Consider the following 72,089-nt stretch of genomic DNA (forward strand, 5'->3'; position numbering starts at 1 on the left):
CCAAAAATCATACCATTTGGAGAATATTTGCTTGGCTTCTGCCTATACCCTTTCAGGCACACAAATGCATTATAATCCATTTTATTTCTTCGTTGTAAGTTTTTTGTTGTTGTTTTGGACTGTGTGTGCTGAAGAAATTCATTCATTCATTCATTCATATTTTGGAAAGAACAAGCGGCCAAGATAACTGAAACTTTGGGCAATGATTTTTTTTCTGGGGTTTTGGGGAGTGGGTCACCCTTTATCTCTCTCTCTCTCTCTCTCTCTCTCTCTCTCTCTCTCTCTCTCTCTCTCTATATATATATATATATATATATATATATATATATATATATATATATATATATATGTGTGTGTGTGTGTGTGTGTATACATACACACACAAATTCGTATTGATAGAGATATTCCACACACATACCGATATTCTCTCTCTCTCTCTCTCTCTCTCTCTCTCTCTCTCTCTCTCTCTCTCTCTCTCTCTCTCTCTCTCTTTCTCTCTGAAAGCTGCCAGCTGTAACTTTTGTGCGCGCGCAACTGCCGCTGAGTTCGCCTCACGCACAACCAGCTGCGTTCACTCGCGGCCACAGACAGCTCTGTGATGTCATAATCGCCACGGAGGAAAAAAGGCGCAGGATTCCGCCCACAAACTTTTCCCCCTTTGCAGGTGGCGAGCCTTGTCCCCTCATTGTCCACATGGCACGCGTGACCAAGGTGCTCGGATGGATGAAGCCTCGTCAGGACGCCAGCGCGTAGTGCACACGCACGGAGCTGCTCACGGACATAAAGTTGTGTGATTTTTTTTTTTTTTTTTTAAGTCGTGGAGGAGGGAAGCGTGCGATCCGCCGACGCCATGTGGTCGCTGTCCGCGGTGCTGAAGCCCCTGTTGGTCCTGCTGCTGCTCGGATCGTCTCCTTCAGTGGTGAGTTCCGGCCCCTCCACGATGAACGCAAAAACGCAGCACGGAGACACAAAGTTCAAGGAGGATTTCACTTAATATCAGTGCTGTAAAGTTCAGTTGTGTGACTTATATCGATTCTGTGGTTCGATCATTCCAATGATTCTGCGCACAGTAGCCCACATGTGCAACAATAAAACTAAATGTATGAAAAGGAAACATTAAATACCAGCACTGAATATAGACATACTTAAAACAGAATCATATAGAAATTAGTTTCAATCATTTCTGCGTTAACTGTCTGATTCTTTATGTAGCCGAAAGCAACACGTAAGCACTGTTCACTCATGTGGTACTGGTCATTTTAATGCTGTGCTTTATAGCAACACGTAACCACTGTTCACTCATGTGGTACTGATCATTTTAATGCTGTGTTTTATATATATATATATATATATATATATATATATATATATATATATATATATATATATATATATATATATATATATATATATATATATATTTAAAACATGTTGATGTTTATTATTATTTTTATTATTAGTATTATTTATTTTAGTGATTAGGACTGAATGTGTCCATTCCGTGCTTGTGTACACTGAGGCCACCCAGGATATTTTGAATAAAAATATTTGTTTTTGCTATAACACAAAAAGGAAAATTAAACACCATCATATACTGAATATATACACCGATTAGCAATTTATGTTGAAATTTTATTTGTTCCTATTGTTTTTTGCATAATTCTTTCTATTGTAAGTGTTGAAACATATGTCATATAAGGCACAAGAAACCTAATTTGCGGAGGTGGTGGCCTGGAAGGGCTCAGTTCAATTCCCCCATCAGACAACAAAATTGACTAAGGTACCTTTGAGCATGATTTCACATGTCCAGTATCCAGTCCAGTGCAGAGCATGGCAGCACCCTGACATCAGTGTGTGTGTGTGTGTTTGTGTGTGTGTGTGTGCGTGCGTGTGTGTGTGTGTGTGATCATTGTAAAGCGCTTTGAGCATCTGCATCAGATTGAAACATGCTGCAGAAATGGTTAATTTACACAAAAAGTTAAAATGAAATATCAGTAGGTAATATTGAACATATTTAAAACAACAGTTTCTGCAGAAATTGGTTAATTGTATTGCCATTTCTTTATATTTGGCTTATTTTTTAAATAATATGCACAATCTGAATTGCCAGTCACTAGAAGTCTTTTTGAAAACATGTTTTCTTGGATGATATATAAAAACGTAACATCTGAATCTAAGGTGGTGGTGGAAGAAGACACTCTCACACCGCTCATGTTTCCTCTCGACATCCACCACATATTGATATTGATCCTGGAGTCGTACCAGCCATATAACTCATATTTAAAGAGTAATTTAATGATTACAAATAAAACAAAAAGGCTCCTATAAAGTATCCAAATCCCCTGCCAAGTAGAAGCACCTGTGCAACACACCTTCACACTGCCAAATTCAGTGTAAATCTGGAATTAACAGACAATATCTGACGCAGCATGTATGCATTGTTTTATTTGTTCTGATGCTGTATGCATTATATTATTCTGGCAACGTGGGTGTCGGCAGTGAGAATACATTTAGAAGCATTATCACAAATTACAAGGAGCAGCTTGCAGATCTCCAAGCCATTTGGACAAGAACAATGGTCGATTAGGTTCATCCCACCCGTGCAGAATACAATCCCTGTGCCAGTGTCCTGATTGCAAAGCAGTGTCCTCACATTGTATTACCTTGTCATGATTGAAAGTGGCTTGCAGACTTAATGTTTGCCGTTTGTTCCTTTAAAAAAAAAGGGGGGGGGGGTGATTTTGCAGGTGTACAGGCAGAACATTGAACTGCCAGGAGCTACAAAGTCTAAATGGGCTTCCCAACACACAAAGGGGAACCAGCTGTCTGAATAATTACGTGAAAAACACAAAACTCTCAGCAGTGAGTTCCTCACAAAAGGAGACTGCGCTGGAGAGTGCATCTGGCTTGGCTGTGCTTCAGATTCATTTTAATATGAGGAAAAGAGAGTATGAGAGGAGAGGACAGGATGTGCATCACTCAAGAGACAGAGGAGAAAGAGCGCTTCAACACATTAGTGAAAGTGGCTTCTCTTTCGAAGCCTTCAAAGTGTGATAAGGAAAAGAGGAGTAGAGGGTGTTTTTGCCTCTTTCTTCCCATTCAGCGATGATGCCATGAGAGAGAAGCAGATTCCAGTGACACTCAGGCTGCAGCACAGGCAGTTAGTCTTTTCATTCCCTGGTTTACTACAGTCCAACCCCACAATGCACTGCATAAACTCTCCCAGTCTTTTAGTCGCTGTTTGTGCTGCTGCTTTTCCTCCTTTTCATTAAAAAAAGGTTAAATTAGTTTTATTTCATTGCATTTAAATCTGAGATCTCCGTAGCATCAGTGCATCCTCAGCTTTAAAGCCAGAGGTGGACCCAGATCAGACCTGCAGGGCTTTGACATCACCTCAAACAATTTTCTCCCAATCTGATAACAGAAAACTGGTGGGAAAAGAAAGGAAGCTGCAGGAGATCGATAGCACAGAAGGGGGATTTTGTTTTTGCATCAAAAACAACAAAAGTAACAAACTAAAGTAATGGCTGCAATCAGTGGTTTGAGCAGCAGCTTTTATTCTAAAAATCACATGGTGCACATGATGGCAATACTCTGTAACAAATGTCCATTTAATTTACAGTATGCTGATGGTAGGTGGAGTTGCCAGTGAGGGGCTGTTATTCCACAGTGTTATTGTACTGTTATTCTACAGTGTTACTGTACTGGTATTCCACAGTGTTACTGTCCTGTTATTCCACATTGTTACTGTGCTGTTATTCTACAGCAATGTTATTATACTGTTATTCTACAGTGTTACAGTATTGTTATTCTACAGTGTTACAGTATCATTATTCCACAGCATTACAGTGTGGTTATTTGTCAAAGTTACAGTATTGTTATTCCACAGTGTTACTGTAATGTTATTCCACAGTGTTGCAGTATTGTTAATTGACAGTGTTACTGTACTGTTATTCTACAGTGTTACAGGATTGATGTTCATCAGTGATACAGTACTGTTATTCAACAGTTTCACTGCACTGTTATTCAACAGTGGTAGAGTATTGATATTCATCAATGTTACAGTACTATTATTTGACAGTGTTACAGTATTGTTATTCAACCATTTTTGAGTGCTAGAGTACTGTTATTCCACAGTGTTACTGTACTGTTATTAGACTGTGTTTCAATACTGTTATTCAACAGTGTTACTGTACTGTTATTCTACAGTGTTACAGTATTGTTATTCTACAGTGTTACAGTATCGTTATTCCACAGCATTACAGTGTGGTTATTTGTCAGAGTTACACTATTGTTATTCCACAGTGTTACTGTAATGTTATTCCACAGTGTTGCAGTATTGTTAATTGACAGTGTTACTGTACTGTTATTCAACAGTGTTACAGGATTGATGTTCATCAGTGATACAGTACTGTTATTCAACAGTTTTACTGTACTGTTATTCAACAGTGGTAGAGTATTGATATTCATCAATGTTACAGTACTATTATTTGACAGTGTTACAGTATTGTTATTCAACCATTTTTGAGTGCTAGAGTACTGTTATTCCACAGTGTTACTGTACTGTTATTAGACTGTGTTTCAATACTGTTATTCAACAGTGTTACTGTACTGTTATTTGACAGTGTTACAGTATTGTTATTCTACAGCGTTACAGTATTGTCATTCCTCAGTCTTACAGTATCGTTATTCATCAGTGTTACAGTACTGCTATTCTACAGTGTTACAATATTGATATTCCACAGTGTTACTGTACTGCTATTCAACAGTGTTACTGTACCGTCGTTCGACAGTGGCACATTATTGTTATTCGTCAGTGTTAGAGTAATGTTATTCTACAGTGTTACTGTACTTTTATTCTACAGCGGTGGTCTCCAAACTATTCCAGAAAGGGCAGAGAGGGTGCAGGTTTCCTTTGCAGCCACTGACTCCAGCAGGTGATTTCACTGATGAACTCATCCCACCTGCTCCAAGTGATGTTAATCAGTGAAATCACCTGCTGAAGTCAGTGGCTGCAAAGAAAACCTGCACCCTCTCGGTCCTTTCTGGAATAGTTTGGAGACCACTGTTCTACAGTGTTAATGTACTGATATTATACGGTGTTACAGTACTGTTATTCATCAGTGTTACAGTATTGTTATTCTTCAGTGTTACAGTATTGTTAATCGACAGTGTTACTGTAGTGTTATTCTACAGTGTTACAGTATTGTTAGTCATCAGTGTTACAGTATTGTTATTCTACAGTGTTACAGTACTGTTATTCAACACCGTTAATGTACTGTTATTCTACAATGTTAGAGACTCGGCTCGACTCGACTCAATGTTGGAGACTCGGCTCCGCACCTTGGAAAATCCTACAGCTAGCCAGGCCCCTGCAGTCGGTGCAGACCAAGGTAGCTTAGCCGCCGTTAGTTCCCCTCCAGCGGATCCCAAGCAGCCGGGAAAGCAGGCCGACTGGGTGACTGTGAGGAGGAAGCGTAGTCCTAAACAGAAGCCCCGTGTACACCGCCAACCCGTTCACATTTCTAACCGTTTTTCCCCACTCTGCGACACACCCGCCGAGGAACAAACTCTGGTTATTGGCGACTCTGTTTTGAGAAATGTGAAGTTAGCGACACCAGCGACCATAGTCAATTGTCTTCCGGGGGCCAGAGCAGGCGACATTGAAGGAAATTTGAAACTGCTGGCTAAGGCTAAGCGTAAATTTGGTAAGATTGTAATTCACGTCGGCAGTAATGACACCCGGTTACGCCAATCGGAGGTCACTAAAATTAACATTGAATCGGTGTGTAACTTTGCAAAAACAATGTCGGACTCTGTAGTTTTCTCTGGGCCCCTCCCCAATCGGACCGGGAGTGACATGTTTAGCCGCATGTTCTCCTTGAATTGCTGGCTGTCTGAGTGGTGTCCAAAAAATGAGGTGGGCTTCATAGATAATTGGCAAAGCTTCTGGGGAAAACCTGGTCTTGTTAGGAGAGACGGCATCCATCCCACTTTGGATGGAGCAGCTCTCATTTCTAGAAATCTGGCCAATTTTATTAAATCCTCCAAAACGTGACTATCCAGGGTTGGGACCAGGAAGCAGAGTTGTAGTCTTACACACCTCTCTGCAGCTTCTCTCCCCCTGCCATCCCCTCATTACCCCATCCCCGTAGAGACGGTGCCTGCTCCCAGACCACCAATAACCAGCAAAAATCTATTTAAGCATAAAAATTCAAAAAGAAAAAAATAATATAGCACCTTCAACTGCACCACAGACTAAACAGTTAAATGTGGTCTATTAAACATTAGATCTCTCTCTTCTAAGTCCCTGTTAGTAAATGATATAATAATTGATCAACATATTGATTTATTCTGCCTTACAGAAACCTGGTTACAGCAGGATCAATATGTTAGTTTAAATGAGTCAACACCCCCGAGTCACACTAACTGCCAGAATGCTCGTAGCACGGGCCGAGGCGGAGGATTAGCAGCAATCTTCCACTCCAGCTTATTAATTAATCAAAAACCCAGACAGAACTTTAATTCATTTGAAAGCTTGACTCTTAGTCTTGTCCATCCAAACTGGAAGTCCCAAAAAACAGTTTTATTTGTTGTTATCTATCGTCCTCCTGGTCATTACTGTGAGTTTCTCTGTGAATTTTCGGACCTTTTGTCTGACTTAGTGCTTAGCTCAGATAAGATAATTATAGTGGGCGATTTTAACATCCACACAGATGCTGAGAATGACAGCCTCAACACTGCATTTAATCTATTGTTAGACTCAATTGGCTTTGCTCAAAATGTAAATGAGTCCACCCACCACTTTAATCATACCTTAGATCTGTTCTGACTTATGGTATGGAAATTGAAGACTTAACAGTATTCCCTGAAAACCCCCTTCTGTCTGATCATTTCTTAATAACATTTACATTTACTCTGATGGACTACCCAGTAGTGGGGAATAAGTATCATTACAGTAGAAGTCTTTCAGAAAGCGCTGTAACTAGGTTTAAGGATATGATTCCTTCTTTATGTTCTCCAATGCCATATACCATCACAGGGCAGAGTAGCTACCTAAACTCTGTGAGTGAGATAGATTATCTCGTCAATAGTTTTATATTCTCATTGAGGACAACTTTGGATGCTGTAGCTCCTCTGAAAAAGAGAGCCTTAAATCAGAAGTGCCTGACTCCATGGTATAACTCACAAACTCGCAACTTAAAGCAGATAACCCTGTAAGTTGGAGAGGAAATGGCATCTCACTAATTTAGAAGATCTTCACTTAGCCTGGAAAAAGAGTCTGTTGCTCTATAAAAAAGCCCTCCATAAAGCTAGGACATCTTACTTCATCACTAATTGAAGAAAATAAGAACAACCCCAGGTTTCTTTTCAGCACTGTAGCCAGGCTGACAAAGAGTCAGAGCTCTACTGAGCAGAGTATTCCTTTAACTTTAACTAGTAATGACTTCATGACTTTCTTTGCTAATAAAATTTTAACTATTAGATAAAATTTACTTATAGCCATCCCAAAGATATATCGTTCTCTTTGGCTGCTTTCAGTGACCCCGGGATTTGGTTAGACTCTTTCTCTCTGATTGTTCTGTCTGAGTTATTTTCATTAGTTACTTCCTCCAAACCATCAACATGTCTATTAGACCCCATTCCTACCAGGCTGCTCAAGGAAGCCCTACAATTAATTAATGCTTCGATCTTAAATATGATCAATCTATCTTTATTAGTTGGCTATGTACCACAGGCTTTTAAGGTGGCAGTAATTAAACCATTACTTAAAAAGCCATCACTTGACCCAGCTATCTTAGCTAATTATAGGCCAATCTCCAACCTTCCTTTTCTCTCAAAAATTCTTGAAAGGGTAGTTGTAAAACAGCTAACTCATCTCTGTGCTTGTTCTGTTAGACCTCAGTGCTGCTTTTGATACTGTTGACCATAAAATTTTATTACAGAGATTAGAGCATGCCATAGGTATTAAAGGCACTGCGCTGCGGTGGTTTGAATCATATTTATCTAATAGATTACAATTTGTTCATGTAAATGGGGAATCTTCTTCACAGAATAAGGTTAATTATGGAGTTCCACAAGGTTCTGTGCTAGGACCAATTTTATTCACTTTATACATGCTTCCCTTAGGCAGTATTATTAGACAGCATTGCTTAAATTTTCATTGTTACGCAGATGATACTCAGCTTTATCTATCCATGAAGCCAGAGGACACACACCAATTAGCTAAACTGCAGGATTGTCTTACAGACATAAAGACATGGATGACCTCTAATTTCCTGCTTTTAAACTCAGATAAAACTGAAGTTTTTGTACTTGGCCCCACAAATCTTAGAAACATGGTGTCTAACCAGATCCTTACTCTGGATGGCATTACCCTGACCTCTAGTAATACTGTGAGAAATCTTGGAGTCATTTTTGATCAGGATATGTCATTCAATGCACACATTAAACAAATATGTAGGACTGCTTTTTTGCATTTGCGCAATATCTCTAAAATGAGAAAGGTCTTGTCTCAGAGTGATGCTGAAAAACTAATTCATGCATGTATTTCCTCTAGGCTGGACTATTGTAATTCATTATTATCAGGTTGTCCTAAAAGTTCCCTGAAAAGCCTTCAGTTAATTCAAAATGCTGCAGCTAGAGTACTGACAGGGACTAGAAGGAGAGAGCATATTTCACCCATATTGGCTTCTCTTCATTGGCTTCCTGTTAATTCTAGAATAGAATTTAAAATTCTTCTTCTTACTTATAAGGTTTTGAATAATCAGGTCCCATCTTATCTTAGGGACCTCATAGTACCATATCACCCCAATAGAGCGCTTCGCTCTCAGACTGCAGGCTTACTTGTAGTTCCTAGGGTTTGTAAGAGTAGAATGGGAGGCAGAGCCTTCAGCTTTCAGGCTCCTCTCCTCTGGAACCAGCTCCCAATTCGGATCAGGGAGACAGACACCCTCTCTACTTTTAAGATTAGGCTTAAAACTTTCCTTTTTGCTAAAGCTTATAGTTAGGGCTGGATCAGGTGACCCTGAACCATCCCTTAGTTATGCTGCTATAGACTTAGACTGCTGGAGGGTTCCCATGATGCACTGAGTGTTTCTTTCTCTTTTTGTATGCACCACTCTGCATTTAATCATTAGTGATTGATCTCTGCTCCCCTCCACAGCATGTCTTTTTCCTGGTTCTCTCCCTCAGCCCCAACCAGTCCCAGCAGAAGACTGCCCCTCCCTGAGCCTGGTTCTGCTGGAGGTTTCTTCCTGTTAAAAGGGAGTTTTTCCTTCCCACTGTCACCAAGTGCTTGCTCACAGGGGTTCGTTTTGACCATTGGGGTTTTTCCGTAATTATTGTATGGCTTTGCCTTACAATATAAAGCGCCTTGGGGCAACTGTTTGTTGTGATTTGGCGCTATATAAAAAAATTGATTGATTGATTAAAGGACAGTGTTAATGTACTGTTGTTCTACAGTATTTCAGTAATGTTAATTGACAGTGTTACTGTACTCTTATATGGCAGTATTACTCTACTGTTATTCTACAGTGTCCCAGCACTGTTATTCGACAGTTTTCCTGTAATTTCAATTTCAATTTATTTTCATTTTTATAGCGCCAAATCACAACAAAGTTGTCTCAAGGTGCTTCACACAAGTACTGTACTGTTATTCAACTGTGCTACTGTACTGTCCGGGGTGTGGGGTAGATTGTTTTGTTTATTGTCTTGGGTCAGGGGATGTTTATGGGAGTAAGTCTGTGGGTGAGTGTGTATTGTGTCCATGGGTGTTTGCAGTACGTATGGCCCAGGAGATGAAGCTGTTTGTCTGGTGTGGGACTTTGCTGACCTATTGCGTTTCCCAGAGGGCGACAGGTCAAACATGGGGTGGACAGCGTCTGTGGGGTCTCCTGTGATGGCCTTGGTTCTCCTTAGGCAGCAAATCAAATCAAATCAAATCAATTTCATTTATAAAGCGCCAAATCACAACAAACAGTTGCCCCAAGGCGCTTTATATTGTAAGGCAAGGCCATACAATAATTACAGAAAAATCCCAACTGTCAAAACAACCCCTGTGAGCAAGCACTTGGCGACAGTGGGAAGGAAAACTCCCTTTTAACAGGAAGAAACCTCCAGCAGAACCAGGCTCAGGGAGGGGCAGTCTTCTGCTGGGACTGGTTGGGGCTGAGGGAGAGAACCAGGAAAAAGACATGCTGTGGAGTGGAGCAGAGATCAATCACTAATGATTAAATGCAGAGTGGTGCATACAGAGCAAAAAGAGAAAGAAACACTCAGTGCATCATGGGAACCCCCCAGCAGTTTAAGTCTATAGCAGCATAACTAAGGGATGGTTCAGGGTCACCTGATCCAGGCCTAACTATAAGCTTTAGCAAAAAGGAAAGTTTTAAGCCTAATCTTAAAAGTAGACAGGGTGTCTGTCTCCCTGATCCGAATTGGGAGCTGGTTCCAGAGGAGAGGAGCCTGAAAGCTGAAGGCTCTGCCTCCCATTCTACTCTTACAAACCCTAGGAACAACAAGTAAGCCTGCAGTCTGAGAGCGAAGAGCTCTATTGGGATGATATGGTACTATGAGGTCCCTAAGATAAGATGGGACCTGATTATTCAAAACCTTATAAGTAAGAAGAAGAATTTTAAATTCTATTCTAGAATTAACAGGAAGCCAATGAAGAGAGGCCAATATGGGTGAGATATGCTCTCTCCTTCTAGTCCCTGTCAGTACTCTAGCTGCAGCATTTTGAATTAACTGAAGGCTTTTCAGGGAACTTTTAGGACAACCTGATAATAATGAATTACAATAGTCCAGCCTTGAGGAAATAAATGCATGAATTAGTTTTTCAGTATCACTCTGAGACAAGACCTTTCTAATTTTAGAGATATTGCGCAAATGCAAAAAAGCAGTCCTACATATTTGTTTAATATGCGCATTGAATGACATATCCTGATCAAAAATGACTCCAAGATTTCTCACAGTATTACTAGAGGTCAGGGTAATGTCATCCAGAGTAAGGATCTGGTTAGACACCATGTTTCTAAGATTTGTGGGGCCAAGTACAATAACTTCAGTTTTATCTGAGTTTAAAAGCAGGAAATTAGAGGTCATCCATGTCTTTATGTCTGTAAGACAATCCTGCAGTTTAGCTAATTGGTGTGTGTCCTCTGGCTTCATGGATAGATAAAGCTGAGTATCATCTGCGTAACAATGAAAATTTAAGCAATGCTGTCTAATAATACTGCCTAAGGGAAGCATGTATAAAGTGAATAAAATTGGTCCTAGCACAGAACCTTGTGGAACTCCATAATTAACCTTAGTCTATGAAGAAGATTCCCCATTTACATGAACAAATTGTAATCTATTAGATAAATATGATTCAAACCACCGCAGCGCAGTGCCTTTAATACCTATGGTATGCTCTAATCTCTGTAATAAAATTTTATGGTCAACAGTATCAAAAGCAGCACTGAGGTCTAACAGAACAAGCACAGAGATGAGTCCACTGTCTGAGGCCATAAGAAGATCATTTGTAACCTTCACTAATGCTGTTTCTGTACTATGATGAATTCTAAACCCTGACTGGAACTCTTCAAATAGACCATTCCTCTGCAGATGATCAGTTAGCTGTTTTACAACTACCCTTTCAAGAATTTTTGAGAGAAAAGGAAGGTTGGAGATTGGCCTATAATTAGCTAAGATAGCTGGGTCAAGTGATGGCTTTTTACTTAATGGTTTAATTACTGCCACCTTAAAAGCCTGTGGTACATAGCCAACTAATAAAGACAGATTGATCATATTTAAGATCGAAGCATTAATTAATGGTAGGGCTTCCTTGAGCAGCCTGGTAGGAATGGGGTCTAATAGACATGTTGATGGTTTGGAGGAAGTAACTAATGAAAATAACTCAGACAGAACAATCGGAGAGAAAGAGTCTAACCAAATACCGGCATCACTGAAAGCAGCCAAAGAGAACGATATGTCTTTTGGATGGTTATGAGTAATTTTTTCTCTAATAGTTAAAATTTTATTAGCAAAGAAAGTCATGAAGTCATTACTAGCTAAAGTTAAAGGAATACTTGGCTCAATAGAGCTCTGACTCTTTGTCAGCCTGGCTACAGTGCTGAAAAGAAACCTGGGGTTGTTCTTATTTTCTTAAATTAGTGATGAGTAGTAAGATGTCCTAGCTTTACGGAGGGCTTTTTTTTATAGAGCAACAGACTCTTTTTCCAGGCTAAGTGAAGATCTTCTAAATTAGTGAGACGCCATTTCCTCTCCAACTTACGGGTTATCTGCTTTAAGCTGCGAGTTTGTGAGTTATACCACGGAGTCAGGCACTTCTGATTTAAGGCTCTGCCGGGAGGGAACTAACGGCGGCTAAGCTACCTTGGTCCGCACCGACTACAGGGGCCTGGCTAGCTGTAGGATTTTCCAAGGTGTGAAGCCGAGTCTCCAATTCGCCCAGCCTGGCCTCCAAAGCTACAAATAAGCTACACTTATTACAAGTACCATTACTGCTAAAGGAGGCTGAGGAATAACTAAACATTTCACACCCAGAGCAGAAAAGTGCGGGAGAGACAGGAGAAGCTGTCATGCTAAACCGGCTAAGAGCTAGTAGCTGCGCTAAGCTAGCGGATTCCTAAAAACACGCAAAGTGAATAATGTGTAAATAATTTAGAGGCGATTCAGCAGAAGGAGTGCTTTAGTTAAGGTACGTGAAGATTACACTGTGAAACAAATCGTTATCTAGTTAACTAGATCAATCTAACTGCGCAGATTAAACAGCTAACAGATACAGCAAAACACCACTGTGCTCCGGAACAGGAAGTGATACAATACCGCAGTGAGAGCCAACCACCAGTAGAGGTAGGTAGGATGTGGCGATGGTTTCAGGCTGGACAGAGGGCAGCCGATGATCTTTTGGGCAGTGTTTATGACCCTCTGCACCGCCTTCCTGTCTTTGGCTGTGTAGCCCGTGTACCACACACCCTGACAATATGTCAGTATGTTCTCCATTGAGGAGTGATAGAAGGCCAAAAGCAGCTTTGTGTCGAGGTTGTTCCTCCTGAGGACACACAGGAAGTGTAGCCACTGCTGAGCCTTCTTAACCAGAGCCTTGATGTTGGAGGTCCAGGAGTGGTCTGCGGAGATGTAGGTGTCCAGAAACCTGAAGGTGGTGACAGTTTTCACCCCTTCTCCAACTAACAAGCCCATGAGCTTGTGTTGAGTTTCTTCTTGTCCAGTATAGCTAAAAGTTCGCTGCTCTATAATACAAATGAAATCCAGAAACACACACACACACACACACACACACACACACACACACACACACACACACACACACACACACACACACACACACACACACACACACACAACTAACAAGTTAGCAACAGCAGGAGCAAACATGACGTGCTCTGCCCTGCTAACAAGCTAGCAACTAGAAGGAGACATAAGATGCTCCCCACCCAGCTAACAAGGTAGCAGCCAGTGTTGCCAACTTGGCGACTTTCTCGCTAAATCTGGTGACTTTCCAAACCCTCTTGATGACTTATTTTCTCAAAAGTGACTAACGACAAATCTAGCTACTGGCTACTACCTTGTGGTAGGAAACCTAAAACTGTAATTAAAGAATGGCTCGGACATGTTGTTGAGTGACAGTGCTAAAAATTTGTGATGGGAACCTTATAGATGTTCTCGAATGTTCCGAAACACTTTTCTGGAGTCCATATCAAAAGACGGCATCACTCAATATTTGACCAACTATTTCAAAATAAATATTGGTTTAATTTGTGCCTTCTGATGTTGGGTTATATTAAAACAAGTGTAAATTAGGTGTTTTTTTTATTTATTATTATTAATTTGTCGGCTACAGTTAGTGCATGGTCTGTCTGAGTGCTAACACAAATGTTCCTTGAACGTAGAGTTATTTCTAAATATCAGATATTTATTAGCTTTTCCTCAATATAAACATTTTTAGGAAAATTATGCATACCAAAAGTATACTCAAATTCTCAGCCTGCTTTGTTCTTTCCTGCATAGACGAGATGCACTCTTTCACATCCTCAAAAACAAAACAAAACAAAAAAAAAACTGCTTAAGCCGTTCAAGCTGGCAGGCGTGAGAGATCGCTACAAGACGGTACCTGTGCAATAAACACACACGTCCGTGTTTGTATCTGCCGGCGTCAGAAGCTGCAGAATAGCAAAGTTCACATTGCTATTCTCAGTGTTTTTCCAGCCAGATCAGTCCTGAAAATGTAAATTGAAATCCAAATAATAGGTGGTTGTCTGCCAGAATGGCTGCTTTGCCAACCACAGTCAAAGGTTGCGAGTTTTTGCTCAGAGGCATCTGTTAATTTCCCATACTGACTACAAACCAAAACAGAAAGTACTTATTTTTTCCCGTATTTGTTCAAATACTGACACTGTATCAACTTTTACAGCACTCCTGGAGACTTTGATCAATAGTTTGGAGCAAAACTCATTTTGACTGTGCGCGCTCTGACATCAGCTGAGCGTTGCATTAAAATATGCTCCACCGGTTTATGATGCATAACTTTATATATTTTGTTAAGCATTTTCCTCTGGTACTGCACTCTATATTGAATGCAATAAAGAGTGAAGAAAACAAATCAGGTTTATCTGCGTCTCCCAGCAGGACATAAAGTTAAGCCACAGTGAGGAGAAAGGAATTTCAACACACAGGTTATTCGTCAACGCCGGGAAGCAGTATTGCTGAAGAGGAAACTCGCAAGAGACCATACGTTGCGATGGCAGGGATATCTTACAGCAAAAGCACTTTGTTCCTCCAAAGCCCAGACTATTAAACAAGTCAGTGGAAACGGGTGGTGTCAGAGCTTTGGGCATGGATGAATGGATGACCCCACTGGGAAAGAAAGAAAGAAAAACAGATGCACGCTGCTATTTTGGCAGAGAGATATCACAAGAGAGTCTGTGCTTATGTCTCTGTGTGCAGACCATCAGGCCAAAGGAAGGGTGGCAGGTGTACAGCTCGGCTCAGGACGCAGACGGCCGCTGTATCTGCACGGTGGTGGCACCAGAACAGAACCTGTGCTCCAGAGACGCCAAAGGCAGACAGCTCCGCCAGCTGCTGGAGAAGGTGCGGTATACACCTTAGAAACACGCAGACGAGCTCAAACTCCTGAGCAAACATGCATACATGCAAATCACATTGGTTTTTGTGGTTATTCGTGGTACTTTGCTGCCTTAATCCTCAGAAAGATTTGCAGCGGCCAGGTGCATATCCTGATTTTACATTTCTGCACACATTAAGATGGATGGCATCAGCTGGATCCTCAGGAAGATAAGAACAGGTTCCTTCTCACCTTAATAGCACTGGAGTGACACTTAACTCCCCCATCACCCCCACTACCAGCACCTTAACAGGCTTCAGCATTTCATTATGGTCAGCAATATTGCAACCACTATTGTAACACCTGGGATGATAGGCATGAATGTACAGCTAACTACACCAAGATAGCAATACCTTTTAGCAATTTTACTAATGCCTCTTCCAGGAATATAAGATGTGAATATAAGCCAGATGAATATGTCACCCTGAGCACACCATCATCAAGAGGAGCCTCTTCAGCCACAGATTGCTCCTTCCCAAGTGCAGGACCAACAGACTGAAAAACTCCTTTGTCCCTCAGGCCATCAGACTGTACACTCACTCAGGGGGAGGAGGAGTAACAGGAAGACAGAGGACGGGAAGGAGAGGAACAGTAGTAGCCAGTAAGCCAGTATTGATCAGTATGTCTGGTATTTATATTTGTGTATTTGTAATTATATTTGCAAATAGTTTTTCACTTACATTTTTGATACTGTGTGTGCTTCTTACCTTGTGTGCTGCTATACAATGCTGCTGGAGCCTCAATTTCCCTGAGGGAGTCTTCCCAAGGGATTCATGAAGTTCTATCTAATCTAATTTTTCTTCAGATTTGTATTTCAGGAATCACGTTCCTAATGATTATTACATTGGTGGTTGAATTTCCCATGAAAATGTATGCAGTATGGTCATAATTGATACAACAGGGGTTAAGTTTCCTGTGCAATTTTGCTCACTGTTAGAATAATTGTTACAACAGTGTCCGCTATAAATTCACCCACTGTAATCATAATTCATACAATAATGCTCGCGCTTCCCATGGAAATTCGCCCACTATTGTAATAATTATTAAAGGTTGAGTTTTTTGTGCAGTTTTGCCCACTATTGTCAGAATTGCTACAAAATTGGTTGAGTTGTCCATACGAATTCTCCCACTATTGTAATAACTGTTGCAGTAGTTGTTTCCTCTACAATTTAATCAACTGTTGTCATAACAGATACATTAGGGGTTGATTTTTTTTGTGCAGTTTCAACCACTGTTGTCATAAGTGTTTCAATAGTGGTTGAGTTTCCCATGTAAATTCTCCCACTGTTGCACAAAAAAACTCAACAACTATTGTATCAATTATGACAATAGTGGTTGCATTTTTGTGTAATTTCATCCATTACTGTCATGACTGTTACAACAGGGGTTAAGTTCCCATAAAATGTCACCCACTATAGTAATCATTTCATTTTTCAATTGCAATTTTCAATTTATTTTCATTTATATAGCGCCAAATCACAACAGAGTTGCCTCAAGGCGCTTCACACAAGTAAGGTCTAACCTTACTAACTCCCAGAGCAGCAGTGGTAAGGAAAAACTCCAGCTAAGGAAGAAACCTCAAGCAGACCAGACTCAAAGGGGTGACCCTCTGCTTGGGCCATGCTACAGACATAAATTACAGAACAATGAACAGACATCATGTCAGAAATCATGTTATAATATTGACCGTTATTATTGTGAACCAGTGAGTCTTTTTTTACTGCCAATAGAATAAAAATACAAATAAACCAGGACGTCACTGAACAGAATGCATATCTCAGATTGTAGTCCAAGTTAGAGCTGATACATTTGGTGAAAATGGGTTCAAGGAACATATATGTTATACATATGAAATACAGATTTTGAAAACTCCCAGCTCCACCACCCATAAAAGCCATTCATACAAATATACTTATTGTTCTTTAATTAAAAAAAAAAAGCCATAATATGCAACAAAATGAAGCTGTAAGATTAATTTTATTAACTCGCTCGTTCTTAAAAATCAAAAGGAAAAACTAAATTTCCAGACTCCGCTTCTTTTTGTCCAGAGCCAATACAGAATTCTGTTATTTCCCAATTCCAAGTTAGATCCTGTTATTGTCTGTGAAAATCAGTCTATTAGTGTTTAAGTAATCCTTAGCTTACACAGCAGAGCTACCACAAGGGCTGGGTGATTTGAACTCCAATTTCAACTGAGTGTTTAAAGTGTCCTTGTGCAAAATCTGAATGCCCAAAATGCTCAGCCTTAGGGCACCCAACCGCCAATACAAATGCAAAAAAAACCCAAAAAAAAAACAAAACTTTGGATTATCCTCTCAACAAATCAGCAAAAACATGCAGGTGGTCATCCAAATGCCTTGGAAGAGGCAATAAATAAAAATATTGATTCTGTGTTGGTTTCCACTATTTGAATTCAAACCACATACAAAATCAATATTGCATATTGATTTCAAACAGATGCAAGAAACTGAGTGCAATTCTAAATCTTGTCCTTTTTTCAATATGAGTGGTGATTTATTACATTTTCCACAAAACAGCAACTAAACAGCAGTTTGTTTGGGGGTTGTTTTCCTCAATTAGTATGCCATGAAAGGGAACTGTAGCCTACATTTTCTGGCAGAACGCCAAAGGCTGTTCTCTGTCACTCAGTGGCGCCTTTGACGTTAATGTACAAAGCTGCCTCAGGGCTTCAATGAGGCCATTTCAGGATCTGTCAGCTGGTGCCAGAAAAGTATGCAGAGCACGATGTGCGAGTGTTGTGCCGCTTTGCTAGTGATGTGCTCCAATAATGTTGGGAACCAAAGAGGAACATGTGTTAAACAAAAGACATGCTCATCTACTACAACACTTCCAATTTAAGAGAACAACACCAGCAAAAGCAGAAAATACTGACAAAAGCAAATAACATCTGCATCAAAACAAGCACTTGCAAACACAGACAACATATTCAACCTGCAGCACATACAACAATTTAATTTGATGTCTGCTGTAAATTCACCCAACACACCCCAACATAGAAAGGCTTTGCAAAGCTTCACAACAAAACTGAAGTACTCACAACACTTGTAGCAATTTTAGTCCAATGGGACAGGTAGGTTGGTCACTACCACCCAGGGTGCATTTTGATATAGCATTTTAGTCACCTATAGGGACTTGGACAAAAAGTACGATAGCTATTCCAAGGTGATAGCTCTAGGCAGGCATGGGCCAATGAAGGATTACATATAGGCATCAACATTTAAAAGTGCTCCAGTCATATCATATATTATATTTGTCTGATTATAGGGATTTCAAAAAGGTATACTTTGGACTATCGATGACTGAGTGCTACACAGTAAAATCTCTAGTATTAAATTAACACTTCCAGTGTACATATGGTCCTACTCTGGTCAGAGTGGGAACATATGTTCACTGACAGTGGTCATTTAACACCGTCACTGTTAGTTTTACACTGGTGAATTTACTGTGTATGGAGTTATGTGTAAAAACTATAAAAATGGTGATGGGTTTTGTTGAGCTAAGAGGATTATTAATGGAATAGTTTGTGCTGAATACTCCAAAGTAATAGTCGAACAAGGACAATGTCCATTGGATTCTGTGACATATGCTACCCCGTAATGTTAACTAAGATTACTTTTTGGGAATATTTATGGTGAGACAAATGATGTGGTATACTTTTTAATAAGATTGGAGCATTTTTAAATGTTGACCACTGTGTATTCCTTCTTTGTTCCTTACATGACTTCAGCTCCCACTTGGATGGCTATTATATGTAGTATTTTGTTGCACCACCTCTGGCTTTTATAACAGCTTGCGGTCTCTGAGGCATGGACTTAATGAGTGACAAACAGTACTCTTCATCAATCTGGCTCCAACTTTCTCTGATTGCTGTTGCCAGATCAGCTTTGCAGGTTGGAGCCTTGTCATGGACCATTTTCTTCAACTTCCACCAAAGATTTTCAATTGGATTAAGATCCGGACTATTTGCAGGCCATGACATTGACCCTATGTGTCTTTTTGCCTTGAATGTTGTCACAGTTTTTGCTCTATGGCAAGATGCATTATCATCTTGTAAAATGATTTCATCATCCCCAAACATCCTTTCAATTGATGGGATAAGAAAAGTGTCCAAAATATTAATGTAAACTTGTGCATTTATTGATGATGTAATGACAGCCATCTCCCCAGTGCCTTTAACTGACATGCAGCCCCAATGACTGTGGAAATTTACATGTTCTCTTCAGGCAGTCATCTTTAGAAATCTCATTGGAACGGCACCAAACAAAAGTTCCAGCATCATCACCTTGCCCAATGCAGATTCGAGATTCATCGCTGAATATGACTTTCATCCAGTCATCCACAGTCCACGATTGCTTTTCCTTAGCCCGTTGTAACCTTGTTTTTTTCTGTTTAGGTGTTAATGATGGCTTTCATTTAGCTTTTCTATATGTAAATCCCATTTCCTTTAGGCGGTTTCTTACAGTTCGGTCACAGACGTTGACTCCAGTTTCCTCCCATTCGTTCCTCATTTGTTTTGTTGTGCATTTTCAATTTTTGAGACATACTGCTTTAAGTTTTCTGTCTTGACGCTTTGATGTCTTCCTTGGTCTACCAGTATGTTTGCCTTTAACAACCTTCCCATGTTGTTTGTATTTGATCGAGAGTTTAGACACAGCTGACTGTGAACAACCAACATCTTTTGCAACATTGCGTGATGATTTACCCTCTTTTAAGAGTTTGATAATCCTCTCCTTTGTTTCAATTGACATCTCTCATGTTGGAGCCATGATTCATGTCAGTCCACTTGGTGCAACAGCTCTCCAAGGTGTGATCACTCTTTTTTGGATGCAGACTAATGAGCAGATCTGATTTGATGCAGGTGTTAGTTTTGGGGATGAAAATTTACAGGGTGATTCCATAATTTATTCCTCAGAATTGAGTGATTCCATATTTTTTTCGCTCTGCTTGGTCTAAAAAAGTAACCGTTACTGACTGCCACAATTTTTTTTTCCTGATTTCTTATAGTGTTTCTTAAAGCCAGAAAGTTGCCATTTGAAATGACTTTAATTTTGTGTCATGTCTGTGATCTGCTTTTTTTCTACAAAATTAAACAACTGAATGAACATCCTCCGAGGCCTGTGATTCCATAATTTTTGCCAGGGGTTGTACATAACAATTAACTAGTGACATATCCTTAGTCATTTATACTGGGTAGGTTTTGCCACCCTAGGTGGTAGTGACAGGCCCACATTCAGGGGTCTAGTCCTGAAAGGCCTACTTCTGGTCAGAGGACTTCAGATTGTTCGGTGCATCACGATGCACCACTCTTTAGTTCTCCTCTTTTGAATCTTTTAAGGTTAATCTTAAAACACATTTATTTTCTGTTACCTATAATTTACGACGGAGTTTTAGGGCCACATTGAATTTCTTCCTTTTTTTTTTTTTTGGACATTGAGAATAAAGTCGTAATATTACAAGAAAAAAGTCGTAATATTATGAGAATAAAGTTGTAATATTATGAGAAATAAAGTCATAATATTACAAGAAACAAAGTCATAATATTACGAGAATAAAGTCATAATTTTACGAGAAAAAAGTCGTAATATTACAAGAAAAAAGTTGAAATATATTAGACTTTATTCTCATAAAATTATGAATTTATTCTCGTAATATTACGACTTTATTCTCATAAATTCCGACTTTATTCTTGTAATATTACAACTTTTTTCTCATAAAATTATGACTTTATTCTCGAAGTCTTAAAATTATGACTTTATTCTCATAATATTACAACTTTATTCTCGTAATATTACGACTTTATTCTCGAAGTCTAAAAAAAAAAAAAATTCTATGTGGTCCTAAAACGCCGTCGTAATAATTAGGGCAGGCTTTAATATCTTGATTTTTCTATGACATTTTTAATTTAGTGTTTGAATTTTGCCTCATCTGTTATGCTGTTTTAATTTTCTTTCTATTACTGAAATGTAGACGTTATTACTGTAGAGAGCACTTTGATATTTTCTGGTGGAAAGTGCTATGTAAACCAACTGTATTAATACATTTTTTATGATTTTATGATTTTTCATTATTTTATTCTTATGCTAGCTTTATCTTCATGTTTTACTTTATTTGCAAAGAAATGAAGAGTAGAAGTAAGTTAAAGTCCTCTGGGCAGAAACTCTCTGTTTATGCCTGTTGTCTGAATTTGCAGCAATGTTGTCAAATTAAACTGTTTTGTGTTGTAGAATTTTGCAAGCATTTTTCAATTTTAATTCTGCAAAAAAAAAAAAAAAAAGCAAATATTTTTGTTGTTTTGAATTCGTAAATGTTTTCTGGATTTGCTAGTGTTGTCTTAAATTCATTTTAAAGTGTTGTGGACTCTACCTTAGAATCATAATTAGGCAGAGAAAATCTGTCATAACTCAAATCAAAGACTCATTTATGAAAATATTGATGAAATCCTATAATAAAAACTGTAAATTAATAGAAATTAGTAAGAAAAGAGTAAATAAACCATGGCTGACAAAGGGAATAAAAAATTATTGTGCAAAGAAAAACTATTTATACAGGTGCTTTTTAAAAATGCAAACAAAGGAAACAGAACACAGATACAAAAAAATATAAAAATAAACTATTGACAATAATTAGGAAACAAAAAAAAAAGATTATTATAGTGAACAATTAAATAAGAGTAAAGATAATATGAGGGCAACATGGGGAATTATAAAAAGTGTGATTGAAAGTGATGGAGCGAAAGCAACTTTTCCAAATTACTTTGTCAAAGAAAATAAAGAGATATATGACATAAAAGAAGTGGCGGCAAATGGGTTTAATGATTATTTTTCAAATGTAGGATCAAGTCTGGTGGGAAATAAACCAATAGTAGAAGATACATTACATACACTTGTAAATACGGTCAATAGTATTTTCCTGGACAATGTGGAAAAAGATGAAAATAAGAAATATTGTAAAAAACTGTGTAAGCAAAAGATCAACTGACCATGAAGATTTAGACATGATGACTGTAAAAAGTATAATAGAAACTGTTATTGAACCATTTACTTATATTTGCAATTTGTCTCTGTCAACAGGGATTTTTCCAGATGAAATGAAAATTGCCAAGGTAGTCCCATTATATAAAAATGGAGACAAACATAAATTCTCTAATTACAGGCCAGTATCATTGCTTCCACAGTTTTCTAAAATTATGTAAAACGTTTTTGTGACAAGGTTGGATAAATTCACTGAGAAACATCATATTTTAAATAATGCTCAGTATGGATTCAGAACAAAACATTCGACAGCTATGGCAATTATGGAATTAATAGAGAAAATATCAACAACAATAGAAAATAAGGATTATTTTGTAAGTATTTTTATTGACTTGAAAAAAGCTTTTGATGTTATTGACCACTCAAGATTGCTTCACAAGTTACAACAATATGGAATAAGAGGTATTGCACATCAGTGGGTAAAAAGCTACTTAGAAAACAGAAAACAGTTTGTTCAGATAAATAATATCAAATCAGAATTGTGTAATATTGCTTATGGAGTACCACAAGGATCAGTACTTGGACCCAAACTGTTTATTTTGTATATCAATGATTTTGTGAATGTATCTAATGTGCTTGGTAGCATTTTATTTGCTGATGATACAACGCTGTTTTACTCTGGATCAGATATACAGGAAGTAGCACAAGTGATAAAAACAGAATTGGAAAAGGTTAAGCATTGGTTTGATATAAACAGACTGTCACTAAATATTAATAAGACAAATTTCATATTGTTTAATGACAGAGCAAAAAAAAATAACGTGTCATTACAAATAGATGGAATGGATATACAAAGGGTAAAAGAAATGAAATTTGTAGGAGTCATAATTGATGAAGATCTTACATGGAAGTCACACATAAATTACATAAAAGGAAAAATAGCGAAAGCCATTGCTGTTTTGCATAAAGTAAAATATTCCTTAAATAGTTATGGTTTATTAACATTGTACAATTCATTGATTTTCCCATATTTAACTTATTGTGTAGAAATCTGGGGATCAACATATACAACTTATATACAACCTTTGTTTATTCTGCAGAAAAGGGCTTTAAGGGTGATTAGCAACAGTGGTTTTAGAGATCCATCTAATCCATTGTTCATTAAGTACAGGGTACTTAAATTTCGTGATTTGGTCGATTTGAAAATATTACAAACAATGTACCAAGCTAATAAAAATGCTTTACCAACAAACATTCAAAATATGTTTGAGAAAAGAGTAAGTAGTTATAAACTGAAAGGAATAGAAGTCTTTAGAAAACCAAGATACAGAACCAAAGTAAAAGAACGGAGTATTGCAGTAAATGGTGTAAAATTATGGAACAATCTCAACAAAGAAATTAAAGAATTAAGGTCGCTTAAATTATTTAAAAAACGTATTAAACTAGATGTATTAAGTAAGTATGAAACTATAAAATAAGTTAGTGGGCTGTAAGGAAGTAAAAAAAAAAAAAAAGTAATTTGTTAATAATGTATAAAATGTTTTAAGTTTAAAAATGTAACCTGTCAGAGATGTAATCTATTTAATAATGGTCATAATTATGAAATAAGTCAGTCTTATGTGACAAGTTAAAGAAATACAATCTGTTAAATAATGTTGAAAAATGACGCTGGATATTGAAAGATTGTATTGTAAAAAGGGGCAGAAAATATAAGACTTGTTCTTCTCTCTGCTCCTTTTCATTCTGTTAATGGAGATGCTTTATTTCTGCTTTTCTGTTTTTTTTCTTTTAAATGAATGAAATAAATAAATAAATGAAAAATGAAAAATATGACTTATATATATATATATATATATATATATATATATATATATATATATATATATATATATATATATATATATATATATATATATAATATAAATAATATATATATAATAATAATATATATAAATAATTTATAACTTATATTGAGACTTGAGAGTAAACGCAGCACACTCATATGAAATCCACCAAAACTCAATTCAGCTCACACACTGATGGGTAAAAGACAATCACCGTGGAGGTCAGAATGTTGATTTGTTCTTTGAGAAGCCGGCGTGTGACTGACTACTGAGCGGCTGAACATGGAGGACATTTTAATCTTGTGTTGGATAGAAAAATCAATGCCACGCTGTTTCATTCTTTTCAAAAGGTGCAGAACATGTCTCAGTCAATCGAGGTTCTGAACCTGCGGACGCAGAGGGACTTTCAGTATATCATGAGGATGGAAAGCCAGATCAAAGGACTGCGGTCAAAGTTTCGACAGATTGAATCAGACAGGAAGACGCTCGTCAACAAAAACTTTCAGGTATAGTTTGTTTGATGGTTAACTTTAGCCAGAGAGGGAGAAAAAAAGATGGGAAAGCCTGTGAAATGTTCTCCACTGAAACTATCGTAAAAGCAATGAAAATGGAAATTAAAGTACAATACCACATGTTGTGATTCCTGTCATTATACCATGTTTTTACAGTCACTGTGCAAAACACAGAAGCTGGTCTACTCTTTACACTGACACACTCTCAGAGGACTAAATACTACATCCTAAAAGTCTTTTTCTGGAGATCATTGAGGATTGTTTAAAAGTTTTTTGTCCCAGTGCAGAAATACTTCTTTTTGCGCATGATCACATGATCACTTGGTGTGTTGTAGGACTTAAAGGGAAAGATGGAGTCCCTGCAGCCTTTGATCCCTGTCCTGGAGCAGTACAAGACCGACACTAAGCTCATTGCCCAGTTCAAAGAGGAGATCAGGAACCTGTCTGTGGTGTTGATGACCATCCAGGAGGAGATGGGGGCCTACGACTACGAGGAACTACAACACAGGGTGCTAAATCTAGAAACTCGTCTCCGCAACTGCATGAGCAAACTCAGTAAGTCCTCTTTGGAGAGCGGCGAGTAGCCGCGGGGATCTGAGATTTTCCGACTGAAGCAGGATCATGGGTACAGATCTGGTGATGAAAGCCAAACCATGAGCTTGGTGTTGAGCTTCTTCTTGTCCAGTATAGCTAAAGGTTCACTGCTCTATAATACAAATGAAGTCCAGAAACACACACACACACACACACACACACACACACACACACACACACACACACACACACACACACACACACACACACACACACACACACACACACACACACACACAGTTTTAAAGGATGAGTTAATTATCACCTTTTGGCTCAAATGAAAGTTTAAATAGCTAAAGGTTTTATTTTCCAAGCTTGATATTTCAACGTGAAGTGTTTACTTTATCGACTGGTTTGTTGAAATAATAGTTAAAGACTTAATGTTGAATTTGGAAGCAAGACAAATTATTTGTACAATTACTTCACATATTAAATCATGTGGGATAGCTATTAACTGAGTCTTTTTTCTTTTTTTGCCAGTGTGTTTGCTCACGGTGTAGCGAACGTCTAGACTTAACTGGCGTATAGCACCTTGAGGTGATTTTATGTTACGATTTGATGTTGTATAAATAAATTGAATTGAATTTTTTTAATAACAGGGGAAAAGCCTCTCATACAGTCTATAACCACTTTTTGTTGTTGACTTGCTTTTCAGCTGAAAAAATGAGACCTTATCAAATTCCTGTTATCCAGCGATTTTTGGAGCATTGTAACATAATAACATCTTTGCGCTGGTTGTGTTGAACATCAATCTGAGCTGCCACTGACCGCAGCATGCTTTGTGTTCACAGCATGTGGTAAACTAATGAAGATCACTGGACCTCTGACTGTAAAAACTTCAGGGACTAGATTTGGAGCCTGGATGACCGACCCGCTGGCGCCTCTCAAAAACAACAGGGTGGGCTGAGTCGATTTGATTTGCTGGAACCCTTTGAAACAACAGTGGCAGGTTTAATAATTTACAGAGAGCTGGTTCTCTTCCGTTTGGTAGAGATATGGTGATTTCGTCATCGTAAGACCCTTATAAGCCTTGATGTCCCTCACTGGTCATTCTGACCTGTATGAAGCAGTATGATTGTAGATTTTTACCTCTGTCAAGGAACTTGTGTTTTTGTTGCCATTTGTCTATCTGTCCATCAGTTTTCTAGTCTGTCCAACTAGTTTTCAGTAACTGAGTATCTTAAAAGAATCCTGATCTAGGGGTGTGTCATGCCTTTGATCTCAGATCTTTGATGCTGATTCCTTTGAACCTGTAATCAAGATTACTTTTTAGTTCAGTGGTCAGGAACAAGGAGAACTAACCAGGTTCAAAGTTCAGCAATGAGCAGATGGTGTCAGGATCAAAGATGAGTGATCAAGATCAAATATCTGCCTTCAGGATCAAAGATGAATAATCAGGATCAAGGTTCATCAATCAGCAGCTGATCTCTTGATCAAATATGAGTCATCAGGATCCATAGTCAGCAATCAGGATCAAAGATGTGTAACCAGGATCAAAGGTCAGCAAACAGGATAAGTAAGGAGCATGGTTCAAAATCAAATGTCAGCAATAAGGATCAGGATCAAAGATCTGGATTAAAGCTGAGTGATCAGAGACAAAAATCCTTATTTTATTAATTCATTTTCTATACCTGCTCATTCCACTTTTGGGTTGTGGGAAGTTGGAGCCTGTCCCAGTGGCCATTGGGCTTAAGCAGGGTGTAGTCTGGACAGAGCAGTAGTCCATCTCAGAGCTACTGTTTTAATTAAACAGTTGGATTCTCCTGGTCTGCAACCAGTTCTACGTCAGCTGCTAGGTGCCAGCTGATGTGACATGCCGCTCCCCCCACCCCCACTGCATGAATGTTGGAGGGGTCCTGGTGGGCACTGTAGCTGGTGAGATCCATGAGAAGGGCCCAGCACGCGTCCAAAGTTGCTGCTGCTGGCCACGTACCCATTCCCCCTGCCACCGGGGCACTGACCCGCCCTGCGGCGCGGTGCCGGGCACTGCCCTGTGAAGAACCTGCCCCCGCACGGCGGCAGGAGAAGTCACCCATGTTGCAGGCCAACAATGGCCATGCCTTCTGGCAGGCAGGAGGGAGAGTGGGGAGGGGGGAGGTCAACGGTGTGACTGCTCCCTCAGCCATGGCACAAGCCCAGCCCACTTCGCACCCCAGCCTGACTGACCCAGCCCTCAGAGCCAATCCTTGTCCCGAAGTTATGGACAGACGGACAAATGCATTCACACCTACAATCAATTTAAAGTTTCAAATTCACCTAACTTGCATGTTTTTGGAGGTGGGAGGAAGCTGGAGCCTCCATACAAACACCGGGAGAACATGCAAACTCCACACAGAAAGGGCCAGGTGGGAAGTGATCCCAGGTGGGAAGTGGTCCCAGGTGGGAAATGATCCCAGGACCTTCTTGCTGTAAGGCAACAATGCTAACCACTAAGCTGCACCGCTGCCCCTGTATTATAGTACAATCATTAATTAATAATATTAGTATAATATGCTGTAATTCATGATTCTACATCAATCCTATGAACCTGACAGGAGGAAGAACCCATAAAATGTTATTGTTGAGTGAGATCAGAATTTAGATTCTGAATCACTTCTTTCCTTTCATTTGCATGTCAAGATTAGTGGATTTGTTGTTTTTAACATTCAATGAAAAATCTGCTTATTTTAATGAAACCTGAAACTTTGGTTAAATTCGGATCCCAAAGGTATTCTAAGCCTACAGTGTTCTTAGGAGCATCTTCACTTTACGTTTAGTAGGACCGAGATCTGTTACAGTGAAATGTCCGGTATGAAAACATGATATTAATGACGTATCATGCAATAAACATACAATACTGTTGTTAATCTCAAATTAAAATCTTAGGATTGTATGGCCTCTTTAGATCTTTACTTGTTTGTCTGCAGGTGTGGTACATGGACAGCTACACCAACAACAAGATCGTCAAAGAGTACAAATCCATCCCTGATTTCGTGGCTGGAGTCGAGTCCAGAACCTATAACCTACCCTTCAAATGGGCCGGAACCAACCATGTGGTGTACAACGGGTCTCTGTACTACAACAAGATGCAGAGCAACATCGTCGTGAGGTACAGCTTCGAGACGGGACGCGTGGTCAGCCAGCGGGCACTGGAGTCGGCGGGCTTCCATAACGTATACCCCTACACCTGGGGAGGCTTCTCCGATATCGACCTGATGGCGGATGAGCTGGGCCTGTGGGCCGTGTACGCAACCAACCAGAACGCGGGAAACATCGTTATCAGCCAGCTAAACCCAGACACGCTCCAGATCCTCAATACGTGGAACACGGAATATTCTAAAAGGAACGCCGGCGAGTCTTTCATGATCTGTGGGACGCTCTACATCACAAACTCCCACATGACCGGTGCCAAGGTGTACTACGCCTACTCCACCAAAACCTCCACATACGAGTACACAGACATTCCTTTTCATAACCAGTACTTCCACATGTCCATGTTGGACTACAACGCCAGGGACCGCACCCTCTATGGCTGGAACAACGGTCACCAAGTCCTGTTTAATGTCACACTTTTCCACATTATCAAAACAGAGGATGACTCATAAGTGAAAGAACGGAAACATTTGACTGGAAGTTCTGATGACTTTTTGTCTTATTTGTTTTAAGTTATGAGTTTGTTCAACCTTTTACTATCAATTTAGTTATTTATTGATAATTTCACGTTTGCCTGTTTTCATACTTCACATTAATTTAAATACTGATTTTTTTATGTTACAAAATAAAAGATAGCACAAATTTCCTATTTATTTGTTTAGTGCATTTTTTGATAAATGAAGCCTTATTTTCAATGGTGCATTCATTCAAAATTGCAATTATTTCTTCTTTTTTTTTTTTTTTTTGGTGGCTGCTTTTCCTGACATTTAGCCACCATCACTTATTAAATTATTCATTCCTTTCACTGACAGTGTGGCTTTCAGTTTGTTTATCAAGTTTTTTTCTTTTAAATGTCTTTACACATGACCTTGTACAACAATGACGTACCTGTGAAGTTACTGTATGCAGCTTTTAGTGTCTTTGAAGACTGTCAGTCTGTCAGACTGGATACCTTGAAGTACTATATCACAAGACTTGGGTAAACAGCCCACTGTAACTTTCCTTCCCACTGTAGCCAAGTGCTTGCTCACAGGGGGTCGTTTTGACCGTTGGGGTTTTACATAATTATTGTATGGCCTTGCCTTACAATATAAAGCGCCTTGGGGCAACTGTTTGTTGTGATTTGGCGCTATATAAAGAAATTGATTGATTGATTGAACAGCGTATCGTGCTACCTTCAATGTAGTACTTTAAAATGTTGGCTTTTGTATTTTCAGCAACAGTTTGTATGCCTTATTCAGTGCAGTATGTTCTGTCGGCCCAAAGACAACAGCTCACGTGCATGAATGTGTGCTACCCCAACAGCATTTATACTGTAAATGTCGTGTGTATTTTGTATTTGCACATCCCATTCTCTTTCTCGCCATCAGTGGTAAAGATCCATTTAAACCAACAGCAGTAGCTTAAGAAAAGTAAATTTCTGTAAATGTTAAATTAACAAAATAAAGTTATTGTTTTCATTAAAGCCGCATTCTGTGGAATGGAAATAACAGAGAAGACTGCAGGTCTTGACTGGGTGGAAGCACAAAACAGGGAATAAACAGTGTTTGAGTTTAGATAGTTACATCTTTGAAATGCAATTAGAAGATTTGCCAAGTCAAGTCAAGTCAAGTCAAGTCAAGTCTGGGAGTCTGCGCTGGTGCTAGACTTCACCACATCTGTGACACCATGGACCCGCTTTGGGACCTGGATGGTAACTACCTAAGCAGCCAGCCGGTCCATTCCCACATCTTAAAAAAACAACCATCTAACAAAACGTGGGCATCCCCTTGACCTTTTCCAGGCACCTACATGCTGGATCATGCATAGAGAAATGTGCCACATGGCCAAAATGTCAAAGCTGATGCTGCCTCACAATGCAAGTGATACTCTTTATCTTGATATCTCTTAGTAACCGCTCATATGGTACAGTCTTTCCAGCAGCACCGAAGGATCTTCTGAAGAGCCATAGTACCAAAGACACCCAGTTGTCGTCTCAGGCCACCAGTTAGTGTCTAAGTCTTACAATCATACAGCAAGACAGGTCTTTAGGACCCTAAAGACTTGGACCTTTGTTCATCTGCAAAGGTATCAGCATCACCAAACACCTCTGACCAGCTACCTCATGACTCCATAAGCTCTCCCAGGCACTTCTCAATCTCAAAAGCTGAGGACCCAGAGACATCTACACCCAACAAAAATATAAACGCAACACTTTTGGTTTTGCTCCCATTTTGTATGAGATGAACTCAAAGATCTAAAACTTTTTCCACATACACAATATCACCATTTCCCTCAAATATTGTTCACAAACCAGTCTAAATCTGTGATAGTGAGCACTTCTCCTTTGCTGAGATAATCCATCCCACCTCACAGGTGTGCCATATCAAGATGCTGATTAGACACCATGATTAGTGCACAGGTGTGCCTTAGACTGCCCACAATAAAAGGCCACTCTGAAAGGTGCAGTTTTGTTTTATTGGGGGGTGGGGGGGGGAGGGGGGGATACCAGTCAGTATCTGGTGTGACCACCATTTGCCTCATGCAGTGCAACACATCTCCTTTGCATAGAGTTGATCAGGTTGTCAATTGTGGCCTGTGGAATGTTGGTCCACTCCTCTTCAATGGCTGTGCGAAGTTGCTGGATATTGGCAGGAACTGGTACACGCTGTCGTATACGCCGGTCCAGAGCATCCCAAACATGCTCAATGGGTGACATGTCCGGTGAGTATGCCTGCCATGCAAGAACTGGGACATTTTCAGCTTCCAAGAATTGTGTACAGATGCTTGCAACATGAGGTGTTGTTCTTGGATGTATGGCACAACAATGGGCCTCAGGATCTGGTCACGGTATCTCTGTGCATTCAAAATGCCATCAATAAAATGCACCTGTGGTCTTCGTCCATAACAGACACCTGCCCATACCATAACCCCACCACCACCATGGGCCACTCGATCCACAACATTGACATCAGAAAACCGCTCACCCACACGACGCCACACACGCTGTCTGCCATCGGCCCTGAACAGTGTGAACCGGGATTTATCCATGAAGAGAACACCTCTCCAACGTGCCAAACACCAGCGAATGTGAGCATTTGCCCACTCATGTCGGTTACGACAACGAACTGGAGTCAGGTCGAGACCCCGATGAGGACGACGAGCATGCAGATGAGCTTCCCTGAGACGGTTTCTGACAGTTTGTGCAGAAATTCTTTGGTTATGCAAACCGATTGTTTCAGCAGCTGTCCGAGTGGCTGGTCTCAGACGATCTTGGAGGTGAACATGCTGGATGTGGAGGTCCTGGGCTGGTGTGGTTACACGTGGTCTGCGGTTGTGAGGCTGGTTGGATGTACTGACAAATTCTCTGAAACGCCTTTGGAGACGGCTTATGGTAGAGAAATGAACATTCAATACAGAAGCAACAGCTCTGGTTGACATTCCTGCTGTCAGCATGCCAATTGCACGCTCCCTCAAATCTTGCGACGTCTGTGGCATTGTGCTGTGTGCTAAAACTGCACCTTTCAGAGTGGCCTTTTATTGTGGGCAGTCTAAGGCACACCTGTGCACTAATCATGGTGTCTAATCAGCATCTTGGTATGGCACACCTGTGAGGTGGGATGGATTATCTCAGCAAAGGAGAAGTGCTCACTATCACAGATTGACTGATTTGTGAACAATATTTGAGGGAAATGGTGATATTGTGTATGTGGAAAAAGTTTTAGATCTTTGAGTTCATCTCATACAAAATGGGAGCAAAACCAAAAGTGTTGCGTTTATATTTTTGTTGAGTGTATGTCACTGCCAAGATAAGTGAATGTCACAAGTTCAGCACTTTCACCACATATGGATACATTTCTGATTTCTGAGTCTAAGAAGTCTTTGTCTTGATCCAGGACAATCTCAAACCCAGACACTCCAATAGAGCACTCAGCTTCTCAAGCACTACAGTCAGAGTACCCATTGATTCCATAAAGATCACAGCATTCTCCACAAAGCCAAGGTCAGTAATCCTTCCATTGCCAACAAATGCACCCAGTCACTGGTTTCCACAACCCTACCCAACACCCATTCCATGCAAGTATTGAACAGTGTAGGGGCCAGAACACACCCCTGATGAACGCCACTTTGCACTGGGAAAAGTCTCTGCCTCTCCATACAGCACTCACAGTATCTGTGTATAGACTGGCTATGATGTCCAGCAACTCCTTGAAGATCCTGCGATGTCCCAGAGAGAGGAGTCGATCAACTGAATCAACATAAGCTGCAAAGAAGCACTGCCAATATTCACGCTTGACTTCTACGAGTACTTGCAGGACTAGAACGCGGTCGTTGGTTGATTTCTTGGGCATGAAGCCAGACTGTTGTGGTGGATGAGCAGGAAGAAGCTGGAATCCTTGCAAATACCTTCCCCGGCACAAAGAGCAGTGTGGTACCCCTATAGTTGTTAGAATCCATACAATCACTCTTTCCAGACTGGGATAAGCTGTTTCTTCCATGGCTAGCAAAGGCTGATAAGAATTCACTGTAAAACACTGACAATCTCCAAAAGCAATTTGTTAACAGAGCAAAATGCTTTTTATTATGGACTAAACACTATATTTAATTTGATGTTTCCATTTCTGTAGAATGAGGATGACTGTAAAAGTGGATGGTAGAGGTTCAAAAAACAATTCTCTGGCAAATATGTGAGCATTTGATTGGACACCACTTTCTCATGAATCTTCTATTTTAAAAAAACAATGATTTTGAAAAAGGGCTATAATTAGCCAGTGCGTCCCATAGTCTCACTGTGGGTTTGTTAAGAAGAGGTCTTACCATGGCTTTTACTTACAAAGGAAGTAGGAACAACTTCAGTGGTGAGCAAAAAGTAAATGTTTAATGAGCTGTCTATATAAAAACGACCTTGACTTTGGATCACACAAATGACCCCATAAATGAATGCCCCAAACCCAAAAACAAGCAAAATGATGCCATATTTGCTGAGATATGTCAAATATTGCTCATTTCATGAGCATTTTTCAATTTTCCTACTCTTCCAGGATTTGACCCTGGGAGGGCAACATGTGTATTTTGAAACATTTTGATGCCAGACAGACAATGTGGATAATGGTGGTATATGCCCCATAGCCAGTTTTTCAAACCACACGCTTCTAGATGGGCAACGTTGCCTCAAAGTTGAGCATTTTTATTACATATTTTAAAGTAACAGGACTTCAGTCTGTTTTGACATCAAATTTTGAATTGACCAAAACTCAAGTAAAATTTTGCCTGATGGAAAAACAAACCTTACCATGCCTAATCAAACTATTTGAAGGGTAACTGGTGAAAATTTGATCAAAATCCGAGTCAGGTCATGTGGACGCCCCCACCTGATTTTTACATAGACAGCTCATTAACATAGAAGGTACTAATAATGACCAGACAGCTTTGACATGCCAAGTTGGCAATGGGTCAAGAATACAACTAGCACATTATTGCCATAACTATGGAAGTAAATCTGTGCCATCAGACTTTGAATTTGAAATTTTAAGGTTGAATGTTTTTAGCATCAAAATCAGAGTTTGAAGTTGAATTTCTAAGGTTGAATTTGTTTAGCATGAAGTTATTCAGCCTCAAAAATTTCAACTTAAAAAAAAATTCAACCTAAAAAAATTCAACCTCAAAAAAATAGAAAAGCAGGGAGAAGCAATTGATCCCTGTATCAATTATCCAATGTCATAGATTTACTCCATAAACTTTGGATGATTGAGACAGGGATCAATTGCTTATCCCTGCTTTTCTATTTTTTGAGGTTGAATTTTTTTTAGGTTGAATTTTTTTTAGATTGAATTTTTTTTAGGTTGAATTTTTTTTTTTTGAGGATGAATTTTTTTATGTTGAATATTTTTTAGGTTGACATGCTTGAGGCTGAATATTTTGATGCTAAACAAATTCAACCTTAGAAATTCAACTTCAAACTGTGATGGCACAGATTTACTTTCATACATAACCAACTTTGACAAATCTGTGTGTAGTAACTGATTAACATCACTTTGAGCAGAGGGAATCAGTTAATCAGTGAAATCACCATTTACATCTGGATGGATTGAGACACTGCATTTAATCTATTATTAGACTCTATTGGCTTTGCTCAAAAAGTAAATGAGTCCACCCACCACTTTAATCATATCTTAGATCTTGTTCTGACTTATGGTATGGAAATAGAAGACTTAACAGTATTCCCTGAAAACTCTCTTCTGTCTGATCATTTCTTAATAACATTTACATTTACTCTGATGGACTACCCAGCAGTGGGGAATAAGTTTCATTACACTAGAAGTCTTTCAGAAAGCGCTGTAACTAGGTTTAAGGAAATGATTCCTTCTTTATGTTCTCTAATGCCATATACTAACACAGTGCAGAGTAGCTACCTAAACTCTGTAAGGGAGATAGAGTATCTCGTCAATAGTTTTACATCCTCATTGAAGACAACTTTGGATGCTGTAGCTCCTCTGAAAAAGAGAGCTTTAAATCAGAAGTGTCTGACTCCGTGGTATAACTCACAAACTCGTAGCTTAAAGCAGATAACCCATAAGTTGGAGAGGAAATGGCGTCTCACTAATTTAGAAGATCTTCACTTAGCCTGGAAAAAGAGTCTGTTGCTCTATAAAAAAGCCCTCCGTAAAGCTAGGACATCTTTCTACTCATCACTAATTGAAGAAAATAAGAACAACCCCAGGTTTCTTTTCAGCACTGTAGCCAGGCTGACAAAGAGTCAGAGCTCTATTGAGCCAAGTATTCCATTAACTTTAACTAGTAATGACTTCATGACTTTCTTTGCTAACAAAATTTTAACTATTAGAGAAAAAATTACTCATAACCATCCCAAAGACATATCGTTATCTTTGGCTACTTTCAGTGATGCCGGTATTTGGTTAGACTCTTTCTCTCCGATTGTTCTGTCTGAGTTATTTTCATTAGTTACTTCATCCAAACCATCAACATGTTTATTAGACCCCATTCCTACCAGGCTGCTCAAGGAAGCCCTACCATTATTTAATGCTTTAATCTTAAATATGATCAATCTATCTTTGTTAGTTGGCTATGTACCACAGGCTTTTAAGGTGGCAGTAATTAAACCATTACTTAAAAAGCCATCACTTGACCCAGCTATCTTAGCTAATTATAGGCCAATCTCCAACCTTCCTTTTCTCTCAAAAATTCTTGAAAGGGTAGTTGTAAAACAGCTAACTGATCATCTGCAGAGGAATGGTCTATTTGAAGAGTTTCAGTCAGGTTTTAGAATTCATCATAGTACAGAAACAGCATTAGTGAAGGTTACAAATGATCTTCTTATGGCCTCGGACAGTGGACTCATCTCTGTGCTTGTTCTGTTAGACCTCAGTGCTGCTTTTGATACTGTTGACCATAAAATTTTATTACAGAGATTAGAGCATGCCATAGGTATTAAAGGCACTGCGCTGCGGTGGTTTGAATCATATTTGTCTAATAGATTACAATTTGTTCATGTAAATGGGGAATCTTCTTCACAGACTAAAGTTAATTATGGAGTTCCACAAGGTTCTGTGCTAGGACCAATTTTATTCACTTTATACATGCTTCCCTTAGGCAGTATTATTAGACGGTATTGCTTAAATTTTCATTGTTACGCAGATGATACCCAGCTTTATCTATCCATGAAGCCAGAGGACACACACCAATTAGCTAAACTGCAGGATTGTCTTACAGACATAAAGACATGGATGACCTCTAATTTCCTGCTTTTAAACTCAGATAAAACTGAAGTTATTGTACTTGGCCCCACAAATCTTAGAAACATGGTGTCTAACCAGATCCTTACTCTGGATGGCATTACCCTGACCTCTAGTAATACTGTGAGAAATCTTGGAGTCATTTTTGATCAGGATATGTCATTCAATGCGCATATTAAACAAATATGTAGGACTGCTTTTTTGCATTTACGCAATATCTTTAAAATCAGAAAGGTCTTGTCTCAGAGTGATGCTGAAAAACTAATTCATGCATTTATTTCCTCTAGGCTGGACTATTGTAATTCATTATTATCAGGTTGTCCTAAAAGTTCCCTAAAAAGCCTTCAGTTAATTCAAAATGCTGCAGCTAGAGTACTGACGGGGACTAGAAGGAGAGAGCATATCTCACCCATATTGGCCTCTCTTCATTGGCTTCCTGTTAATTCTAGAATAGAATTTAAAATTCTTCTTCTTACTTATAAGGTTTTGAATAATCAGGTCCCATCTTATCTTAGGGACCTCGTAGTACCATATCACCCCAATAGAGCGCTTCGCTCTCAGACTGCAGGCTTACTTGTAGTTCCTAGGGTTTGTAAGAGTAGAATGGGAGGCAGAGCCTTCAGCTTTCAGGCTCCTCTCCTGTGGAACCAGCTCCCAATTCAGATCAGGGAGACAGATACCCTCTCTACTTTTAAGATTAGGCTTAAAACTTTCCTTTTTGCTAAAGCTTATAGTTAGGGCTGGATCAGGTGACCCTGAACCATCCCTTAGTTATGCTGCTATAGAGGTAGACTGCTGGGGGGTTCCCATGATGCACTGTTTCTTTCTCTTTGATTGATTGATCTCTGCTCCCCTCCACAGCATGTCTTTTTCCTGGTTCTCTCCCTCAGCCCCAACCAGTCCCAGCAGAAGACTGCCCCTCCCTGAGCCTGGTTCTGCTGGAGGTTTCTTCCTGTTAAAAGGGAGTTTTTCCTTCCCACTGTAGCCAAGTGCTTGCTCACAGGGGGTCGTTTTGACCTTTGGGGTTTTTCCGTAATTATTGTATGGCTTTGCCTTACAATATAAAGCGCCTTGGGGCAACTGTTTGTTGTGATTTGGCGCTATATAAAAAAATTGATTGATTGATTGATTGAATGTACATTAAGTGTCTTGTCTAAGGACACAAACAGCTAGCATGAGCAGGATTCAAGCCTAGATCAACACATTGGCAGGTCAGCTTCATGTCTGCTCAGCTACCTGCTCCACATTCTATTGATAGAAATAAGAATAACATACCCTGGCCTTCCTTATCTAACACTGTGTTGCAAATTGAATGCATTTCTCTGCAGAATCTGTTGAAAATGCATTATTTCCATTGCTGATGCGCAGCCGACCTGACTTTTGTGGTTCAATATTGGGACCCTCTCTGTTGAATGTTTACGGGCAATTGTTCCTGCCAGCAAATTGGCTCATCAGAAACATAGATTTTTGTGTATTCAAAGCATTTCTGTTAAGTTACTGTATATCATAGCATCAAATACTCTTTGAATTCTAAAGTCATAGGAACAAATAAAGTGCAGGCAGAGTTTGTATATATGAAAGATGATGTATAATTGTGATATCAGCATTCTTGTTCTTTGTTGTAGGTGGGCTTTATTTCTTTAGTGTATTTCCATCTGACTGGGGACTCACTGAAGACTGGACTGTGCATGATGACCTTGATCACCTTCACCCGTCCATTGCTACATTTCACAAGCGAGCTGACAGCTGTGGACCAAGCACCCCACGTACCACACAGTGCACACACACACACACACACACACACACACACACACACACACACACACACACACACACACACACACACACACACACACACACACACAGGCAGAGACAAACTGAAATCCAATGTTGGAACACTGACCACCCACTGCTCAATCTCTGACAGGCAAAGTGTTGAAACGCTCCTCCTGGACAAATCAATGCAGGTCAGACAGACAGAAAGCATCTCAAAGGTCAGCAATAAGCCACACCAACTCCGTGCTGTAGGAAACCCAGTATGGATCTCCTGAGATATTGATCCTTGTCAAGAACTTCCCTACATACCAACTCAATAATTTTAGACAGGATGCTCTCTAGATTCTATTATTCTCAAATGGCCGTAACTTCAAGGTTTCAAACCAGTGGTGGGCACAGTTCTGCTACTCTGATAACAGATAATTATCGAAGCTAATGTTTTTGCTAGCAGATTAGCTTTTAAGATAAGTTTTAAAGCCATCATCGGACCAATTATCTTTCCAATAAATTTAGTTCTGATAACTTTTTCACTTTTTTGGTGGTGAAGTGAGCAAAGTTTAACAGTCAAAAACATTTGTAAACCCCTAAATCAAACATTTTAGTCCATCTGTTGCATACATGTCAACCCCTTTGAGGGTCCACCTGTATAACAAAGTGAGAAAATCCATAAAAACAACACAAAATCCTTATAAACTCCAAACTGCACCAAAATCAGTTTGATTACAGTACACACAACTGCATAGCGGTATCACATATCTGGCGTTTTGTCCATATATTAATAACTAACACCAGGGATCTCCATGGGCTCTTTTATGGTGGAAGTCCTCCACAGTTAAATCCTCTTGCTCCTCAGTAAAATTGCTTGCTCTCAATAAAATCAATGTCTACAAGTACATTGTAGGTATTTTGTGCAAATTCAATATATTTCCCATGAATCGTGTCACACAGCTGTTCTAGTTTTTACAGAAACAAGAACTCACAGAGTAACATATCACTGCTCCTAACAATCTTTGGCCCTACCATGTCAGACTGCTCTGGCCCTACGATTGGATATTGGAAAACCATGTGGCGGTGAACCAGTTCCGATTGGACACTCACATTGCGCATGTCATCACACAGCTTCTATGAGGAGTACAAAGATGGTGGAGGCTGGCCGAAAGTCCGCGGAGTTAACTTTTCAGGCAAAAAAGTAAGCTTCTATCTCATATCATAAAAATTTATTTATAATTTAGTAAAACTTGTCCTCAGCCCATTGTATACGACGGCATCAGGGTTAAGAAAAACACAGTAAAATGAATTTACAACAGAAAACCTTGAATATCCATAAGACTTTATTTGTACGTCGTATGACTCTGAAACTCGGAAATATCGGTATAATCCGTATAGGTTGACATGTATGCTGTTGTGTATTGTGGCAGACTGACTGCCTGTCGCTTGCTAATGATGACATCATTATGCACAAAACGTGATTGTCTGCTGTCAGAGTTGAGCCTGGAGAACAACTCAAATTATTTCAGAGAATAACCACATGGAACACTGAATTTCTTTCCTGATCAGGGAGAGCCAGCCTGACCCTTCATCTCTGTCCATCAATCTGCTCTGAAGGGCCCGCCCATCTCCCTTTCATATTTATTGAATAAAGTTACATACAAGCATATAGGACAAAACAAGGAAAAGACACAGAGTCTGGTCTCATGTTGATATGAAAACTGTTATGGCTTTAAGCCTCCAGTCTCCTAGTCTTCCCATAACAATGTCCAGCCCTGAACCAGTGTGCCGGTCACACCGCTCTTCCCTCAAGGCTGACCCGCTAATTAAAGACGCACATCTACGCTTAGCAAAAACATGATCTCAGCAAAACAGTCTGCCCTCTCACTGAATCAAAGATCATCTTGTGAGCAGTTCAATGATCACTTACAGTTCAGTGAACATAGTGAATAAATATGTATCAATCAATCAATGTAGTGAATATAACTACTTTAGCAATTCAGTGATAGCAATATAATAAAACACATGTATATAAATGTGTATATGGAGAATGAGATCAAAGACAAATCAAAGACAGCAAATCAAAGTAAAAACATTAATATTTTATAATCATATTGCTGATATATAGAAAACCCTGTCATTATTCCCCCATTTATCGAGTTTTAATGTCTACATTCTCAACATCATCATTGTAGAAAACATCAAAAACCTTACAGACAGTGTACTTAAGCATCAGCCGGTCGACGCAGGGAGCATTGTGGGTAGTGAGTTCAGGTTCACTTTGGACGTTACACTGTTACCATCGCTCAGCACAAACAAAACAGACTAATTTTAACATTATTTTATTTTATTTCTTTGTGGCATGGGATAATTTAATTGCCAAGACTCGGTGGGAGAGAGGAGATCTCACAGCGCAGTTGCAAGGACTTCTCTTCACAGTTTTAAACACCATTTTAGATTTTTTAAAAAAGGATGCTTTATGTCTTCAGATGAATCCCACTGAAACTAACAGGTAAGAATTTATACTTGCTAACATGTCTTTTACTCCACCAATCAATGCATTAATGGATGTATTTTGGTTGTTTAAGCCGCAGGGTTCAAAACGTGTGACAAAAGCAGCAGCTTTTAGTTCATGTATATAATACCGAGATAAACTGTGACTTCTAATACTGTGTTTTTACTGCTTTTGAAAGACGATGACAGTGTTTGGGGTTTTCTTTTTATCTTCATTCATTCATTTTTCATGCGTTCTTATGTGTTTGTGATCCTTGAATTTACCCAGCAGCGAAAAGTAAAAGTGAAACTGGTTTATCAGTGTAATCTGATGTGGCCATGTCGAATCAATACTAAAAGTTATCGGTATCTGTAATAAAGAAAAACATTTTTTTTTAGCAGTTTATCAGTTATTGGATTAATGGTTGTTGAAGATAACATTTTGGTTAGCTGTGCCCACTGTTTCAAACAAAGAGTCTTACTGTAGTCGGAGAGTCAAGTGCTCCTGTTCTTCAACACCTGATCAGGACTTCACCATACATCTGCAATGTCACAACAACCACCACCTACCCAAAGGGCCGCCCGTGGCTACAGCACAACGGACACAACCCTGCCAACCCACACACTATGCCTCTGGCCAGAATGTAATTTTCCATCAGTAGAGTAGCAGGGCACTTTCAGATGTTCAGAGATCTCACAAGAAAGTAAACTGCAAGAAAACATCCTATATCCTTGTAAGTTTGTTTGTATTCTTGATGTGTTCTTTCTTAGGAGCTCTGACATCACTTGTCACTCATGCAGTCTAAAAGCATCTTGTCTGAGGTAACTGACATCCATAAATTTAGCACAGGCAATAACAGGGCGACTCATGAATGCAGGGAAACTGCACTCTCTTATTGCTTTCCACATTTACTCTTCCCACGACTTCTTTGCACTTAATATCGTCAGCCGAGCAACCATTGGCCATACAGGAATGACGATTCAGGAGGCTTCCGATAACTTCACCACAGACTGCTGTGTCCTAGTCTTTACGGAAGCTTGGCTACACTCATCCATCAAATTCAAATTCAAATTTCAAATTCAAATTTATTAATTGATATAGCACCAATTCGTGATGAGATCGCCTCAAGGCACTTCACACAGCATAATGAAAAAAGAGAAAACTGAATCAAAAATTTTAAAACACAATAAAAAGACAAAACCATAAAAGTACACAAAAATAAAAGCACATCATAACACAATAAAACTAACGATAAAACAAGGAAAACAAATGAGTCTTTAAATGTGATTTAAAAGTTTCCACAGTATACGACTGTCATATGTGTGCTGCCGGGAGATTGTTCCACAGAGCTGGGGCACGGTAGGAGAAAGCTCTGTGACCGGCAGACTTTTTATTCACCCTGGGAACACACAGAAGTCCTGCACCCTGAGAACGCAGGGCCCGAGCTGGCACATAGGGCCTTACCAGGTCAGCCAAATAGGGAAGTGCAAGTCCATGAACAATTTTATAAACTAATAACAGTACCTTAAAATCCAGTCTTGCAGCAACTGGAAGCCAGTGTAGGGACGCCAAAATGGGTAATGTGGTCAAACTTTCTGCTTTGTGTCAAAAGTCTGGCAGCAGCATTTTGAACAAATTGAAGACCCCTAATACTGGACTGTGGTTAAACCAGAAAATAGAGCATTACAATAGTCCAATCTAGAAGAGACAAATGCATGAATCAAAGTCTCAGCATCAGCCATAGACAGGATGGGATGAATCTTTGCTATATTTTGCAAATGGAAGAAAGCAGTCCTCGTAATGTCCTCACTTTCACTAAAGATTCCTCACTTTATCCGTATGATGTATAACACACGAACCTAAGCTCTAGCTGATCAAATTGATACTTGTACCTCACTGGACCAAGAACCATAAATTCAGTCTTATCAGAATTTAAAAGTAGGAAGTTTTACTAGACATCCAACTTCTCACTGATGCAAGGCAATCTTCCAAAGATTTTATGCAAATGAAATTACCAGCAGTTATCGGCATGTACAATTGGGTGTCATCAGCATAGCAATGAAAGGCAATCCCAAAATGTTGCAGTATATTCCCAAGGGGTGCTACATAAAGGGAAAAAAGCAGGGGGCCTAAAAAGGATCCCTGTGGAACCCCAAACTTAATGTCCCTAAGATCAGAGTAAGTGCCATTGCAAAACACACAGTAAGAACGACTAGACAGGTGAAGAAGTTTTCATTTCAGTCTCTAAATCAAACCCGCCCTGGGGGAGGTAATCAGCTAGTTCTAACTAACTTAACAAACATTGTCTGTTTCTGTGTAGGCTCTCAGTTGTCCAGGTGGTTTCCATAGTAGAAAAAGCTTGAATCTTTGACTGGACTGGGTTGCTTGACGTGAGGATGTTTCGCTTCAAATCGCAGAAGCTTCCTCAGCTAAAATTCTTGCTCTGGTGGTCTGACTTCTGTCTTGACTCTTGTAGAGAAGAATAATCAAGAAGTCACAAAAGCTGGAGTTTTAAACCTAACCAGACCCCTCCTATCGAAAGGCAGACTGCTATAGGCAAGTGACTAAACAATAGCTCTAATTAGCACCTATTGTGCTCTAGTTAGCACCCTCCTAATGACAGGGCAGCTGTCCCTCATAATGATGGGAGGGACCCTCTCCTGATGAGCCATCAGGAGAGGGTCCCCACCAGAGCAAGAATTTTAGCTGAGGAAGCTTCTGCGATTTGAAGCGAAACATCCTCGCATCAAGCAACCCAGTCCAGTCGAAGATTCACGCTTTTTCTACTAAACATTGTCTGATAAAATGGAATATATGCAGTAGGGAGAAATTGAATTTGCATGCTTTCAGTACAGACATACGTAAAATCATGCTCACAACTGCATATATTGCTGCATGAGTTGAATTTTGATCTGTTACCTATTCCTGTTTAATACTTTGTTTTGTAGTTATAATAAATTGCAACATATTGCATCATATTTGTTTCTAAAAACTATGACAGATGCGGAAAAACTTCCTGGGATGTATGATGTACGAAGTCTGTGAGAAAAGTATCTGACCTTTTTATTTATGCAAAAAATATGGATTTGATTCATATGTTTTTACGTCAGCCAAGCTTGAACCTTCGTGCGCATGCGTGAGTTTTTCCACAGCTGGCGGTTGCGTCATTCACCTGTGGGCAGACTTTGAGTGAGCACTGGTCCACCCCTCTTGTCATTGTTTCATTGCGAGGAAATGGCGGAATGATTTGGTCTTTTTTTCCCATCAGAATTTTTTCAGAAACTGCCCAGCTCTCCACAATTTCTCTTATACTAACTCGACTGGTAAGCACTGAAAGCTGAGATAGGCATGTGTCCTCTAACACTCCGAAACGGAGGTATTCCTTTGTCTCGCTTCATCAGCGAATCGGTCGTGACGCATGAAGCCTCCGCGCGGCTTTCCATGACAAAATCTCTTGTTAAAAGTGAAATCTGCCAGAAAATGGCTGATATCCAGCTCTTGTGATAACCAGAGAAATTGCACACGACGGTCCCGGCTCCACACAGCGATCCGTTTAGAAATGATGTGGTGGTTTCTGCCTCTCGATGGCGGCTCGGAGCGCGGCGCGCCGTGCGCCATTGTGGGCTGTCCTTAAAGCTGTAGTAACACTCCTTATTCTCTGTGAAGTCCGTAAAATTTTCACCGAAAGCCAGATAAATTTTTCGAATGGTTTCCAGCTGCCTGTCTCTAACAGTTTCTGAAAAAATTCTGATGGAAAAAAAGCCCAAATCATTCCGCCATTTCCTCGCAATGAAACAACGAAGAGAGGGGTGGACCAGTGCTCACTCAAAGCCTGCCCACAGGCGAATGACACAACCGACAGGCGTGAAAAAACTCACGCATGCGCACGAAGGTTCAAGCTTGGCTGACGTAAAAACATATGAATCAAATCCATATAGTTTTTGAAAAAAATAAAAAGGTCAGATACTTTTCTCACAGACCTCGTATATTCATTTTTTTAGCAACATCAACCTGAACAAAATGTCGGGTTGTAGCCTCGCTAGGTAAAATACTGTAAACTGATCAGCAAATCATGAATGAACATGAACACCAAGTCAACTTGGTTGAGCTTTACTTTTCAGGGGGTAAAAAAAAAAAAAAAGCCTTTTAACCACTACTCTGAATAAATAGCACAAAAAACCCCAAACCAAATGATTTATCTAGATCTGGTGGCCCAACACACACAGTTCTCTAAGTGTCTACTAAACAACCAAATGTGGTGGATTATGGTGGCAACTGATTGGGGAAGGAAGAATTCTCGTTGCCTAATTGGCTTGTTTTTCTATTATTCACGAGCTTGTGAAGCCACAGATTTCTGAGATTTGTAACTGATTGAATATTACAGCTTTAATGATAAATGGAAATCTGGACTATAGATTCTGTCAGGATTTAGGCATCATTATATTAAATATGTAAGAAAACAACAATTCAGCTTGACTCCATTTTATCTTTGCTTTCGCCTCGAGGTTGATCCCTGACAAACAAGCGCAGTGTAGAATATTCAACAACCTGAAGTATTACAGATAAAACTCAGGTGGGAATTGATTTGGAAATGAAGACCCTGCCGTGTGCACACAAACACAGCAGAAAAGCAGTTGGGGCTGTGGTGGAGGAACCTTTTGTAACAACATCAAATATACAAGGGGGATGTGAATTCTGCAAAACAGACTGCAAACTCACGGCAGTTAGATATGATGACTACTGTGAGAGTGCTGCCAGAACGTATTTCCCCTTTTATCTCAAGCAGAGCCAAGTCATAAACAGCGAAACAAATGAGGAGCGGGAATGAGTGAGAATGCCAAATTAAAAGTGAAGCTTGCGCACAACATTAGTCGTGACACTAGTGACAAAGGAGCAAAATATTCCACGTCGATTTGATTATGTTGCTCGGCAATACAGAGGGTTTAAATCAACTACCTGACAGGCACTAATATTAAAGGACAAGCTTGCTTTTTTGCAACCTTAGTCCACAGTAAAATATTGCTGGCAATCAATATTTTTAGTGTTGTACTCAGTTTTGACAGTTGCATCATATGAAATAAATCCTGTTTTGTTTTAGATAACACGCAGGTATTAATAGGGCACCGATAGTGGAAGTCAAATGAACTCAAAACCATGTTTTCCAAACCTTCATAATTGCTTAGTGTTGTTATTAATGTTTCCATATATTTTATGATTACTTACAACATATATTCCTGGTGATATTATTCAATATATACATCCACTAAGCTACTGTGCTGCCTTGATATAAACCAGTATATTTAAAAAATGTACTAAACAAGCTATATTTCTTCAAATGTATTGTACCACTAACAGACAAAGTAACACTGGCATACTCTCCCACTAAATAATAACAAAGATCATTGTTAGCATATTTCATTGCTATTTCATGCATACAATAGATTTTTCAGATCCATGATGACTGCTCTATATTGACTGTCACTGGCTTTATGAAATAACTGAAATTATCCTTTGTCCCTGAAAGATGAAATAGAAAAAAAAAATTTAAATGTTGAATGTAACATCTATATCCCGAAATGAAACAGTAACTAAAACACAAAAGAATTGCACCTTTTTGTATTGCCCAAATGAAAAACTCAGTTGCAACAGTTCATTTCAATATATGAGCCGTCAGTGGGATACATTTATTGACCAAAAAGTATGAATTTGAAGACATCCCTCCAAATATTATAGTGTTACAATCATATATTTACAATGGATTGTGTACAATATTATTTTCTTAACTCAGATGAATTGCATTGTTTGTTTGTGTTTGTTTGTTTGTTTTGGTTTTTGTTTTTGTTTTTGTTTTTAAAGGTCATATACCCACAGTTTTACAATCATTAGCTAATCATTCATCTTAGCTAAGGTTAAGCTCGTCAGGTTAAATCTGAAACCATCCCACATTAAAAGAAAAAGAACCCAGATTAATCTATGAAAGTCATTTAAATCTAGCTCGCTACTTGGGTAATTATACATAGCAGATCTTCAGATAACAAACTGTTACTACAAATAGCCAAATAAACACACGAGGTAATGCACAATGAAACAATATACTCACCATATCAGAATAGACAGAGTGCATAATCGCAACTACGGCTAACACCAGCTAACAACAAATAGTCCCTGAGGCCTACCTAGCTAGCAACCTAGCGCTCAGAAACTGAATTAAACTCACAAAATTTTTCAATTTCAATTTATTTCATTTATATAGCGCCAAATCACAACAGAGTTGCCTCAAAGTGCTTCACACAGGTAAGGTCTAACCTTACCAACCCCTAGAGCAACAGTGGTATGGAAAAACTCCCTCTGAGGAAGAAACCTCAAGCATACCAGACTGAAAGGGGTGACTCTCCACTTGGGCCATGCTACAAACATAAATTACAGAACAATTCACAGAACAATTCACGGACGAATATGCAAGAAATGCTATTGGCGCACAGGACAGGAGGATCGCCAACACGAATACAACTCCCATCTCTGGATGGAGCTGCACCTTAAACAGAGAGAAAAACAGAATCAGGCATCAGAAAGACAAAAAATACTGTATAATTTGCCAGCATTAAACAACAGAAAAACAGAGAAATACTAAGGTGATCACCGGCCACTAGCTCTAAACTTCACTAAAAGACCCAGAATTTAGGTAAAGTTGAGGCCGCAGCCTGCTCCAATTACTAATAAATTAATTAAAAGAGTAAAAACGTAAAACAAAACAGTACCAGTATGCTAGCCATATAAAAGGGAAAATAAGTGCGTCTTAAGTCTGGACTTGAAAGTCTCCACAGAATCTGTTTTTTGACGCAGGGAGATCATTCCACAGAACAAGGTCACAATAAGAGAAAGCTCTGTGACCCGCAGACTTCTTATTCACCTTAGGGACACAAAGTAGTCCTGCACCCTGAGAACATAAAGCCCGGGCCGGTACGTAAGCTTTAATTAGGTCAGCTAGGTAGGGAGGTGCCAGTCCATGAATAATTTTATAGGTTAGTAGCAGAACCTTAAAATCTGATCTCACTGGGACAGGAAGTCAGTGAAGGGATGCCAAAATGGGTGTAATGTGGTCGAACTTTCTGCTTTGTGTCAAAAGTCTGGCTGCAGCATTTTGAGCCAATTGGAGACCCCTAATGCTAGACTGTGGTAAACCAGAAAATAGAACATTGCAGTAGTCCAATCTAGAAGAGATAAATGCATGGATCAGGGTCTCAGCATCAGCCATAGACAGGATGGGACGAATCTTCGCTATGTGGTGGAAGAAAGCAGTCCTAGTAATAGTTCTAATGTGGAGGCCAAAGGACAATGAAGGATCAAAATTACCCCAAGGTTCCTCACTTTGTCAGTGTGATGTTTGACACACGAGCCGAGGCTGAGCGTTAACTGGTCAAATTGATGCCGATGTCTCACTGGACCAAGAGCCATCATTTCAGTCTTATCAGAGTTTAAAAGTAGGAAGTTTCTAGACATCCAACTTCTCACTGCTGCAAGGCAATCTTCTAAGGATTTTATGTGAACGAGATTACTAGCAGTTATCGGCATGTATAACTGAGTATCATCTGCATAGCAGTGAAAGGTAATCCCAAAATGCCGCAATATGTACCCAAGGGGTGCTATATAAAGGGAGAAAAGCAGGGGGCCTAAGACAGACCCCTGTGGAACCCCAAATTTCATGTCACTAAGGTTCAAGGTAGTGTTACTGTACAAAACACAGTGAGAACGACTGGTCAAGTATGACGTCAGCCATGCAAGGGCACTCCCAGTAATCCCAAAATGATTTTCCAGCCTATCAAGTAGAATATGATGATCCACTGTATCAAATGCAGCACTGAGATCTAACAGCAACAGAACCGTAGTGGTGCCGAATCCATTGTAAGCAGAAGATCATTCACCACTTTAGTGAGAGCCATCTCTGTGGAATGATATTTTCTAAAAGCAGACTGCAGTGGCTCAAAGAGATTATTCTCAGTAAGATAGTCTACAAGCTGCCGTGACACCACTTTTTCCAGAATTTTAGAGAAAAATGATAGATTTGATATTGGCTGATAGTTTGTCAATACACTAGGGTCAACATTAGGTTTCTTAAGTAATGGTTTAATCACCGCAGATTTGAAACATTTAGGAACAGATCCAGAAGTTAAAGAAAGATTAATAATTTCTAGCACAGTCAGCCCAAGAGTGGGCCACAGGTCCTTAAACAGTTTTGTTGGTATAGGATCAAATAAACAGGTTGTGCTTTTTGTTGACATTACGAGTTTTGTCAACATCCCTAGTGAGATACTATCAAATTCTGTAAATCTAGGTAATACCTCAGTAGTGGCGCCCACCTCAATAGCAGGGTGTAGTGGCTGGGTTAAGGCATGCCGGGATATGTTTAACCTGATGTCTTCTATTTTCTTCCCAAAGTAATCCAGGAAATCTTGTGCTGTAAAAGGAGAGCGAACTACAGGTAGTTGTCCATGCATAAGTGTTGCCACCGTGTCGAACAAGAACTTTGAGTTATGCTTGTTTTTGTTGATCAAATCAGAGTAGTAAGTTCGCTTTGTAGCCAGTAATGCATGCTTATAGTCTAAGATAGCATCATGCCACGCAAGGTGAAATACTTCTAATTTTGAATGACGCCATTTCCGTTCTAGACCTCTTGCTTTATGCTTGAGGTCACGCAGATAATCATTGAACCAAGGTGACTGTGATTTGGGGGAGCACGGTTTTAACACAGGTGGTGGAATCATGTCGAGTGTAGTTTTAGCACTGAGTTTAAACTATCCACAAGTCTGTCTACTGACTGGGTATTTCTCAAATGTGAAGCTAAGACATCAGGCAGTCTAGCTTCGAGTCGTTCTTAGTTGAGGAGTTGATGATATATAAGGTTGTTGTTCCACTAAATACAGCAGCGAAACTGTAAACTTAATGAGTGATCAGACACCACTGATGTAAGGCATGATGTCAATATTCGTGACAGCAATACCACGTGCGAGAACCAGATCCAGGGTATTTCTACTAATGTGTTGTGTGGGCCGCTGAAGAGGAGGTACTGCTGGCCCACCACCACCAGAGGGCGCCCTGCCTGGAGTGCGGGCTCCAGGCACCAGAGGGCGCTGCCGCCTCACAGGAGTAGCCGGGGTGACAGCTGTCACTTATCACCGACAGCTGTCATTGATCATCTGATCTACAGTGGTATATCAGCAAGACGGCATCTCCACCTCATTGCCGAGATATCGCTCTACGAAGAGGTAAATTCTCACTGACTGTATTTTGGAATAACTGTTGCTTGTGACTTCGACAGCATTTACTCTGTTCCTTTTTCGACGAGAGGTGGAGGTGATTTCCCACCATATGTGTTGCTGGGTGCACACGCACCCACTTCTAACTGTGTTTGCTCCTCGCCAGCAGTACCAGGTCTGACACGCGTAGGCAGTGGCCACCTGGGAGTTCGGGACTTGGCGGCTCCAGTATTCCCGGGGTTCGGTGGCGGTGGAAATCGTGTGGTTCCGGTTCGACTTGGACTGACGTCTCCTATCTTCGAGCCTGCCCACATAACACTGTGTATATTGGAGTTCATATTGTAATCTGTTGTTGTTGTTGTGCAATTTCACAACATAAAGTGTTGTATTTGGCTTTATCCATTGTCCGTTCATTTGCGCCCCTGTTGTGGGTCCGTGCTCTTACACTTTCACAACAGGATATCTCGGCCATCGTCATGGATCCCGAGGGGCGTCAACCGGCTGTTGAACGGCCAATGGAAGAACAGGGCGCACAGGCGTCCGCAGGAGGGGTGATCGGTGAGTTGCAGCGGATCCTCACCGCTTTCACGACTCGGTTGGATTTGATGACCGAGCAGAACGTCCTCCTGAACCGCAGGGTGGAGGCTCTCGCCGCGCAGGTGGAAGCGCGCCCTCCGGGTGCTGCTGCGGCTCTCCCTCCCGTCGACCCTGTGCGTAACAGTGACGTTCCACTGGTCGTTCAACGACCCCTCCCACCTTCCCCAGAAGCTACATAAGCCCCCCAGAGCCGTACGGAGGCTGTGTGGAGACTGCGCGGATTTCCTTATGCAGTGTTTGCTCGTCTTCGCACAGCGTCCCGTCATGCAGGATCAAAGATGCAGCAAACAGCATAAGTAAGGAGCATGGTTCAAATCAAATGTCAGCAATAAGGATCAGGATCAAGATCTGGATAAAGCTGAGTGATCAGAGACAAAATCCTTATTTATTAATTCATTTTCTATACCTGCTCATTCCACTTTGGGTTGTGGAAGTTGGAGCCTGTCCCAGTGGCCATTGGGCTTAAGCAGGGTGTAGTCTGGACAGAGCAGTAGTCCATCTCAGAGCTACTGTTTTAATTAAACAGTTGGATTCTCCTGGTCTGCAACCAGTTCTACGTCAGCTGCTAGGTGCCAGCTGATGTGACATGCCGCTCCCCCCACCCCCACTGCATGAATGTTGGAGGGGTCCTGGTGGGCACTGTAGCTGGTGAGATCCATGAGAAGGGCCCAGCACGCGTCCAAAGTTGCTGCTGCTGGCCACGTACCCATTCCCCCTGCCACCGGGCACTGACCCGCCCTGCGGCGCGGTGCCGGGCACTGCCCTGTGAAGAACCTGCCCCCGCACGGCGGCAGGAGAAGTCACCCATGTTGCAGGCCAACAATGGCCATGCCTTCTGGCAGGCAGGAGGGAGAGTGGGGAGGGGGGAGGTCAACGGTGTGACTGCTCCCTCAGCCATGGCACAAGCCCAGCCCACTTCGCACCCCAGCCTGACTGACCCAGCCCTCAGAGCCAATCCTTGTCCCGAAGTTATGGACAGACGGACAAATGCATTCACACCTACAATCAATTTAAAGTTTCAAATTCACCTAACTTGCATGTTTTTGGAGGTGGGAGGAAGCTGGAGCCTCCATACAAACACCGGGAGAACATGCAAACTCCACACAGAAAGGGCCAGGTGGGAAGTGATCCCAGGTGGGAAGTGGTCCCAGGTGGGAAATGATCCCAGGACCTTCTTGCTGTAAGGCAACAATGCTAACCACTAAGCTGCACCGCTGCCCCTGTATTATAGTACAATCATTAATTAATAATATTAGTATAATATGCTGTAATTCATGATTCTACATCAATCCTATGAACCTGACAGGAGGAAGAACCCATAAAATGTTATTGTTGAGTGAGATCAGAATTTAGATTCTGAATCACTTCTTTCCTTTCATTTGCATGTCAAGATTAGTGGATTTGTTGTTTTTAACATTCAATGAAAAATCTGCTTATTTTAATGAAACCTGAAACTTTGGTTAAATTCGGATCCCAAAGGTATTCTAAGCCTACAGTGTTCTTAGGAGCATCTTCACTTTACGTTTAGTAGGACCGAGATCTGTTACAGTGAAATGTCCGGTATGAAAACATGATATTAATGACGTATCATCATGCAATAAACATACAATACTGTTGTTAATCTCAAATTAAAATCTTAGGATTGTATGGCCTCTTTAGATCTTTACTTGTTTGTCTGCAGGTGTGGTACATGGACAGCTACACCAACAACAAGATCGTCAAAGAGTACAAATCCATCCCTGATTTCGTGGCTGGAGTCGAGTCCAGAACCTATAACCTACCCTTCAAATGGGCCGGAACCAACCATGTGGTGTACAACGGGTCTCTGTACTACAACAAGATGCAGAGCAACATCGTCGTGAGGTACAGCTTCGAGACGGGACGCGTGGTCAGCCAGCGGGCACTGGAGTCGGCGGGCTTCCATAACGTATACCCCTACACCTGGGGAGGCTTCTCCGATATCGACCTGATGGCGGATGAGCTGGGCCTGTGGGCCGTGTACGCAACCAACCAGAACGCGGGAAACATCGTTATCAGCCAGCTAAACCCAGACACGCTCCAGATCCTCAATACGTGGAACACGGAATATTCTAAAAGGAACGCCGGCGAGTCTTTCATGATCTGTGGGACGCTCTACATCACAAACTCCCACATGACCGGTGCCAAGGTGTACTACGCCTACTCCACCAAAACCTCCACATACGAGTACACAGACATTCCTTTCATAACCAGTACTTCCACATGTCCATGTTGGACTACAACGCCAGGACCGCACCCTCTATGGCTGGAACAACGGTCACCAAGTCCTGTTTAATGTCACACTTTTCCACATTATCAAAACAGAGGATGACTCATAAGTGAAAGAACGGAAACATTTGACTGGAAGTTCTGATGACTTTTTGTCTTATTTATTTGTTTTAAGTTATGAGTTTGTTCAACCTTTTACTATCAATTTAGTTATTTATTGATAATTTCACGTTTGCCTGTTTTCATACTTCACATTAATTTAAATACTGATTTTTTTATGTTACAAAATAAAAGATAGCACAAATTTCCTATTTATTTGTTTAGTGCATTTTTTGATAAATGAAGCCTTATTTTCAATGGTGCATTCATTCAAAATTGCAATTATTTCTTCTTTTTTTTTTTTTTTGGTGGCTGCTTTTCCTGACATTTAGCCACCATCACTTATTAAATTATTCATTCCTTTCACTGACAGTGTGGCTTTCAGTTTGTTTATCAAGTTTTTTTCTTTAAATGTCTTTACACATGACCTTGTACAACAATGACGTACCTGTGAAGTTACTGTATGCAGCTTTTAGTGTCTTTGAAGACTGTCAGTGTCAGACTGGATACCTTGAAGTACTATATCACAAGACTTGGGTAAACAGCCCACTGTAACTTTCCTTCCCACTGTAGCCAAGTGCTTGCTCACAGGGGGTCGTTTTGACCGTTGGGGTTTTACATAATTATTGTATGGCCTTGCCTTACAATATAAAGCGCCTTGGGGCAACTGTTTGTTGTGATTTGGCGCTATATAAAGAAATTGATTGATTGATTGAACAGCGTATCGTGCTACCTTCAATGTAGTACTTTAAAATGTTGGCTTTTGTATTTTCAGCAACAGTTTGTATGCCTTATTCAGTGCAGTATGTTCTGTCGGCCCAAAGACAACAGCTCACGTGCATGAATGTGTGCTACCCCAACAGCATTTATACTGTAAATGTCGTGTGTATTTTGTATTTGCACATCCCATTCTCTTTCTCGCCATCAGTGGTAAAGATCCATTTAAACCAACAGCAGTAGCTTAAGAAAAGTAAATTTCTGTAAATGTTAAATTAACAAAATAAAGTTATTTTTTCATTAAAGCCGCATTCTGTGGAATGGAAATAACAGAGAAGACTGCAGGTCTTGACTGGGTGGAAGCACAAAACAGGGAATAAACAGTGTTTGAGTTTAGATAGTTACATCTTTGAAATGCAATTAGAAGATTTGCCAAGTCAAGTCAAGTCAAGTCAAGTCAAGTCTGGGAGTCTGCGCTGGTGCTAGACTTCACCACATCTGTGACACCATGGACCCGCTTTGGGACCTGGATGGTAACTACCTAAGCAGCCAGCCGGTCCATTCCCACATCTTAAAAAAAAACCATCTAACAAAACGTGGGCATCCCCTTGACCTTTTCCAGGCACCTACATGCTGGATCATGCATAGAGAAATGTGCCACATGGCCAAAATGTCAAAGCTGATGCTGCCTCACAATGCAAGTGATACTCTTTATCTTGATATCTCTTAGTAACCGCTCATATGGTACAGTCTTTCCAGCAGCACCGAAGGATCTTCTGAAGAGCCATAGTACCAAAGACACCCAGTTGTCGTCTCAGGCCACCAGTTAGTGTCTAAGTCTTACAATCATACAGCAAGACAGGTCTTTAGGACCCTAAAGACTTGGACCTTTGTTCATCTGCAAAGGTATCAGCATCACCAAACACCTCTGACCAGCTACCTCATGACTCCATAAGCTCTCCCAGGCACTTCTCAATCTCAAAAGCTGAGGACCCAGAGACATCTACACCCAACAAAAATATAAACGCAACACTTTTGGTTTTGCTCCCATTTTGTATGAGATGAACTCAAAGATCTAAAACTTTTTCCACATACACAATATCACCATTTCCCTCAAATATTGTTCACAAACCAGTCTAAATCTGTGATAGTGAGCACTTCTCCTTTGCTGAGATAATCCATCCCACCTCACAGGTGTGCCATATCAAGATGCTGATTAGACACCATGATTAGTGCACAGGTGTGCCTTAGACTGCCCACAATAAAAGGCCACTCTGAAAGGTGCAGTTTTGTTTTATTGGGGGGTGGGGGGGGAGGGGGGGATACCAGTCAGTATCTGGTGTGACCACCATTTGCCTCATGCAGTGCAACACATCTCCTTTGCATAGAGTTGATCAGGTTGTCAATTGTGGCCTGTGGAATGTTGGTCCACTCCTCTTCAATGGCTGTGCGAAGTTGCTGGATATTGGCAGGAACTGGTACACGCTGTCGTATACGCCGGTCCAGAGCATCCCAAACATGCTCAATGGGTGACATGTCCGGTGAGTATGCCTGCCATGCAAGAACTGGGACATTTTCAGCTTCCAAGAATTGTGTACAGATGCTTGCAACATGAGGTGTTGTTCTTGGATGTATGGCACAACAATGGGCCTCAGGATCTGGTCACGGTATCTCTGTGCATTCAAAATGCCATCAATAAAATGCACCTGTGGTCTTCGTCCATAACAGACACCTGCCCATACCATAACCCCACCACCACCATGGGCCACTCGATCCACAACATTGACATCAGAAAACCGCTCACCCACACGACGCCACACACGCTGTCTGCCATCGGCCCTGAACAGTGTGAACCGGGATTTATCCATGAAGAGAACACCTCTCCAACGTGCCAAACACCAGCGAATGTGAGCATTTGCCCACTCATGTCGGTTACGACAACGAACTGGAGTCAGGTCGAGACCCCGATGAGGACGACGAGCATGCAGATGAGCTTCCCTGAGACGGTTTCTGACAGTTTGTGCAGAAATTCTTTGGTTATGCAAACCGATTGTTTCAGCAGCTGTCCGAGTGGCTGGTCTCAGACGATCTTGGAGGTGAACATGCTGGATGTGGAGGTCCTGGGCTGGTGTGGTTACACGTGGTCTGCGGTTGTGAGGCTGGTTGGATGTACTGACAAATTCTCTGAAACGCCTTTGGAGACGGCTTATGGTAGAGAAATGAACATTCAATACAGAAGCAACAGCTCTGGTTGACATTCCTGCTGTCAGCATGCCAATTGCACGCTCCCTCAAATCTTGCGACGTCTGTGGCATTGTGCTGTGTGCTAAAACTGCACCTTTCAGAGTGGCCTTTTATTGTGGGCAGTCTAAGGCACACCTGTGCACTAATCATGGTGTCTAATCAGCATCTTGGTATGGCACACCTGTGAGGTGGGATGGATTATCTCAGCAAAGGAGAAGTGCTCACTATCACAGATTGACTGATTTGTGAACAATATTTGAGGGAAATGGTGATATTGTGTATGTGGAAAAAGTTTTAGATCTTGAGTTCATCTCATACAAAATGGGAGCAAAACCAAAAGTGTTGCGTTTATATTTTTGTTGAGTGTATGTCACTGCCAAGATAAGTGAATGTCACAAGTTCAGCACTTTCACCACATATGGATACATTTCTGATTTCTGAGTCTAAGAAGTCTTTGTCTTGATCCAGGACAATCTCAAACCCAGACACTCCAATAGAGCACTCAGCTTCTCAAGCACTACAGTCAGAGTACCCATTGATTCCATAAAGATCACAGCATTCTCCACAAAGCCAAGGTCAGTAATCCTTCCATTGCCAACAAATGCACCCAGTCACTGGTTTCCACAACCCTACCCAACACCCATTCCATGCAAGTATTGAACAGTGTAGGGGCCAGAACACACCCCTGATGAACGCCACTTTGCACTGGGAAAAGTCTCTGCCTCTCCATACAGCACTCACAGTATCTGTGTATAGACTGGCTATGATGTCCAGCAACTCCTTGAAGATCCTGCGATGTCCCAGAGAGAGGAGTCGATCAACTGAATCAACATAAGCTGCAAAGAAGCACTGCCAATATTCACGCTTGACTTCTACGAGTACTTGCAGGACTAGAACGCGGTCGTTGGTTGATTTCTTGGGCATGAAGCCAGACTGTGTGGTGGATGAGCAGGAAGAAGCTGGAATCCTTGCAAATACCTTCCCCGGCACAAAGAGCAGTGTGGTACCCCTATAGTTGTTAGAATCCATACAATCACTCTTCCAGACTGGGATAAGCTGTTTCTTCCATGGCTAGCAAAGGCTGATAAGAATTCACTGTAAAACACTGACAATCTCCAAAAGCAATTTGTTAACAGAGCAAAATGCTTTTTATTATGGACTAAACACTATATTTAATTTGATGTTTCCATTTCTGTAGAATGAGGATGACTGTAAAAGTGGATGGTAGAGGTTCAAAAAACAATTCTCTGGCAAATATGTGAGCATTTGATTGGACACCACTTTCTCATGAATCTTCTATTTTTAAAAAAACAATGATTTTGAAAAAGGGCTATAATTAGCCAGTGCGTCCCATAGTCTCACTGTGGGTTTGTTAAGAAGAGGTCTTACCATGGCTTTTACTTACAAAGGAAGTAGGAACAACTTCAGTGGTGAGCAAAAAGTAAATGTTTAATGAGCTGTCTATATAAAAACGACCTTGACTTTGGATCACACAAATGACCCCATAAATGAATGCCCCAAACCCAAAAACAAGCAAAATGATGCCATATTTGCTGAGATATGTCAAATATTGCTCATTTCATGAGCATTTTTCAATTTTCCTACTCTTCCAGGATTTGACCCTGGGAGGGCAACATGTGTATTTTGAAACATTTTGATGCCAGACAGACAATGTGGATAATGGTGGTATATGCCCCATAGCCAGTTTTTCAAACCACACGCTTCTAGATGGGCAACGTTGCCTCAAGTTGAGCATTTTTATTACATATTTTAAAGTAACAGGACTTCAGTCTGTTTTGACATCAAATTTTGAATTGACCAAACTCAAGTAAAATTTTGCCTGATGGAAAAACAAACCTTACCATGCCTAATCAAACTATTTGAAGGGTAACTGGTGAAAATTTGATCAAAATCCGAGTCAGGTCATGTGGACGCCCCCACCTGATTTTTACATAGACAGCTCATTAACATAGAAGGTACTAATAATGACCAGACAGCTTTGACATGCCAAGTTGGCAATGGGTCAAGAATACAACTAGCACATTATTGCCATAACTATGGAAGTAAATCTGTGCCATCAGACTTTGAATTTGAAATTTTAAGGTTGAATGTTTTTAGCATCAAAATCAGAGTTTGAAGTTGAATTTCTAAGGTTGAATTTGTTTAGCATGAAGTTATCAGCCTCAAAATTTCAACTTAAAAAAAAATTCAACCTAAAAAATTCAACCTCAAAAAAATAGAAAAGCAGGGAGAAGCAATTGATCCCTGTATCAATTATCCAATGTCATAGATTTACTCCATAAACTTTGGATGATTGAGACAGGGATCAATTGCTTATCCCTGCTTTTCTATTTTTTTGAGGTTGAATTTTTTTTAGGTTGAATTTTTTTTTAGATTGAATTTTTTTTTAGGTTGAATTTTTTTTTTTTGAGGATGAATTTTTTTATGTTGAATATTTTTAGGTTGACATGCTTGAGGCTGAATATTTTGATGCTAAACAAATTCAACCTTAGAAATTCAACTTCAAACTGTGATGGCACAGATTTACTTTCATACATAACCAACTTTGACAAATCTGTGTGTAGTAACTGATTAACATCACTTTGAGCAGAGGGAATCAGTTAATCAGTGAAATCACCATTTACATCTGGATGGATTGAGACACTGCATTTAATCTATATTAGACTCTATTGGCTTTGCTCAAAAAGTAAATGAGTCCACCCACCACTTTAATCATATCTTAGATCTTGTTCTGACTTATGGTATGGAAATAGAAGACTTAACAGTATTCCCTGAAAACTCTCTTCTGTCTGATCATTTCTTAATAACATTTACATTTACTCTGATGGACTACCCAGCAGTGGGGAATAAGTTTCATTACACTAGAAGTCTTTCAGAAAGCGCTGTAACTAGGTTTAAGGAAATGATTCCTTCTTTATGTTCTCTAATGCCATATACTAACACAGTGCAGAGTAGCTACCTAAACTCTGTAAGGGAGATAGAGTATCTCGTCAATAGTTTTACATCCTCATTGAAGACAACTTTGGATGCTGTAGCTCCTCTGAAAAAGAGAGCTTTAAATCAGAAGTGTCTGACTCCGTGGTATAACTCACAAACTCGTAGCTTAAAGCAGATAACCCATAAGTTGGAGAGGAAATGGCGTCTCACTAATTTAGAAGATCTTCACTTAGCCTGGAAAAAGAGTCTGTTGCTCTATAAAAAAGCCCTCCGTAAAGCTAGGACATCTTTCTACTCATCACTAATTGAAGAAAATAAGAACAACCCCAGGTTTCTTTTCAGCACTGTAGCCAGGCTGACAAAGAGTCAGAGCTCTATTGAGCCAAGTATTCCATTAACTTTAACTAGTAATGACTTCATGACTTTCTTTGCTAACAAAATTTTAACTATTAGAGAAAAAATTACTCATAACCATCCCAAAGACATATCGTTATCTTTGGCTACTTTCAGTGATGCCGGTATTTGGTTAGACTCTTTCTCTCCGATTGTTCTGTCTGAGTTATTTTCATTAGTTACTTCATCCAAACCATCAACATGTTTATTAGACCCCATTCCTACCAGGCTGCTCAAGGAAGCCCTACCATTATTTAATGCTTTAATCTTAAATATGATCAATCTATCTTGTTAGTGGCTATGTACCACAGGCTTTAAGGTGGCAGTAATTAAACCATTACTTAAAAAGCCATCACTTGACCCAGCTATCTTAGCTAATTATAGGCCAATCTCCAACCTTCCTTTTCTCTCAAAAATTCTTGAAAGGGTAGTTGTAAAACAGCTAACTGATCATCTGCAGAGGAATGGTCTATTTGAAGAGTTTCAGTCAGGTTTTAGAATTCATCATAGTACAGAAACAGCATTAGTGAAGGTTACAAATGATCTTCTTATGGCCTCGGACAGTGGACTCATCTCTGTGCTTGTTCTGTTAGACCTCAGTGCTGCTTTTGATACTGTTGACCATAAAATTTTATTACAGAGATTAGAGCATGCCATAGGTATTAAAGGCACTGCGCTGCGGTGGTTTGAATCATATTTGTCTAATAGATTACAATTTGTTCATGTAAATGGGGAATCTTCTTCACAGACTAAAGTTAATTATGGAGTTCCACAAGGTTCTGTGCTAGGACCAATTTTATTCACTTTATACATGCTTCCCTTAGGCAGTATTATTAGACGGTATTGCTTAAATTTTCATTGTTACGCAGATGATACCCAGCTTTATCTATCCATGAAGCCAGAGGACACACACCAATTAGCTAAACTGCAGGATTGTCTTACAGACATAAAGACATGGATGACCTCTAATTTCCTGCTTTTAAACTCAGATAAAACTGAAGTTATTGTACTTGGCCCCACAAATCTTAGAAACATGGTGTCTAACCAGATCCTTACTCTGGATGGCATTACCCTGACCTCTAGTAATACTGTGAGAAATCTTGGAGTCATTTTGATCAGGATATGTCATTCAATGCGCATATTAAACAAATATGTAGGACTGCTTTTTTGCATTTACGCAATATCTTTAAAATCAGAAAGGTCTTGTCTCAGAGTGATGCTGAAAACTAATTCATGCATTTATTTCCTCTAGGCTGGACTATTGTAATTCATTATTATCAGGTTGTCCTAAAAGTTCCCTAAAAGCCTTCAGTTAATTCAAAATGCTGCAGCTAGAGTACTGACGGGGACTAGAAGGAGAGAGCATATCTCACCCATATTGGCCTCTCTTCATTGGCTTCCTGTTAATTCTAGAATAGAATTTAAAATTCTTCTTCTTACTTATAAGGTTTTGAATAATCAGGTCCCATCTTATCTTAGGGACCTCGTAGTACCATATCACCCCAATAGAGCGCTTCGCTCTCAGACTGCAGGCTTACTTGTAGTTCCTAGGGTTTGTAAGAGTAGAATGGGAGGCAGAGCCTTCAGCTTTCAGGCTCCTCTCCTGTGGAACCAGCTCCCAATTCAGATCAGGGAGACAGATACCCTCTCTACTTTTAAGATTAGGCTTAAAACTTTCCTTTTTGCTAAAGCTTATAGTTAGGGCTGGATCAGGTGACCCTGAACCATCCCTTAGTTATGCTGCTATAGAGGTAGACTGCTGGGGGGTTCCCAATGATGCACTGTTTCTTTCTCTTTGATTGATTGATCTCTGCTCCCCTCCACAGCATGTCTTTTTCCTGGTTCTCTCCCTCAGCCCCAACCAGTCCCAGCAGAAGACTGCCCCTCCCTGAGCCTGGTTCTGCTGGAGGTTTCTTCCTGTTAAAAGGGAGTTTTTCCTTCCCACTGTAGCCAAGTGCTTGCTCACAGGGGGTCGTTTTGACCTTTGGGGTTTTTTCCGTAATTATTGTATGGCTTTGCCTTACAATATAAAGCGCCTTGGGGCAACTGTTTGTTGTGATTTGGCGCTATATAAAAAAATTGATTGATTGATTGATTGAATGTACATTAAGTGTCTTGTCTAAGGGACACAAACAGCTAGCATGAGCAGGATTCAAGCCTAGATCAACACATTGGCAGGTCAGCTTCATGTCTGCTCAGCTACCTGCTCCACATTCTATTGATAGAAATAAGAATAACATACCCTGGCCTTCCTTATCTAACACTGTGTTGCAAATTGAATGCATTTCTCTGCAGAATCTGTTGAAAATGCATTATTTCCATTGCTGATGCGCAGCCGACCTGACTTTTGTGGTTCAATATTGGGACCCTCTCTGTTGAATGTTTACGGGCAATTGTTCCTGCCAGCAAATTGGCTCATCAGAAACATAGATTTTTGTGTATTCAAAGCATTTCTGTTAAGTTACTGTATATCATAGCATCAAATACTCTTTGAATTCTAAAGTCATAGGAACAAATAAAGTGCAGGCAGAGTTTGTATATATGAAAGATGATGTATAATTGTGATATCAGCATTCTTGTTCTTTGTTGTAGGTGGGCTTTATTTCTTTAGTGTATTTCCATCTGACTGGGGACTCACTGAAGACTGGACTGTGCATGATGACCTTGATCACCTTCACCCGTCCATTGCTACATTTCACAAGCGAGCTGACAGCTGTGGACCAAGCACCCCACGTACCACACAGTGCACACACACACACACACACACACACACACACACACACACACACACACACACACACACACACACACACACACACACACCACACACAGGCAGAGACAAACTGAAATCCAATGTTGGAACACTGACCACCCACTGCTCAATCTCTGACAGGCAAAGTGTTGAAACGCTCCTCCTGGACAAATCAATGCAGGTCAGACAGACAGAAAGCATCTCAAAGGTCAGCAATAAGCCACACCAACTCCGTGCTGTAGGAAACCCAGTATGGATCTCCTGAGATATTGATCCTTGTCAAGAACTTCCCTACATACCAACTCAAATAATTTTAGACAGGATGCTCTCTAGATTCTATTATTCTCAAATGGCCGTAACTTCAAGGTTTCAAACCAGTGGTGGGCACAGTTCTGCTACTCTGATAACAGATAATTATCGAAGCTAATGTTTTTGCTAGCAGATTAGCTTTTAAGATAAGTTTTAAAGCCATCATCGGACCAATTATCTTTCCAATAAATTTAGTTCTGATAACTTTTTCACTTTTTTGGTGGTGAAGTGAGCAAAGTTTAACAGTCAAAAACATTTGTAAACCCTAAAATCAAACATTTTAGTCCATCTGTTGCATACATGTCAACCCCTTTGAGGGTCCACCTGTATAACAAAGTGAGAAAATCCATAAAAACAACACAAAATCCTTATAAACTCCAAACTGCACCAAAATCAGTTTGATTACAGTACACACAACTGCATAGCGGTATCACATATCTGGCGTTTTGTCCATATATTAATAACTAACACCAGGGATCTCCATGGGCTCTTTTATGGTGGAAGTCCTCCACAGTTAAATCCTCTTGCTCCTCAGTAAAATTGCTTGCTCTCAATAAAATCAATGTCTACAAGTACATTGTAGGTATTTTGTGCAAATTCAATATATTTCCCATGAATAGTGTCACACAGCTGTTCTATTTTTACAGAAACAAGAACTCACAGAGTAACATATCACTGCTCCTAACAATCTTTGGCCCTACCATGTCAGACTGCTCTGCCCTACGATTGGATATTGGAAAACCATGTGGCGGTGAACCAGTTCCGATTGGACACTCACATTGCGCATGTCATCACACAGCTTCTATGAGGAGTACAAAGATGGTGGATGGCTGGCCGAAAGTCCGCGGAGTTAACTTTTCAGCAAAAAAAGTAAGCTTCTATCTCATATCATTAACAATTTATTTATAATTTAGTAAAACTTGTCCTCAGCCATTGTATACGACGGCATCAGGGTTAAGAAAAACAACAGTAAAATGAATTTACAACAGAAAACCTTGAATATCCATAAGACTTTATTTGTACGTCCGTATGACTCTGAAACTCGGAAATAATCGGATAATCCGTATAGGTTGACATGTATGCTGTTGTGTATTTGTGGCAGACTGACTGCCTGTCGCTTGCTAATGATGACATCATTATGCACAAAACGTGATTGTCTGCTGTCAGAGTTGAGCCTGGAGAACAACTCAAATTATTTCAGAGAATAACCACATGGAAACACTGAATTTCTTTCCTGATCAGGGAGAGCCAGCCTGACCCTTCATCTCTGTCCATCAATCTGCTCTGAAGGGCCCCGCCCATCTCCCTTTCATATTTATTGAATAAAGTTACATACAAGCATATAGGACAAAACAAGGAAAAGACACAGAGTCTGGTCTCATGTTGATATGAAAACTGTTATGGCTTTAAGCCTCCAGTCTCCTAGTCTTCCCATAACAATGTCCAGCCCTGAACCAGTGTGCCGGTCACACCGCTCTTCCCTCAAGGCTGACCCGCTAATTAAAGACGCACATCTACGCTTAGCAAAAACATGATCTCAGCAAAACAGTCTGCCCTCTCACTGAATCAAAGATCATCTTGTGAGCAGTTCAATGATCACTTACAGTTCAGTGAACATAGTGAATAAATATGTATCAATCAATCAATGTAGTGAATATAACTACTTTAGCAATTCAGTGATAGCAATATTAATAAAACACATGTATATAAATGTGTATATGGAGAATGAGATCAAAGACAAAATCAAAGACAGCAAATCAAAGTAAAAACATTAATATTTTATAATCATATTGCTGATATATAGAAAACCCTGTCATTATTCCCCCATTTATCGAGTTTTAATGTCTACATTCTCAACATCATCATTGTAGAAACATCAAAAACCTTACAGACAGTGTACTTAAGCATCAGCCGGTCGACGCAGGGAGCATTGTGGGTAGTGTAGTTCAGGTTCACTTTGGACGTTACACTGTTACCATCCGCTCAGCACAAACAAAACAGACTAATTTTAACATTATTTTATTTTATTTCTTTGTGGCATGGGATAATTTAATTGCCAAGACTCGGTGGGAGAGAGGAGATCTCACAGCGCAGTTGCAAGGACTTCTCTTCACAGTTTAAACACCATTTTAGATTTTTTAAAAAAGGATGCTTTATGTCTTCAGATGAATCCCACTGAAACTAACAGGTAAGAATTTATACTTGCTAACATGTCTTTTACTCCACCAATCAATGCATTAATGGATGTATTTTGGTTGTTTAAGCCGCAGGGTTCAAAACGTGTGACAAAAGCAGCAGCTTTTAGTTCATGTATATAATACCGAGATAAACTGTGACTTCTAATACTGTGTTTTACTGCTTTTGAAAGACGATGACAGTGTTTGGGGTTTTCTTTTTATCTTCATTCATTCATTTTTCATGCGTTCTTATGTGTTTGTGATCCTTGAATTTACCCAGCAGCGAAAAGTAAAAGTGAAACTGGTTTATCAGTGTAATCTGATGTGGCCATGTCTGAATCAATACTAAAAGTTATCGGTTATCTGTAATAAAGAAAAACATTTTTTTTTAGCAGTTTATCAGTTATTGGATTAATGGTTGTTGAAGATAACATTTTGGTTAGCTGTGCCCACTGTTTCAAACAAAAGAGTCTTACTGTAGTCGGAGAGTCAAGTGCTCCTGTTTCTTCAACACCTGATCAGGAATTCACCATACATCTGCAATGTCACAACACCACCACCTACCCAAAGGGCCGCCCGTGGCTACAGCACAACGGACACAACCCTGCCAACCCACACACTATGCCTCTGGCCAGAATGTAATTTTCCATCAGTAGAGTAGCAGGGCACTTTCAGATGTTCAGAGATCTCACAAGAAAGTAAACTGCAAGAAAACATCCTATATCCTTGTAAGTTTGTTTGTATTCTTGATGTGTTCTTTCTTAGGAGCTCTGACATCACTTGTCACTCATGCAGTCTAAAAGCATCTTGTCTGAGGTAACTGACATCCATAAATTTAGCACAGGCAATAACAGGGCGACTCATGAATGCAGGGAAACTGCACTCTCTTATTGCTTTCCACATTTACTCTTCCCACGACTTCTTTGCACTTAATATCGTCAGCCGAGCAACCATTGGCCATACAGGAATGACGATTCAGGAGGCTTCCGATAACTTCACCACAGACTGCTGTGTCCTAGTCTTTACGGAAGCTTGGCTACACTCATCCATCAAATTCAAATTCAAATTTCAAATTCAAATTTATTAATTTATATAGCACCAATTCGTGATGAGATCGCCTCAAGGCACTTCACACAGCATAATGAAAAAAGAGAAAACTGAATCAAAAATTTTAAAACACAATAAAAAGACAAAACCATAAAAGTACACAAAAATAAAAGCACATCATAACACAATAAAACTAACGATAAAACAAGGAAAACAAATGAGTCTTTAAATGTGATTTAAAAGTTTCCACAGTATACGACTGTCATATGTGTGCTGCCGGGAGATTGTTCCACAGAGCTGGGGCACGGTAGGAGAAAGCTCTGTGACCGGCAGACTTTTTATTCACCCTGGGAACACACAGAAGTCCTGCACCCTGAGAACGCAGGGCCCGAGCTGGCACATAGGGCCTTACCAGGTCAGCCAAATAGGGAAGTGCAAGTCCATGAACAATTTTATAAACTAATAACAGTACCTTAAAATCCAGTCTTGCAGCAACTGGAAGCCAGTGTAGGGACGCCAAAATGGGTGTAATGTGGTCAAACTTTCTGCTTTGTGTCAAAAGTCTGGCAGCAGCATTTTGAACAAATTGAAGACCCCTAATACTGGACTGTGGTTAAACCAGAAAATAGAGCATTACAATAGTCCAATCTAGAAGAGACAAATGCATGAATCAAAGTCTCAGCATCAGCCATAGACAGGATGGGATGAATCTTTGCTATATTTTGCAAATGGAAGAAAGCAGTCCTCGTAATGTCCTCACTTTCACTAAAGATTCCTCACTTTATCCGTATGATGTATAACACACGAACCTAAGCTCTAGCTGATCAAATTGATACTTGTACCTCACTGGACCAAGAACCATAAATTCAGTCTTATCAGAATTTAAAAGTAGGAAGTTTTACTAGACATCCAACTTCTCACTGATGCAAGGCAATCTTCCAAAGATTTTATGCAAATGAAATTACCAGCAGTTATCGGCATGTACAATTGGGTGTCATCAGCATAGCAATGAAAGGCAATCCCAAAATGTTGCAGTATATTCCCAAGGGGTGCTACATAAAGGGAAAAAAAGCAGGGGGCCTAAAAGGATCCCTGTGGAACCCCAAACTTAATGTCCCTAAGATCAGAGTAAGTGCCATTGCAAAACACACAGTAAGAACGACTAGACAGGTGAAGAAGTTTTCATTTCAGTCTCTAAATCAAACCCGCCCTGGGGGAGGTAATCAGCTAGTTCTAACTAACTTAACAAACATTGTCTGTTTCTGTGTAGGCTCTCAGTTGTCCAGGTGGTTTCCATAGTAGAAAAAGCTTGAATCTTTGACTGGACTGGGTTGCTTGACGTGAGGATGTTTCGCTTCAAATCGCAGAAGCTTCCTCAGCTAAAATTCTTGCTCTGGTGGTCTGACTTCTGTCTTGACTCTTGTAGAGAAGAATAATCAAGAAGTCACAAAAGCTGGAGTTTTAAACCTAACCAGACCCCTCCTATCGAAAGGCAGACTGCTATAGGCAAGTGACTAAACAATAGCTCTAATTAGCACCTATTGTGCTCTAGTTAGCACCCTCCTAATGACAGGGCAGCTGTCCCTCATAATGATGGGAGGGACCCTCTCCTGATGAGCCATCAGGAGAGGGTCCCCACCAGAGCAAGAATTTTAGCTGAGGAAGCTTCTGCGATTTGAAGCGAAACATCCTCGCATCAAGCAACCCAGTCCAGTCGAAGATTCACGCTTTTTCTACTAAACATTGTCTGATAAAATGGAATATATGCAGTAGGGAGAAATTGAATTTGCATGCTTTCAGTACAGACATACGTAAAATCATGCTCACAACTGCATATATTGCTGCATGAGTTGAATTTTGATCTGTTACCTATTCCTGTTTAATACTTTGTTTTGTAGTTATAATAAATTGCAACATATTGCATCATATTTGTTTCTAAAAACTATGACAGATGCGGAAAAACTTCCTGGGATGTATGATGTACGAAGTCTGTGAGAAAAGTATCTGACCTTTTTATTTTATGCAAAAAATATATGGATTTGATTCATATGTTTTTACGTCAGCCAAGCTTGAACCTTCGTGCGCATGCGTGAGTTTTTCCACAGCTGGCGGTTGCGTCATTCACCTGTGGGCAGACTTTGAGTGAGCACTGGTCCACCCCTCTTGTCATTGTTTCATTGCGAGGAAATGGCGGAATGATTTGGTCTTTTTTTCCCATCAGAATTTTTTCAGAAACTGCCCAGCTCTCCACAATTTCTCTTATACTAACTCGACTGGTAAGCACTGAAAGCTGAGATAGGCATGTGTCCTCTAACACTCCGAAACGGAGGTATTCCTTGTCTCGCTTCATCAGCGAATCGGTCGTGACGCATGAAGCCTCCGCGCGGCTTTCCATGACAAATCTCTTGTTAAAAGTGAAATCTGCCAGAAAATGGCTGATATCCAGCTCTTGTGATAACCAGAGAAATTGCACACGACGGTCCCGGCTCCACACAGCGATCCGTTTAGAAATGATGTGGTGGTTTCTGCCTCTCGATGGCGGCTCGGAGCGCGGCGCGCCGTGCGCCATTGTGGGCTGTCCTTAAAGCTGTAGTAACACTCCTTATTCTCTGTGAAGTCCGTAAAATTTTCACCGAAAGCCAGATAAATTTTTCGAATGGTTTCCAGCTGCCTGTCTCTAACAGTTTCTGAAAAAATTCTGATGGAAAAAAAGCCCAAATCATTCCGCCATTTCCTCGCAATGAAACAACGAAGAGAGGGGTGGACCAGTGCTCACTCAAAGCCTGCCCACAGGCGAATGACACAACCGACAGGCGTGAAAAAACTCACGCATGCGCACGAAGGTTCAAGCTTGGCTGACGTAAAAACATATGAATCAAATCCATATAGTTTTTGAAAAAAATAAAAAGGTCAGATACTTTTCTCACAGACCTCGTATATTCATTTTTTAGCAACATCAACCTGAACAAAATGTCGGGTTGTAGCCTCGCTAGGTAAATACTGTAAACTGATCAGCAAATCATGAATGAACATGAACACCAAGTCAACTTGGTTGAGCTTTACTTTTCAGGGGGTAAAAAAAAAAAAAAAGCCTTTTAACCACTACTCTGAATAAATAGCACAAAAAACCCCAAACCAAATGATTTATCTAGATCTGGTGGCCCAACACACACAGTTCTCTAAGTGTCTACTAAACAACCAAATGTGGTGGATTATGGTGGCAACTGATTGGGGAAGGAAGAATTCTCGTTGCCTAATTGGCTTGTTTTTCTATTATTCACGAGCTTGTGAAGCCACAGATTTCTGAGATTTGTAACTGATTGAATATTACAGCTTTAATGATAAATGGAAATCTGGACTATAGATTCTGTCAGGATTTAGGCATCATTATATTAAATATGTAAGAAAACAACAATTCAGCTTGACTCCATTTTATCTTTGCTTTCGCCTCGAGGTTGATCCCTGACAAACAAGCGCAGTGTAGAATATTCAACAACCTGAAGTATTACAGATAAAACTCAGGTGGGAATTGATTTGGAAATGAAGACCCTGCCGTGTGCACACAAACACAGCAGAAAAGCAGTTGGGGCTGTGGTGGAGGAACCTTTTGTAACAACATCAAATATACAAGGGGGATGTGAATTCTGCAAAACAGACTGCAAACTCACGGCAGTTAGATATGATGACTACTGTGAGAGTGCTGCCAGAACGTATTTCCCCTTTTATCTCAAGCAGAGCCAAGTCATAAACAGCGAAACAAATGAGGAGCGGGAATGAGTGAGAATGCCAAATTAAAAGTGAAGCTTGCGCACAACATTAGTCGTGACACTAGTGACAAAGGAGCAAAATATTCCACGTCGATTTGATTATGTTGCTCGGCAATACAGAGGGTTTAAATCAACTACCTGACAGGCACTAATATTAAAGGACAAGCTTGCTTTTTGCAACCTTAGTCCACAGTAAAATATTGCTGGCAATCAATATTTTTAGTGTTGTACTCAGTTTTGACAGTTGCATCATATGAAATAAATCCTGTTTTGTTTTAGATAACACGCAGGTATTAATAGGGCACCGATAGTGGAAGTCAAATGAACTCAAAACCATGTTTTCCAAACCTTCATAATTGCTTAGTGTTGTTATTAATGTTTCCATATATTTTATGATTACTTACAACATATATTCCTGGTGATATTATTCAATATATACATCCACTAAGCTACTGTGCTGCCTTGATATAAACCAGTATATTTAAAAAATGTACTAAACAAGCTATATTTCTTCAAATGTATTGTACCACTAACAGACAAAGTAACACTGGCATACTCTCCCACTAAATAATAACAAAGATCATTGTTAGCATATTTCATTGCTATTTCATGCATACAATAGATTTTTCAGATCCATGATGACTGCTCTATATTGACTGTCACTGGCTTTATGAAATAACTGAAATTATCCTTTGTCCCTGAAAGATGAAATAGAAAAAAAAAATTTAAATGTTGAATGTAACATCTATATCCCGAAATGAAACAGTAACTAAAACACAAAAGAATTGCACCTTTTTGTATTGCCCAAATGAAAAACTCAGTTGCAACAGTTCATTTCAATATATGAGCCGTCAGTGGGATACATTTATTGACCAAAAAGTATGAATTTGAAGACATCCCTCCAAATATTATAGTGTTACAATCATATATTTACAATGGATTGTGTACAATATTATTTTCTTAACTCAGATGAATTGCATTGTTTGTTTGTTTGTTTGTTTGTTTGTTTTGGTTTTTGTTTTTGTTTTTGTTTTTAAAGGTCATATACCCACAGTTTTACAATCATTAGCTAATCATTCATCTTAGCTAAGGTTAAGCTCGTCAGGTTAAATCTGAAACCATCCCACATTAAAAGAAAAAGAACCCAGATTAATCTATGAAAGTCATTTAAATCTAGCTCGCTACTTGGGTAATTATACATAGCAGATCTTCAGATAACAAACTGTTACTACAAATAGCCAAATAAACACACGAGGTAATGCACAATGAAACAATATTACTCACCATATCAGAATAGACAGAGTGCATAATCGCAACTACGGCTAACACCAGCTAACAACAAATAGTCCCTGAGGCCTACCTAGCTAGCAACCTAGCGCTCAGAAACTGAATTAAACTCACAAAATTTTTCAATTTCAATTTATTTTCATTTATATAGCGCCAAATCACAACAGAGTTGCCTCAAAGTGCTTCACACAGGTAAGGTCTAACCTTACCAACCCCTAGAGCAACAGTGGTATGGAAAAACTCCCTCTGAGGAAGAAACCTCAAGCATACCAGACTGAAAGGGGTGACTCTCCACTTGGGCCATGCTACAAACATAAATTACAGAACAATTCACAGAACAATTCACGGACGAATATGCAAGAAATGCTATTGGCGCACAGGACAGGAGGATCGCCAACACGAATACAACTCCCATCTCTGGATGGAGCTGCACCTTAAACAGAGAGAAAAAACAGAATCAGGCATCAGAAAGACAAAAAATACTGTATAATTTGCCAGCATTAAACAACAAGAAAAACAGAGAAATACTAAGGTGATCACCGGCCACTAGCTCTAAACTTCACTAAAAGACCCAGAATTTAGGTAAAGTTGAGGCCGCAGCCTGCTCCAATTACTAATAAATTAATTAAAAGAGTAAAAAGCGTAAAACAAAACAGTACCAGTATGCTAGCCATATAAAAGGGAAAATAAGTGCGTCTTAAGTCTGGACTTGAAAGTCTCCACAGAATCTGTTTTATTGACGCAGGGAGATCATTCCACAGAACAAGGTCACAATAAGAGAAAGCTCTGTGACCCGCAGACTTCTTATTCACCTTAGGGACACAAAGTAGTCCTGCACCCTGAGAACATAAAGCCCGGGCCGGTACGTAAGCTTTAATTAGGTCAGCTAGGTAGGGAGGTGCCAGTCCATGAATAATTTTATAGGTTAGTAGCAGAACCTTAAAATCTGATCTCACTGGGACAGGAAGTCAGTGAAGGGATGCCAAAATGGGTGTAATGTGGTCGAACTTTCTGCTTTGTGTCAAAAGTCTGGCTGCAGCATTTTGAGCCAATTGGAGACCCCTAATGCTAGACTGTGGTAAACCAGAAAATAGAACATTGCAGTAGTCCAATCTAGAAGAGATAAATGCATGGATCAGGGTCTCAGCATCAGCCATAGACAGGATGGGACGAATCTTCGCTATGTGGTGGAAGAAAGCAGTCCTAGTAATAGTTCTAATGTGGAGGCCAAAGGACAATGAAGGATCAAAAATTACCCCAAGGTTCCTCACTTTGTCAGTGTGATGTTTGACACACGAGCCGAGGCTGAGCGTTAACTGGTCAAATTGATGCCGATGTCTCACTGGACCAAGAGCCATCATTTCAGTCTTATCAGAGTTTAAAAGTAGGAAGTTTCTAGACATCCAACTTCTCACTGCTGCAAGGCAATCTTCTAAGGATTTTATGTGAACGAGATTACTAGCAGTTATCGGCATGTATAACTGAGTATCATCTGCATAGCAGTGAAAGGTAATCCCAAAATGCCGCAATATGTACCCAAGGGGTGCTATATAAAGGGAGAAAAGCAGGGGGCCTAAGACAGACCCCTGTGGAACCCCAAATTTCATGTCACTAAGGTTCAAGGTAGTGTTACTGTACAAAACACAGTGAGAACGACTGGTCAAGTATGACGTCAGCCATGCAAGGGCACTCCCAGTAATCCCAAAATGATTTTCCAGCCTATCAAGTAGAATATGATGATCCACTGTATCAAATGCAGCACTGAGATCTAACAGCAACAGAACCGTAGTGGTGCCCGAATCCATTGTAAGCAGAAGATCATTCACCACTTTAGTGAGAGCCATCTCTGTGGAATGATATTTTCTAAAAGCAGACTGCAGTGGCTCAAAGAGATTATTCTCAGTAAGATAGTCTACAAGCTGCCGTGACACCACTTTTTCCAGAATTTTAGAGAAAAATGATAGATTTGATATTGGCTGATAGTTTGTCAATACACTAGGGTCAACATTAGGTTTCTTAAGTAAT

General features: G+C 40.1%; 1 protein-coding gene and 1 pseudogene across 1 annotated transcript; both read left to right on the forward strand.

Moving 5' to 3' along the window:
• The first annotated feature begins 631 nt into the window (after positions 1-631).
• Positions 632-28,709, forward strand: LOC117522150 (noelin-3-like). The gene is made up of 6 exons (XM_034183530.1): positions 632-919; positions 14,974-15,117; positions 24,338-24,493; positions 24,835-25,054; positions 25,885-25,991; positions 28,000-28,709. Exons 1-6 carry the CDS (start codon positions 851-853, stop codon positions 28,675-28,677), a joined length of 1,374 nt encoding a protein of 457 aa, XP_034039421.1. The 5' UTR covers positions 632-850; the 3' UTR covers positions 28,678-28,709.
• A 22,911-nt stretch (positions 28,710-51,620) lies between these two features.
• Positions 51,621-52,699, forward strand: LOC117521299 (annotated as a pseudogene).
• The last annotated feature ends 19,390 nt before the right edge of the window (positions 52,700-72,089 follow it).

This window comes from Thalassophryne amazonica, chromosome 12 (assembly GCF_902500255.1).
Source record: "Thalassophryne amazonica chromosome 12, fThaAma1.1, whole genome shotgun sequence".
Lineage (NCBI taxonomy): Eukaryota > Metazoa > Chordata > Actinopteri > Batrachoidiformes > Batrachoididae > Thalassophryne > Thalassophryne amazonica.

Bases quoted from the DNA above. Each gene is read 5' to 3' on its own strand.
- LOC117522150 (XM_034183530.1), top strand. From the start codon at position 851: ATGTGGTCGCTGTCCGCGGTGCTGAAGCCCCTGTTGGTCCTGCTGCTG. The intron at 24,494-24,834 runs GTATAGTTTGTT...GGTGTGTTGTAG, and splicing joins TCGTCAACAAAAACTTTCAG to GACTTAAAGGGAAAGATGGA. The intron at 25,055-25,884 runs GTAAGTCCTCTT...TTGTGTTCACAG, and splicing joins CAACTGCATGAGCAAACTCA to CATGTGGTAAACTAATGAAG.